The sequence below is a fragment of the Spea bombifrons genome, chromosome 5 (genome assembly GCF_027358695.1).
Source record: "Spea bombifrons isolate aSpeBom1 chromosome 5, aSpeBom1.2.pri, whole genome shotgun sequence".
Classification (NCBI taxonomy): domain Eukaryota; kingdom Metazoa; phylum Chordata; class Amphibia; order Anura; family Pelobatidae; genus Spea; species Spea bombifrons.
Window position 1 is genome coordinate 74,788,603 of NC_071091.1, and position 71,485 is coordinate 74,860,087.

At 41.2% G+C, this 71,485-nt stretch overlaps 4 protein-coding genes across 6 annotated transcripts; 1 reads left to right on the plus strand and 3 right to left on the minus strand.

Annotated features, from left to right (window-relative positions):
* Positions 1 to 543: 543 nt before the first annotated feature.
* On the minus strand, positions 544 to 10,668 carry PRELID3A (PRELI domain containing 3A). 2 transcript variants are annotated; one of them, XM_053466204.1, is made up of 7 exons: positions 10,360 to 10,668; positions 6,759 to 6,927; positions 5,796 to 5,885; positions 5,632 to 5,702; positions 4,667 to 4,769; positions 1,724 to 1,816; positions 544 to 1,005 (listed from the first exon to the last, which is right to left on the minus strand). In XM_053466204.1, the coding sequence occupies exons 1-6, from the start codon at positions 10,389 to 10,391 to the stop codon at positions 1,763 to 1,765; spliced, it is 519 nt and encodes a 172-aa protein (XP_053322179.1). In that variant the 5' UTR covers positions 10,392 to 10,668; the 3' UTR covers positions 544 to 1,005; positions 1,724 to 1,762. The 2 variants fall into 2 exon arrangements, with proteins under 2 accessions (XP_053322179.1, XP_053322180.1); XM_053466205.1 differs by lacking the exon at positions 1,724 to 1,816.
* Positions 10,669 to 16,280: 5,612 nt separating this feature from the next.
* AFG3L2 (AFG3 like matrix AAA peptidase subunit 2) lies at positions 16,281 to 29,143 on the plus strand. Of its 2 annotated transcripts, none has more exons than XM_053466184.1 (17): positions 16,281 to 16,518; positions 17,866 to 17,959; positions 20,549 to 20,626; positions 20,851 to 20,996; positions 21,447 to 21,599; positions 22,535 to 22,609; positions 23,111 to 23,235; positions 23,372 to 23,642; positions 24,051 to 24,188; positions 24,485 to 24,638; positions 25,441 to 25,548; positions 25,634 to 25,759; positions 25,888 to 25,998; positions 26,384 to 26,499; positions 27,268 to 27,468; positions 27,682 to 27,876; positions 28,070 to 29,143. In XM_053466184.1, the coding sequence occupies exons 1-17, from the start codon at positions 16,417 to 16,419 to the stop codon at positions 28,310 to 28,312; spliced, it is 2,436 nt and encodes an 811-aa protein (XP_053322159.1). In that variant the 5' UTR covers positions 16,281 to 16,416; the 3' UTR covers positions 28,313 to 29,143. The 2 variants fall into 2 exon arrangements, with proteins under 2 accessions (XP_053322159.1, XP_053322160.1); XM_053466185.1 differs by having other exon boundaries at positions 23,114 to 23,235.
* A 1,019-nt stretch (positions 29,144 to 30,162) lies between these two features.
* On the minus strand, positions 30,163 to 40,550 carry TUBB6 (tubulin beta 6 class V). The gene is made up of 4 exons (XM_053466196.1): positions 40,417 to 40,550; positions 37,802 to 37,910; positions 31,728 to 31,838; positions 30,163 to 31,525 (listed from the first exon to the last, which is right to left on the minus strand). The coding sequence occupies exons 1-4, from the start codon at positions 40,471 to 40,473 to the stop codon at positions 30,462 to 30,464; spliced, it is 1,341 nt and encodes a 446-aa protein (XP_053322171.1). The 5' UTR covers positions 40,474 to 40,550; the 3' UTR covers positions 30,163 to 30,461.
* A 13,149-nt stretch (positions 40,551 to 53,699) lies between these two features.
* CIDEA (cell death inducing DFFA like effector a) lies at positions 53,700 to 63,172 on the minus strand. Its single transcript, XM_053466203.1, has 5 exons — positions 62,976 to 63,172; positions 58,958 to 59,093; positions 58,197 to 58,343; positions 56,243 to 56,424; positions 53,700 to 53,885 (listed from the first exon to the last, which is right to left on the minus strand). Exons 1-5 carry the CDS (start codon positions 63,026 to 63,028, stop codon positions 53,783 to 53,785), a joined length of 621 nt encoding a protein of 206 aa, XP_053322178.1. The 5' UTR covers positions 63,029 to 63,172; the 3' UTR covers positions 53,700 to 53,782.
* Between the last annotated feature and the right edge of the window lie 8,313 nt (positions 63,173 to 71,485).

A 71,485-nucleotide genomic window follows, 5' to 3' on the forward strand; every position in this document is an offset into this window, starting at 1 on the left:
TTTCACAGCACTGTAAGTATGGCTACCTTCAACCTTCATTATCTCCATCCTATATGGTTGCTTGAACATTTATCATCTCCTACCCATAAGCCATGGCTGCCCCAATTGCCTAAAGTTATAGTGCAATGTATTATGGAACAAGCTAAGCCATCTAGAAGCACCTTGGTTAAAAAAAAAAAAAGTTACATTATAAATTGTCATCTCACGAAAGCATTAGTGAGATTTAAATACAAGGTCAGTACCGGAAAGCCAACAAATTGGCACATTTCTCTATGCAAATAAATAACTAAACACTTTTTTTCTGGTATACCAAAGCAACTGAAACTGATACTCCTGCCACCATAGCTAAACAGACATAAAATATAATAATATAATAAAATATAGGGCTCCCTAAATTAAATTGTAAAGTTAATAGAAAAAACGATATAATGGATTTAGAGACCAGTCCTCCACCAGGGACACAGTTTAGTAACCTTCCAATAGTACTGTATTAAAATAGCCAAAACCTCATGAACTGGGGGTATTCATCAGATGGAAGGTATCTCATTGTATTCAGACTCTGAACTAATTTCACACAAATATTTGTAAAATCATATGTGTAAAACTAAACAAAACCCTTCCTGTGCTAACATGAATCTGTTGTACGTATATATTAGAATGATGGAAGAAAATTTCAGCAATCTGAGTATTAACCCATTACTTATACAGTCAATATAGGTCCCACTAATAGCGTTAAAGATTCCCAGTAAGCATTGCTGTATATTTATTGCAAAATATTGTTTTTGAGGTTGACCATTAAAAAATGTACAAATGCATAAAAAATAGAGGCTTGCCATTGAGTGCTTGTAGAGCCAAAAATAAAACCAAAACAGGAGAGTCTATGTGGCCGAACAGTATCTTCATAGCTGTTTTGGAAGATGTAGCTGCCATTGCTGAAATCTTGCCGTCTGGTCTCGAAATATCCCATCATCGTCGTTAAGTGACTCACTAAAGGGCCTCATGTCTCTAAGACAGAAAGAGTAATTATTAGCTGTTTTTCAACCACCTTACATCAGTAACAAGGCAGCACACTCCTTAATTACGGTCTTCTGTGAGACTCCACAGCACCCTCAGAACTCGATGGATACTTCTTTAAAAGATTTTCTTTTAAGAGCCAAATTCCTTAGCCGTTCTTGCCCAAATTCCATCAATGCCATGCTGGCCGGGGGCAAATGTAAAGCCATTTTACTGCTGTGCAAACTGGTACATGCATCCTAAAGCTATAGTAGTTAGAAGACTTCTGTCTCAGTGTTCTCCTTTCCTCTGTACTTAAGTATGCTTCCTGCGTATGCACTGATGGGGGTAGCTGCAGCCAATCACATGAATGATAGCTAAACACTGTCACTACCTCCGCCAACCATCACTGATTTCAATAAGTGCAAATTTTCCTAATGAAGCAGTTTAAACCACATTTGCTATACTTATTTTCAGTATGTGATATTTTGAACCTGTTTACACATATTCTGTTTGCAAACACATTTAGCAGATAAACACATCAACACACAAATATGTCATTATATAACATGCATACAGGTCTACAACAACCTAGCAATGTTAGATGCAGCAAGAAGAATTAATTAGTAAAGAGGGCAGGTATTGATTGTGCTCGAAATGTAACACGCTACTGACATGCCGACATCAGCAAGACAAGCAGATACAGCAGAGATAAGACGTTTATAGTTACCAGCAGTTAGAAAAAGCAGCACGGCAAAGCCAGGCACTGTTAGCTTACAGAGCTTGCAGAGTTTTGTATGATCCATTCAATTGCATCCCATCCCTGGAGCAACAAAGAAGAGGTTTAAATGTTTAATGATGCTGATACAAAGTGAGACAGCTTTTCGTAGTTCCATAGAAACAGATTTTGATAGCAGACAACCACCAACTGCTCTATAATAATAGATAATTAGACTTTTTTTCCATCTATTGTACTGTCCCGATTATGGGTTGCACTTTTTTTTGCTAATTTGAATCTTTAGATATTTAGGATGGCGAGCAATGTTTGCTCTCTGACAATGTCTCCCTACCTTCTCCGCTGACCACTTCCATGTCCCTGTCTCTTTTTCAGCAGCTTAGCTTCTTATCTTGCCTCTTCTTTCTTCATCCGCTTCTCCTCGGTATCAGCAACCTTGACCAAGCCTTTGGGAGAGCTTCCTCAAAAGGGTGGAGCCTCCACACACACACCCCTCTCTCCCATTGAAGGAACAGCTTTTCTACACCTTAATTTATCAGCAAATCGTTCTGCATTATTCTGGCTTCTTGGAATACTTCCACAAAAGGGCGGAGCCACAGCACACACCACGAGGACAGCCTCTCCCCTGTTCCTCCAATTGGGAGAGAAGGTGTGTGCACGTAGCCTCTGCCCTTTTGTGGAAGTGCTCCGGTCTGGTCAAAGCAGACGAAGAACAAGAAGAGGCAAGAGAAGAAGCAGAGCTGTGGAAAAGGAGACAGAGACACAGAAGCGTACGGCGGAGAACATAGGGAGACATTGAGAGAGAGTGTGAGAGAGCGTGAGTAAGAGTAAATGAGAGTGTGAGAGACCATGTGTAAAAGTGAGTGAGAAAATACTGTTTTTTTTCTGTAAACATGACATTTTCTTTAAAATGGCACCAAAATGGCACCAAATAGAGTGCGTCCTATAATCGGGACAATACAGTAAAATGCATCTTACTTTCTTAGTTTAATGTCCTACTCAATGATGTCATATGTCTTTCCCGGAAATACTTGAGTTCATACAGTGTAATAGCCCGCCATGCTGAAGGATTATTCCATGTATCCCCAGACTATCCCGGAAAGCTAGAAGAAAGCATTGCTCCCTACTTTCAACGTATTAATGATAGTTCCTCTTGACAGTCCAATTCTGAGTTATCTGTTTCATGTGAAATAAGTTAATTTAGAATAGCCTTCATGCAGTGAATATCCTACTAACTTGGTTGGTCTTTGTCCCAGTTTATTAATATGATTAATATGAAAAAGTGGCTTCTCTTTCTCGCCAGTCCTATCTGTCTAAAGGATAAAATGTAAGATGATGGAAGAGAAGGGCAGCTGCTGCAGCATATTGAAGTGCTCATATTGAAGTACTCACACAGTACTTCTTTACAGGGGGGTCAGGGGCATTAACTGCATTGAAACTGTAATTTCCTAAAACAGAATGTATCATGGGAGGGATTGACCAGCAGCCAATAGCCAACTTTTATCCCAGTTTCTAGATATAGTTAGATTCTAAAACTTTATAAATTTAAGATTATATGGCAGTGATCAAGGTTTTAACCACACAACGCTCAACTCTGGTGGAGAAAAGTCCAGTTTATTTACGAGACGAAAAAGACACATAGTCCGTCAAGTTTCCAATAAACATATCTGGTGATCCATATTGACGAACTAGCTTTCAGTGCCCTGTTCCAGATCATTAATTAATGCATTAAATAGAAAGTGACCAGTGAGGTCAGAACCTTTTCCATTTCAATTAACTAAAGAACTACTACAAGTCAGTTTGAGGAAGCCCACGGGCAAAAAGCGTATCGGAGGATTCACAGAGACACTTAAATAGAGTATATTTTATGATAGTTTTGTAATTTATGTAATAAAGTATTTATTCTACATTTTACATCACCTTTTATATTATATTTATATACATATACTCCATAAACTCTGCTGGATCCACTCTGCTGTTCATCACCTTAAAGGGGTAGTACTGCCCTAAGTCAGTACCGTGCTCTTTATCCCTGGAGCCAGGTTACAGGCTCTAGGCAAGGTGAGAGGCTAACTGTAGCCATCTGTTTCTGGTCCATTTTGGATGTGTTGCAATACTGCTCTATGTGATTTTATCCATTTGTAGATATCGCCATTCAAATACAGTTGGGGGTGTGATCCCTAATCATACCAGGCGTTGATGATTTGAGTCAGTCTTTGTCTGACTCATCAGAATGTGAGTTTTTTATACATTTTTTTTTTAAAATTGCTATATTTTAACATACAGAGTGCACTATTATTATTTTTTTCCTTGTCATTTTTTATGTCATTTATTCTACATAACCCATTGGGGTGAGTTACGTTTATATTTACTTCTGTCGCTCTGCTCACTGTTGGTGGGTTGCACCACCAATACCTGTCTTTTATCTTGTTGAAGTGTGGGAGAGTGGGATTCCCACAGAGTGTTGTAGCGCATGTACACTTTTACCTATTGTTTTTTTTTCAATTTTGGGTGGCATATATGCCTAATATTATTCTCTATATAGTGGGAGCTTGCTTATAGATATGTATATGTCCAATTTATTTTCTATATAGTAGGAGCATACATGCATATGCTTATCAGTTGTGTATTCCCATTAATTTATCTTTATTTTGAGGGGTTTTTTTATCATGTAATGGTTTACTTATTTAATAAGTATTTATTTTATATACTATTCCGTGTTGTTGCAAATTTTTTAAACACAATTTTTCTTTATATAATAATTTTATAGGTGTTTCTTGTGAAATCATTGGAAAATGTATTTAGACGTTACAGTACATAGTTATTATTCCAATGAATCCTAAAATTACCTTTCTCCGTACAAAACGCCAAAACACCCCATTTCCGTCCTCTTTAATGAATGCAAAGGATCACCAAAGGATGCCATTCACAACATACCTTTCTAGCATTGGAAGAAATTGTGTTAGCCATCAATCCTTCCAGATAACTGCTTAGACTCACTCCCTTTACAGTAATTATGGCTTCTTGAGTTAGAACAGTCCTGTAGTTAAACAAAAGAAATAAATAAAATAATGATTTTGCAGATTCCACCCTATGATTAATTATCTGCAATATGATTTCCATTCATTAAGGAGCACCCAAGCCCCATTTTCATGTTAAATGCATAATGGAGTTCATTGATTTTTGTTGATTGTTTTTCATATTTAGCTCCTCCCCAGCTGCCTCTATTGAAACCAGAGAGCATACCTCAATATGCTTCTCACACATGCTCAGTAGAGCTCCCACTGAAATCAATTGGAGTAACAACAGCCAATTACATGCATGCTATTTGAACACATGTTTTAGCAGCATATATATGATTGGCTTCCTTTTTGGTGACTTCAATGGGAGTTCTAGTGAGAATGTGCAATAAGTGTACATACTAATGTGTAATCATACTAATTACGAAGGAATTACATTTCATAATTCCAATAACTAAAATCCATAAACATTGTGAGGCAAAGGCCAGTGTGCCCTGGAAATCTGAAGCCAACAACAAAAATGGATGAAGAAGGATAAGGAAGCTAAATAGCTCTTTCCATGCTCATGTGTCTCTGAGTATTTATTTTTAACGATGGAAGGCAAACTATCCGTCACCTCTTCCTTTATTGAATAGACCCAATATGGAGCCAATAGGCCCAATATGGAGCCATCTCTTACCAATTTACACTCACATCTCTATATATATGCTGCAATTCCCCTCCACCATTCCCCAACCTCTCTCTCTTCCTCTTTTCTCTCCTCCCTTTGCAGTCCGGTATGCCAATAAATGAAAGCATTAATCACTGGTATAGGAGAAGACAATGTGGGGCAAGAGACGAGGTTACACAGAATACGGTTACACAGAAGACGAGGGAACTTACTCTTCTGGATTTTCTGGATGTGGAGTGTAAACCAACCGTTCATCAACAGACACCAAATTTGTAAGTGTGATCTGAAACCGAAGCAGAGTGAATAAATGTGCATGTTTCTTTACACCAGCTGCACACGCCATTCCGCAGCACCGAATCCGTAACAATTTACTCACATTTGTTGAGCACAGAACCATTTTCTTTTCTACCGGATCAACTACGGAATGTTCATTGATATATGTTAACGTCCGACTGGTCCCAAGAATCTAAAATCAATGAAAAATCTTTTTTACGATTTAAATGTTCATGTATATTTTTAATTACATAATAACAAAAGAAGTAATTTGCATTCCTTATATATTATATATTATATATTACATTATATCACATTTCATCTCTTTAGCTAAACATATTAAGACTCCTTTCCTGATAATTTTTATCCTACAAACCATTTGTCATTTTTGTTCCCCTCCTCTGAATTCTCTCCAAAAATTTAAATATATTTAAAAATTAAATTTCTGATTCAAATAAAATCTGGGTTAAAAAAAAAGAATTTATATACTTTCACTTACATACATTACCTCCTTTAATTTCCTCTCCATTCCCACCTAGCACGATATGGAATATTAAACTTATTTTGTTAATAGCCCCTAAACATTTATTTTAATTACTGCTACCAAAATATCGTACACTGCCGGGCTCCAGACATTTGGCAGCAAGGTTCTGGAAGCGTTCTGAACTGCCTGCTAGCCATGATCGGCTCGGTTTCATTATGAAGCTCTGAAAAGGCTTTAGTCTCTGCTGCAATCTGCTCCGCTAGTCAGCAGAATACGGGCTCTACCGGCTAATTCCTCGTCTGCAGCTAAACGTATTTTACTTTTTCCAACGCTCAGCTGATATAACTTGGTAACTTTGCTGTCTTCCAAACCTTCTGATCAGCTAAACCGAGTTGTCATTTCTCTGGAGAGGGCTCTGTAGCTGCAAATCCTGAATGAATATCAGAATACCTTGAAGGTTAGCAACTAGACCCCGAAAAATGACATAATTATTTAGGTCTTCGTTACCTTTTCAGAATTTGGATACTAAATAAGCAATGCAGCAACTTGACATAACCTAAAATATGGTCATTGCATACATACCGCCCTCACAAGGCCCGGGAGCCCCCATTCTGTGCTGAGGAGCCGATGACTGTGGAGTCTGCCCTGGGTATCAAGACTACGGTCCACCACGTCTACTCCTACCACGCAAGGATTCATGGGATTGGGGTATTTCCTCATAGCTGCCTTTATTACCGTATCCCACGGGTGACTGAAAGGGAAAAAAGTAAGGGTTAAGCCATTTCATTTCAACCTTTGAAGTTACAGCACAACCACCAAGCTTTCCTCCAAGCTGTACATACACTATAAGGACAAAAGTATTGGGACGCTTGACCATTACACCAACATGTACTTTGATGACATTGCATTCTAATATGTAGTTTGTCCCCCCTTTGCAGCTATAGCAGCCTCCACTATTCTGGGAAGGATTTTCACAAGATTTTGGAGGGTTTCTGTGCTAATTTTTGCCCATTTAGCCAGTAGAGCATTTGTGAGGTCAGGCACTGATGCTGGACAAAAGGCCTGGCTCACAATCTCCGTTCCAGTTCATCCCAGAGTTTGATGAGGTTGAGGTCAGGGCTCTATGCAGCCGGTGAAGTTCCTCCACACCAAACTCATCCAACCATGTCTTTATTGACCTTGCTTTGTGTACTGGGGCTCAATCATGCTGGGATAGAAGAGGGCCTTCCTTAAACTGTTCCCACAAGCTTGGAAGCATAGCATTGTCTAAAATGTCTTGGTATGTCCCCTTCAGCACATTCTGGACAATGCTTTGCTTCCAAAATAGCCAGTATGCAGCCGCCCCCAAAACCATGCAAAAGAAATGATGATGACCTACCATAGTCTGCTATCATATAAAAAGTAAGCATTCCCAGAAAAAAATATTACTGAGGCAAATCTTTAATTGATGAAAGAATTATATTGCTTAAGGGTTTATCATTCAGCAGTAAATCATATTTCTGGTGCTGTGTTTGGTCAGCAGACTACAAGGGACAGCACCGTTGTATAACGCATTGTACAGCACTATGGAATCTGTCGACGCTATATAAATAAAAGGTAATAATAAGCAATTATACCAGTATAGTCCCCCAATATACATACAGGATATATATATATATATTAACATATATGTCACGGTATTTCCCCAGTACTGTTTACAGGGGACCCAGTGTGTTTGTTTGTTTGATCATGTACCCTTCATCCGCTTCCATCTTCCCCGAGGAAAATGACAAAAAATAGCATTTTCAGACACACGGCATTGTGCGTTAGCGTGACAGAATGTCATACCCACCATCTATTTCAAAAGGATAATAAACCATGACATTACTTCAGCTTCCCCTGATATGTATGGAGTCGGAATTATTTATGTGTAAACACAGCGCTACACAGGCTGCATCCTTTTTAAAACAATATAGTATTCTTTTTGCTGTAATCTATTGGGTACTGCACCTATAATAAATGATTATAATGTATTTATATAACTTGGCTCTGATTAGTTACTGTGAAAAGGCCACTTATTGCTACAGGCCAACAACAGAATACGTGGCTCTTGTCACTTTAACATATATTAGCTGTATGGTCCCTTTATATTTTCATGGCGTCTCCCAAGCAAATGCATGGGGGGGTTCTGTAGACTCTCCATATTCATTTGTCTTTCCCCCAGCTATTTTCCGTACAGGAGATGAGTTCTGCCATCTCCATGGACGTTATACTTACCACCACTCAGCTCCGGCGCAAACACTGCTGGTAGGGGGTCTGAAAAGCTCTCCCATTCAATGGAAGTCCTTTCCTGCCACGACCGGCTGCTTACATGCCAACTCCCATGACCTAACACTAGCAAAGGGATTAAGGTTTCTACTCTTTTAGGGGCTTCGGCAAAGTCCTGGCTCTTACGCATCAAAGCAAAGGCAAAGAGAGTAAAGGAGACCACACATCCTAACGCTGTGACGTATTCTGGCCAAGGCCGGCAGGTCCAAGGGGCCGGCAGATAGGGAACCTCAGGCTATGCCACAACTCATAGTACCAGCAAAAAGGGAGATCACTGGAAATAACACCATGGAGGGCCGAGCCCAGTCGACACAGTCCTCCATACTCCTTTATTAGTGGGACGCCAGGACATGACATCATATCCCGTTGCCAGAAGTAAGCAGGCGGCACTGCCCTGGGCCCAAAGGTCCCAGACATCACTGCCCCTTCGTCTTTTAACAAGCAGTCTGGATCGACACAACAGGCATAAAAATTGTCCTGTATAATCCGCTGCCTCTACAATGTAGCAATTTGCTCCTGTTTGGCTCCATCTACTTCTTTCCCGCTGGATAAAAGCACAAGAGGCCAGATGACGACTACAGTGACTTCTACTAGACACCGGACGCCAAGCGTCAGCTCCCACCGTCCTGCGGCGACATTAACAATTTAGAGTTCAACGGAACAAGTAGCTGCCACGGAAAAGCAGAATCCCATCCGTTAGCAATGTAGGGATAGGATTCCAGGAGGAAAGAACGCTGCATAAATAATGCATTAAAGAAGACAGATGATGGACGCCAAACCGTTATTATAAACCTGTGCCGGAGACACCTCCTCTAATAAAGACATCTTCCATATCCGTTGGTGGTATCTGAGGTCCCGTCTGGAAACCACCTTCAATCTAATCCATCTCACCGATAGTAACGTAGTCACTTAGGATGAAATAAAACACAAGGAATTGACTTCATCCGTGCTGTTGATCTAGAAGACGGCAATTTCCTGACTCTATAATGGATTTCTCCTCAACAAACTATAAGTAATCCCGTCCTCGTAACCAGTTATTAACTCTACATAAATAAATAAATAATAATCACCTCTTATTAATGCTGTATAACCCAAACCATGTATTTCACGGCGCAGCACGTGCGGTGAGTGAATTCCTCCTCTGTATTGTTCTTACTGTAAGGAAGCCTTAGCGCTGCTTTGCGTGACAATCTCTTGGACGTCATTAACCGGGGAAAGGCACGTTTCTTTAAGGCTCTCGCTTGAGCTCCCTGACCCGGCCGCTAATGGTTCTGGCTGCTGCCCTCATCAATGCACAGAACAGGCAATCTGCGGGCTGCCACCGGCCCATCACTGCGGGCTGCCACCATCCCATCACTGCGGTCTGCCGCCATCCCATCACTGCAAGCTGTCACCGGCCCATCACTGCGGGCGGCCCCGGCCCATCACTGCGGGCTGCCACCATCCCATCACTGCGGTCTGCCACCATCCCATCACTGCAAGCTGTCACCGGCCCATCACTGCGGGCTGCCACCATCCCATCACTGCAGGCTGCCACCGGCCCATCACTACAAGCTGTCACCGGCCCATCACTGCGGGCTGCCACCATCCCATCACTGCAGGCTGCCACCGGCCCATCACTACAAGCTGCCACCGGCCCATCACTGCGGGCTAACACTGGCCCATCAATGCGGGCTAACACTGGCCCATCACTGCAGGCTGCCACCATCCCATCACTGCTGGCTGCCACCATCCCATCACTGCGGGCTAACACTGGCCCATCAATGCGAGGTCCATGTTCCCCAGTGGGAGATCCGGTAACGCTCCATGCATCCAGCTGCTGAGCCGATACTATTCCCAACACACAGGCAGGGGCAGTACCCGGTGACCCCCTCACCTGAACACATGCTCCGAGCTCCAGATCTTCATGTCTCCCTCGGTATCAGGGCTCTGTGGCGTTTGGATTCGGGGCTGTCACTGCTAGGACTGCATGGACACGGAGATCGGGGCTCAAAGAACAAGGCACGGCTCCGCCAGGCCCCGCAGATCGGGTGTCTCGGTCCGGTGCATGTATGCGATCACGGGTACATATCAGGGCCGCTTCAGCGGGCTAACCGTGCATGGAGCGCCGGGCATTGTGTGTGAGGAGGACGCCCTGCTGCCCGCATGCAGATGCTCTCTCCCCGGCTGGGTACCGCTTGTGATACTCGATACATGGCTCCCTCCCATCCTCCCGCCTGCGTCACGGGTCATAGCGGTGCCGGGGATGCCCGTCACTGAGTGCGGGGCTTGCTGGAGAGCTGCCGGGGGGGCATCTCCGCTGTGTGACACGGCAGAGACAGCCCAGTCAGCTGCAACACCCATCACACTCAGCCATAATGTTACGGGTCCTACATGTTAAGGGCAAATCCATGATGTGAGAACAGCCTACTAGTGCTTATATAATGCAAGCAACAGAACTCCTCCAGCCACCCTAACCCAAGGCGGTGTAACCAGGGAAGTGCTGCAGCCTACTGACCCAGGGGCAAGTGAGGCCTCATTGTCCCTTTGCCCCCCCAAGCATATGCACTGACACACATATGTAACATGTACATATGCACATACACACATACACTTACACACTTACATCTCGCCCGCTCACTCCCTCACCCATTGCCTCACTGGTGGGTGCAGCATTGATTTAGTATAGGGTCACCACGCATTATTTAACCCTCTGTGTGCTGCTCCTAAATTGTTTACAGAGGGCCAGTCCGACCTTAATGCAAGTTGACACATTGTTCCAAAATCTCAAGAGACATGGCATTAAGTTTGCTTTAATGTACGTTGCTGAGAGTTTTACATATGGCATTGGTATGAGTATGTGCAGTCACTGTATGACACAACAGCTCTTGAAAAGAAAAAAATGAATTGGGGCAGTTAAAATAATTCTTTGACAGAGCAGAACACCATAATCATTAGCCACATCATATCTCATTGCGCATGGGATACATTTAAATTCCAAACAGGATACATACAGGGTAAGGGAGTATGTATGTATGTATGTTAGAATGAGAATGTATATATAAGTGTGTGTTAACATGAATGCGTATGTGTAAATGTTTGTGTGTGTGACCAAAGGTTTAAACAGTGCTGTATAGATCTTCAGCGCTGTCCTAGGCCTAATCCATGGCAGCCCCACCAGCTGCTCCCTCCATGCCGTCATCTCTCATATCCCGCTGCTCTGCCTTTTTAAGGAACCAAATGGAAGTAACCAACTCAGCACTGTCCTCCATACTGTTAATGGACCAGTTGGGAATCTGTGATGTTACTTTTAACTGGTCCATTGAGCAGTGGTCCTACAGGAAGCCTGATCGGCCAAAATGTTGAAGAAGGGCTGCCAGCGCTTGGACCTGCCACCCTAGGCCTAGTCAGCTCAAGCCAGAATACCTCACTGGGCTTATACCCTGTCCTCCAGCTAGTAAATGTCTGTGCATTCTGAAAAGGGGATGAGATGGAGCATTCTACGGGCACGATGCCTTGTGACACAACGCCATATGCATACCTGGGAACTTGTGGAGCCCAGGGCCTACCCTTGCTGGAAGATCCCGGTGACAACAGTGGGCAGTCCCGCTGACATTGCAGGAAACACCCCCATTTAAAGATTAAATGGGCGAGGAGTGGGGCGTCTAAAGACCCCACTCCTATGACCCAGAGGATTCTGCTGTTGACCCTGAGAAGCGTCGCTTCTCCTGGGGGTTCTCCAGGTCAAACCCAGAGAGTTCCCAGGCATGGCCATATGTGATGTCACACTTTACCCACATAACATCATATGGGGTCAAGTGTCACAGTATGAGATTCTTTAAAGCTGGCATGTCTACTGTCAGAGGGCATTGCTTAGGGCAGGCATGTCCTTCGGCCCGCGTTCCGGACTGATAAGGCCCCACAGAAAAGTTGCCCAAATATAGATCTGTTTTTTTGATATTAAAGGCAGAGTGATTTAACACCTGTTTAGATTTGTCATCCAAGTCACAAAATGAAAAGTATGCCGTTTTCAATAAACTTTGCATAAAATAGTTAATTTGCATTTAATTTTAATGGTTCAAAGAATGTCAGGCAAAATGGTCGGCCCTCGCACATGTTCACTTCATCAAATCACACACGATATCCTTGTCAGGTTACCCCAAATGAGACAGAATCAGAATTGAGGTGGCATACCATAGAACGAGTAATCTGAATTTCCGGTCAGAGTACGGTGACCCGTAGCAGGCTTCACATACAAATACTAGCAGCGTGCGCATGCACTAGATGTTTCTCCTGACTGATTGGGTTCACTTAGTGATCCTACAACAACAGGATAGTCCCATGAGGTCACTGTTCTTACATTGCTTCTCATGAGAATTCTATTTAAAACTTGAAAAAACTTACACTGGAAATGTTTACAGCTGCCAGCAAACCAAACGAGTATTCATGTACAGGGCCAGACCGGCAATGACGGAGAGGTCCTGGCACTTCGAGGCCACCAGCCAGCTATGGACATAACTGTGGCCGACGACCGGATATGTACATTTTTCTGCTCACCTAGCATGTGTCAGACACATGCATTTTTGTGTTAACGGACGCTGCAAAGTCTGGATATGGGTATTGCAATAATGACCTGGCATATATATTAATAAAAGATTGTATTTCTATTACATTTTATTTCAATTCAGAGATATCCATGTATAAAGAGCCTCAGATGTGGTTGCCAACTAGGCTGTATGCATATCGGCACCAAACCACAACCCTGTCTGCACTGTCACCTGATTGCACACTGCATCTGTGATGTCAGAGAGCAGCATTAGTGCTCACAGTCTCCATGGCAACCCAGATCTGTGTTGGAGCTAACATTTTCACTAGCACTATATATTTATAGCGCAATATATACATAGATGCCAACATTCACAAAAAATTATTCCAGGGCCACTTTGCAGTACAACTAATTTCTCACTTAAAAAATGACCACACCCACTGCTACAAAGCTCCACCCACTCTACCCAATCCATATAATTAGCATAATCTAACCCAGCCTAGTTATTATGGCTCAGATTATATCACCAACACTATCATACATCCTTGGTATGTGGTAGATACATTAGCAGCACAGCATCTATATCAAGCCTGTGTGTTGGATATCGGTGGTGACACTCAGTACAAATAAATTAAGACCTTGTGCAGTCATAGTCTACACCATAGAACAGACATTACTTCACAAAAATAATTATATTGGGGGGTGAATATTGCAAAAAAACTGAAAATATGAAATGAAGGGTATAGAAGGAGAATTTACAGAATGGAATTAATGAGAGAAATGGGAGTGTACACATATGCAATTAGCCTCTTTTCACACCACCATTTCAACACACCTGACAGTGGTACAGCATAACTCCCATCATTATGTACTGAACCTGACAGTGGTGCACCACACATGTGTATAGTGAGCCGCACACAGATGGGGTACAGCATAACTCCTATGATTATATAGTAATCCAGACACAGACGGTAGTGCAGTATGACTCCTATCATTATTTAGTGATCCATGTCACTAAGCTCATACCAGGGGGAAACGGAGGAAGAATGGCGACAGAAGAACAAGAAGAGGCAAGTGAAAAATCAGAGCTGCAGGAAAAAAGAAGGGGATGCAGAAATGGTTGGTGGAGATGGTAGGGAGACTCAGCTGGCACAGTCTCCATCACTCGCTCTGCATTCCCGGTCTGATGTGCCCCTGCTGTTCCGAACGCCCTGTCTAGGCTTGGCTCTAATCACAGGTGCAGTATTTTCTTTCACCCAACAGCCGCAACTGCTGGTTTCTTGGGACATGTCCAGGGACACTTAAAGTACAGAAACAAGCTCAACCATCCCGGGACTGTCCCATGAAAAATGGGAGAGTTGTCAACTACATATATTTAGATCAATACTTTTGACACTTTAGCTGCTGCTGGATGTTAGTCCCAACTTTGTGGCTGACACCACCACATTAGAAACAGATTAGAGGTTTTAAATTCACTGAAATGATTTGTTATTCCCTGCACATCTTTCATCCACCATCCATGGAGACCAAACGGATCTCTGTTCCAAATCAGCCTGCCCTTGGTGAGCTCTTTCTGACTTATTGCATCATCTCTTTCAGGTTAGATTATTCATTCCACTCTGACTCACGTGGCACTGCTGACTACCCAATAGGGCAGTATATATATGCAGTATATATATATATATATATATATATATATATACCGTATTGGCTCGAATATAGGCCGCACTTTTTTCCCCCACTTTAAGTTTTTAAAGTGGGGGTGCGGCCTATATTCGGGGTCTAGCGCCCGACGCCCGGGACATGCAGTCCCGGGCGCTGGGCAGGCAGCGGGGTTAAGATACAGATCCCCCGCAGCGGTGCAGGGGACCTGCATCCTTCTCCCCGATACGCTCAGACAGCCTCCCCTGCCAGCACTTCCCACGGGGGGGGCCGGCACGGGAGGTTGTCTAAGCGTTTTACCTCTGCCCACCCCCGACTTACCGGAGCAGACTCCCGGGTGTCTTGCGGGGCCGGCGGGAGACATTTACGCAATACGCAAATGCAACTTCCGGTAACGGTACCGGAAGTTGCATACGCGTATTGCGTAGATGTCCCTCGCCGGCCCTGAAGACACCCGGGAGTCTGCTCCGGTAAGTCGAGGAGGGGGGCAGAGGAGGACAGCGGCAGCGTATCGCGGGGAGGGAGGACAGCGGCAGCGTATCGCGGGGAGGGAGGACAGCGGCAGCGTATCGCGGGGAGGGAGGGCAGCGTATCGCGGGGAGGGAGGGCAGCGGATCTCGGGGAGGGAGGGCAGCGGATCTCGGGGAGGGAGGGCAGCGGCAGCGTATCGCGGGGAGGGAGGACAGCGGCAGCGTATCTCGGGGGGGAGGACAGTGGTAGCGTATCGCGGGGAGGGAGGACAGTGGTAGCATATCTCGGGGAGGGAGGACAGTGGCAGCATATCTCGGGGGGGAGGACAGTGGCAGCATGTTTTTTTTTGGTGCTTTTTTAAAGAAAAAAAACTTTTTCTTTAAAAAAGCACCAAACTTTTAGGGTGCGGCCTATATACGGGGGCGGCCTATATCCGAGCCAATACGGTATATATATATATATATCCATCCGTTTCATACGGAGCCTGTCAATTCAGCAGCAGTCACTCTGACAGAGCATCTTGTGGAGCCGCCCCATGTTCTTGCTTTGAAAAAGGAAACTATGAAGAGGAAGAACAGATGCGTAAACTGCTGGCGCTATATAAATAAAAGATAATAATAAATATTATTAATAATATACACCCTTGGAACGCATGTATTGTAAGAAGCGCCGTGTAAACCGCAGGCGCTATATAAATAAAACATAATAATAATTATTATTATTTTCAGTGCAATTTTATTCTGGAATTGTCTCATTGTGTCAGACCAGAGTTGGGTTGATTTTTTTTAAGCTGTAGATACAAATATGCATTTTTATTATTATTATTATTAGGTAATGTAGCGCCATCATATGCTGCAGCGCTGTACATTGAACAAACATGACTTAATGAGTACTACTTCACATGATTTGTATTTACAAAGATAAAAGGTATGCGAGACCTGCTCACACGAGTTTACAGCGAGGGGTTAAATGTCAGTACAGGGGTCGAGTAGGTGTAATGGAGCTGAAACCAAAAACATGGCAACTATATTACAGCCAAAACGGTTTTGTCTCTAATGCTTAGAATGCAGAGTGACCGTCCCACGAGTGAGTTACATCTAGACTCTTATTGGTTGTGCGTTATGACGTTACAGCTAGGGGCGTGTAATGGGATGTTTGCACTCCGTGGAGGTCGCATTGGATGTTATAGTTTTTTGTGTGATGTCATAGGGGGGACGTCACAGTGGGACTCCTGGGACTGTCAGATTCTCATCGTTGGGCTGTAATTGCCCCAGGATGGCTCATCGTTGCCTTCTGCTCTCTGCGGCTGGGAGAGGCCTCGTACCGTTACTGCCCCGTAACGCAGCCCGACGGTTAGAGGCCTGCTGTCATAGGAGGGTAAGTCACCTTCTGTGGGGAGGTGTCTGCATGGATCCGGCGCACAGGAGCATTGCCAACTGGAATAGACACTTTGGCGTGATCTCTGTGTGATATATCCCGATATATCGCGATAGTGGTTGGTGGCACATGCGAGCCACCTGCCTCCTTTATAGGAGATGCCAATAACATAAAGGTTTGTCTGTCTGTCTGTCTGTCTGTCTAAGGTGCCAATAAACATACAGCCATATACAGTGGGTCATGTGATATGTATTTGTGTGTGTGTGTGTGTGTGTATGTATGTATGTGACTACGTGTGTGTGTGTGTGTGTGTGTATGTGTATGTATGTGTATAATCACTATTGCAATGTATTACGCCCAGCTCTTAAACAGGTGACCGCCGTGTCCTCGAGGAACACACATTTTACTCATCAATTCCTTTACATCTTGAAAGTTTCTCTGTTATGAAAGTCATCTTCCCTGCTTATGTCATAGGCTTGGGTTACACAAGAGACGGCCTGCAGTTCATCGTCTCTCCTCTCGCTCTCTCCTCTCTCGTGTGTCTGTCTGAGGACACGCAGGGAATATCGATTACTTTGTGTAATAACACAAACAGAAACATAGAATTTGCCGTTAGATAAGAAGCATTTGGTCCGTCTGGTCTGCCCGTTTTTCCCGATGTAAAGACTCCAGCATTTCGGTCTCGTCTTAGATTCAGGATAGCTTTATACCCGTCCCTCACTCTGTTAGCCTTTACCATCTCTGCCGGGTGTCTGTCCCATTTATCTACCACCCTTTAAGTAAAATTAGACGAACTTTACAATATGTAGTAAACAGGCTCTAAGTCTAGCACGGCGCAGAGATACCAAAGTACTCGGGTATCTGTTAGATATTATCATTATTATTATTATTTATTGTTTTATATATCACAGAAGGGCCGTGGCGGCACATACATATTCCATGGAGCTTCACATAGCAATTTCCTTATGAATTCCTCTTCCTTCCCGTCTGTAGTACCAGATCACTACAGACGTGTTCTCCTGAGCACTTTCTGTCTAAATGGAGTGAGTTAAAGCCCGATCAGTGACGGTTGTTATGGCAACAGCACTTTCGCAGCTTTGCATTAGAGTCATTTTTATTATCCATAAATCTCGATGCTTCCTGAAACAGACTTTTTCTGGATAAGTGTAGCTGGTCGATAAAACATCTCCCGATTTTATACATCGCTTCACGGGTATAATTAACAGAACTCTATATCCGACGTGAAGGTATTCTAGCCACAGATAGTAGAAGTAATGCTTGTAATTGTTTTTTAAGGGTTAAGGTGTTTCGGAATCGTGCTTTCAATGAAGTTCTTTAATGTTCTAGATCCACACCCCAGGAACCGCTGCAGACAAGAGTGTGCTGCTGGCCGACGTTCTTGCTTCTTATAGACGGCTCCTGTGTTCCCAGCCTCCCAAAGGTACGGTCGGGAAAGACAGAATCGCGTCCATGTTATATACATATCTGTATCAAAATGTAATTTACATACCTGCCAAATGTCCCTGATTGCTAGGGACAGTCCCTCTTTTGTGCCTGCATCCTTCTTTCCTCCCGATTGTCACTCTTTTCCTGGAGAGCAAAATGTTCACTGAGTGTGAGTGTATCACAAAGTACCACAGCCCTAAAAGTTACATTAACCGGCGGTGGGCTTATAAACGGATTTGGGTAAATAAAATGCCTAAATTCCTTACTCTGTTACATAACTAACTACGTAGAAGACTCTGATTGGCCAGCTCTGAATTTATGACATACAAAATGATTGCAACCCAAGTTAAAATGAAGTCATACTTTGAGCAAGCGATCAGAAAGCAAGTAGATGTTTATCTCCCTGCTTGGCATTTTTCCTCCTTTGTTGCGTTAGAACCTGAAATTAAAATGGATTTATTGGGAGTTTGTATCATTTGATTTACACGACATGCCGATCGTTGATGTAAAATATTTTTATTGTGAAACAAACAAGAAATAAGACAGAAAACCTGAGCGTCCGTAACTATTCAGCCCCCCAGAGTCAAAACTAACTACAGCTGCAAGTCTCTTGAGGTATGTCCATGGGCGTAGGAACCCCTAAAAATTGGGGGGGGATAGCATTTTTCCCCATCAGATGCCCCCTTTTTTCTCCCCATCAGATACCTCTTTCCTCACCATCCCCTACCCCACTTTCTCAATAAAAAGTACAATAATATGTAACTTGAAACACTGGTGAAAATGATGTACGTTTAATACATTAAATATATTTTAAATATTGAAAAATTGAACAATAGACAAGCATTTCCTTGGGCCCTGCTCCACTCTCCCTAGCGTGCAATCACTCCCTCCGCTACCACACCAAAAAATATTTCCCACACTGACTGCAGATCAGGGGAAGACTGTGAGAGTCAGTGCAGCCTTTCCTCCCTCTGACCCTACCGTGACTTTGAGTGGTCCCCCCCTGTAATCATCCCCAGAGTCCCTTTGTCCCCTCATTCACTAAGCCATACCTCTCTTTTACTTACTCCCTGTAGTTCAGGTATAGATCAAATAAACAACACATATAAACAGCACTTTCATGTATAGATCAACTGAATAAGACGTTACAGATCAACAGAATAACACACAAACCCAGCTTTGCAGGTATAAATAAACTGGAAATCACATGTAAACTCGTATAAATAAACCCCCCTAAATTACAGGCATAGATCACAGGTTGCACCCCCAAAGGCAGGTCATTATCCTGCTGGAAGGTGAACCTCCGTCCCAGTCTCCAAAAATGGAAGAGGTTTCCCTCAAGAATTTCCCTGTATTTAGCGCCGTCATTCCTTCAATCCTGACCAGTTTCCCAGTGCCTGCCGATGGGTTTCTGCCAAAACCCCAACTTTAGTCTCATCTGAGTAACTTCTTCCATACATTTGGGGAGTCTCCCACATGCCTTTTGGTGAACAGCAAATGTGTTTCCTTATTATTGTTTTATTTAAGCAATGCCTTTTTTTCTGGCCGCACTTCTGTAAAGCCCAGCTCTGTGTACGGCTTAAAGTGGTCCTATGGACAGAGACTCCAATCTCCGCTGCGGAGCTTTGCAGCTCCTTCAGAGTTATCTTTGGTCTCTTTGTTGTCTCTCTGATTAATGCCCTCCTTGCCTGCTCCATAAGTTTTGGTGGTCGACCCTCTCTTGGCAGATATGGTGTGTTGCCATATTCGGATATAATGGTGCTCCGTTGGAAGCTTCTGATTTTTTTATTTTTATATATATATATATATATATATATATATATATATATATATATATATATATATATATCCCAACCCGGATCTGTACTTCTCCACAATTTTGTCCCTGGCCTGTTTGGAGAGCTTCTTGGTCTTCATGGTGCCCCTTGCTCAGTGGTGTTGCAGACTCAGGGGCCTTTCAGAACAGGTGTGTGTGTATATTATATGTAGATACACTGACATCATTTGACACTTAAAGTCCACCTGTGTACAGTCTAACTAATGTGACTCCTGTAGGTAGTCCTAATATTTTGTAGAATTATTTTATTTATTTTTTTCTTCATATTACTACACTAATTTTAGTACACTATTTCGTGTATGTCCATTACATGAAATCCAAATAAAAATCCATTTTAATTTCAGGTTGTAATGCAACAAGATGGGAAAAATGCCCAGGGGGGGTAAATACTTTCACAAGACACTGTATAATTAATGACCGCCTTGTCCTAAGCCCACCGGCCTTGTCCTAATGCTGCCCGATCCAGTGAGATTCAGTAAAAGTGGAGAAATGTTCATATTTATCGAGCGCTTTGGATTCAATGCGTTGAAATGGATGCTTTTAATAGGTGCGGTAAGTTACTACACATGAACGCCATATTGCTGTATTTTTATTATTGATTATTTGGATCTGTAAAGCACACGTGCATAGTGCTGTACTATAGCATATATAGGAAATACCTTTGTTGCTGAACATTATGTGAGTTTTCACCAGCAATATTATGTTTATCATCATCACCATTAACAGTTTAAATGCTTACTGTTTCAGGTTTTGAGAAATATTTCCCCAATGGGAAGAATGGCAAGATAGGAAATGAAGACAAAGGAGCTTCCAGTGAAATGAAAGGTACTCCTTTATATGTAAATGTGCTTTTACTTTGAAAGCTTAGCATTGTGCTGGTCTTCAAATGGTTAAGAGAATCATCAATCTTTGAACAGAATCACACAATAATAAGGTTTTGTATTTGTTTTGTCTTTATGCATATATTCTGTTTAAATGTTGTTATGATGCTGATGTAATCTACACACTATGACTTCATAGAACTCTAAACTTCAATTTTCCCCATATAGATGCAAAAAGTAATGAAAACAATACAAAACTCAATGGGAATCAGCAATCCTCTGGTGGAGGAAGTGATTCAGGTGGAGGTGGCAAGAAAGGTGGGAAGGGGGGTGGAAAAAAAGAAGACTCCACTTGGTGGTCAAGACTGCAGAAGGTCTGCGTTTTTTTATTTTTTTTATTTTTTTTAAAATACTTGTAGAGCAGAAACCTGCTGAGATGAAAATCATGAAACCTTAGTTCCTGCTTACTGTTGTGCTAGCTAATAATTAAAGATGCTGTTCCACCTACCCTGCAGAAATGAACACTTTAAAACTAAATGCAGAATTAGAAACCTTGTTCCTACAATTTACTATTCAGATGAAAGCATAAGATAACAGATCTGCTAAGGGTTGGTTGCTTAGCATGCGGGGTTCATATAAATGTTTTGGAAAAGCGGAATAGCAGGTGAGAGACCATGCAACGCAACCACCTCCTAAATGTCTAACGTTCCATACATTTATGTCTAGGCTATGGCTCTTGTATTATCCAAGTAACGTTACTCCAGTAAGTTGTGTTTTTGTTTGTTTGTTTGTTTTAAATGTTTTCTTCTCTGTTTGATTGACAGGGGGAAATCCCTTGGGATGACAAAGAGTTCCGATTCTACTTCATGGCAAGCGCTGGTTTTTGGGCTGTCGTTACCTATTACATTTTCTTCCGGAACTCTGGAAGGGAAATCACGTGGAAGGATTTCGTAAATAATTACTTATCCAAAGATGTGGTGAGCGAATAATGCTAGTGTTGTGAAACACATGGATGTGTATAACCCTACGTGTGAAGCACTTCTTTTTAAGATGCACTGATTCGCAAGCGGTGAAATACATTGGAGTCCGCGCATTAAAAAAATCCAAATACTATTTTGGTGGCTAAACTGAAATGTGTTGATTTGTAATGCATTCCTTTAACCCCCTGCAACAGAAGGATTAACTCATCCTAGGGCAGTATAATTGAACATCGGTTCTTTCTTTAGCGAGGATGTTAATTGGGTGAATTCACTAAGGGTACATGGTATTTAAGTTCTTTTTTTAAGCAAGTCTTGTTCCAGCTGAGTGATGATGTCATTGAACCTGGCAGCTTAGGTTGAGTTTAGTGAACAGCTTCTTTTTTTGCATATGCTCAGTAGTATTATTCTGCGACAGATAGGGTAATGCTAGCTGAACACCGGTTTTCAGGGGAAGCCCAGCTCCCGTTGACTTCACCAAGAGTGCTGCGGTGTACGAGCCGGAAGAATGCTTACAGAGTGCTTACAGAAATGTTCTCAAAATAAAATGTATGGAAATGCCCTCCAATACGCATTAAACATTGGGACTATGTTTCCTTAACATCACTGTTTTTTGCTCGATTATAAGAAGACCCCCAACATTTGAATATTAATTTAGGAAAAAAGAGAAAAAGCCTGAATATAAGACTACCCTATAGGAAAAATGTTTTATTAGTAAATATTAATTCACATATAAACTATTTTTATATTTTACATATTTCATGCTAGGAAATAAGTGGAGGGGGGAAACACAACGAAGACTATCCATTCATATACGTTATTCAATGTCATTTAGAGGTTACACTTTTCTGCCCACCATCGTTCGCTTTGACTTCCGGTTGTAGTGTGAGAAGTGTGCTTAGAAATCTCTACATTTTTTGTTGTTGTTGAAACAGGTGGATCGCCTGGAGGTGGTCAATAAACGTTACGTGAGAGTCATCTTTACACCAGGAAAGACGCCTGTTGATGGGGTAAAGCTATATTTTTGTAAACATTTCAATGTATATCATTTTTGTTCACAACTTGATTTACTTTTGATATGATCAAGGAAGCAACACAATGGAAAGAGGGCACATGGGTGGGCATTGTAACAAGCCCGGGGAGTGCGCGGCGGTAGCAACACAATAGAAAGAGGGCACATGGGTGGGCATTGGAGCATGCCTAGGAGCACATGGCAGTAGCCTGGGGAGTGCATAGATGGTTGATTTTAATCATTAGGGAGAATAACTTAAGTTCCAGAAACCATGGCTATTTTGTTGTCATTGTCGACCAAATATTATTTATATTACAGGATATTTATTTTTTTTACTAATTTAACACCAAAATATCTTGTGAGCCACAGTGCTGTGAGGGGTATCTCTTGAAAGTGTAATTTGGCGATAGTATGTCACAGTTTTGCTGCCGTTGACATGAACTGTTCAGTTTGTGATATTTTCTACTTTTGTGTTTTTGTCTTTTTTTTTGTTCTATAGCAGTATGTCTGGTTTAATATTGGCAGTGTGGATACTTTTGAGAGGAATTTGGAAACTTTGCAACAAGAGCTTGGTATTGAAGGAGAGAACAGATTACCTGTGGTGTATGCAGCCGAAAGTGATGGGTAAGATTAGACACTACGAGCCGCCCTTAATGCGTAGTAGGGGTAATAAGCAGTAGTGAGGGGTAACAGGGGTAATAAGCAGTCTCTTATGCATTTACTGTTATTGTGTACTTTAATCGGCACATCTTGTTTTCAGCTCCTTCCTTCTAAGCATGTTGCCTACAGTCCTTATCATTGGGTTTCTCCTGTACACCCTAAGACGGGGCCCGGCCGGTGGAAGGCCCGGAAGGGGAATGGGGGGACTTTTCAGTGTTGGGGAGACAACTGCCAAAGTGCTCAAGGATGAAATTGATGTGAAGTTCAAGGACGTGGCTGGATGTGAAGAGGCAAAAATGGAAATTATGGAGTTTGTCAATTTCCTGAAAAATCCAAAGCAGTATCAAGATTTGGGTGCCAAAATTCCAAAGGTATACAAAGTGATTGAACTGTTTGAGCAAGTTTAACATTATATATATATATGCCAAGACCAAAGGCTGGTTAATGGGCCAGATGTTATCTGCCATCAAATTTTATAAATTGTTCTAATATATATACAGAAGTCTTTAACAAATGTAGAAGCCATCTTGCCAAAATGCCTTTTTACTTGCACTGAGATCATGATTTCTGTATGTGTAGTACCATTTGTTTTTAACTGTCTCTTCAATGGGCACAAGAGACTTAAAGGAATATCAATTATTTTATTTCTTTATATTGTGTTTACAAGAAATACTCAGTAGTTATTAGCCGCTTAACAGATACATACGTTACTTTTTTGTGTATGGGAATACTTTATCTTTTTATACTTTTTATTGTTCCTTTTTTTCTTTGTTTCTCAGGGTGCGATTCTTACCGGTCCTCCCGGAACTGGGAAGACACTCCTGGCAAAAGCCACAGCAGGAGAAGCTAATGTACCTTTCATCACGGTAAACGGCTCTGAGTTTTTGGAGATGTTTGTCGGTGTTGGCCCTGCCAGGGTAAGTCCTAAGGTCTACATGTGGCTGTTCGCTCATGTCATGCTAGTAGAGTAATTTTATCTCCAAGCCTCATAAAGCAAGGGGAACTGACAAATCGGAATCCCCTTTAGAAAGAAAAAGAAGGTTGTTTGTCACTGTATAGGGTTTTTTTTTTGGGGGGGGGGGTTTAGGTATGGTTGATACTTTCCTATAAAGTAAATTGAGGCACCATATTTTTGGGGAACTGTTCTTTGAAAAACTCTAAAACCTTAAACCATGTAAGCAGTCTGTATTCTTTTATAACCTTCTGCTTGTAGGTCCGTGACTTATTTGTTTTGGCCAGGAAAAACGCTCCTTGCATTCTTTTCATTGATGAGATTGATGCTGTTGGCAGGAAGAGAGGACGTGGAAATTTTGGAGGACAAAGCGAACAAGAAAACACACTCAACCAGCTTCTGGTGGAGATGGATGGTAATTCTTCAATTAATAGATTCTCTTTAGTGTTTGTATTTTTTAAGTGGCTTAGCAATTCCTGAGAGCCAATGGCACCATCCCCTGATATAACTTATGAAGTCCATAGAATGACCACATCTAACTTTTTATTGGGAATGGGTATGTAATTTGTATGCTGCATGGAAATATCATCCTTCCTGTATGTTGCATCTGATATAAGTCACTGTAGCAAGAAGAGGTGCCCTCCACCTCCTTCCACCGTCTGTAACATGCAGCATGACGGACATACATGCCAATTTCCTTCCCAGCCCTTATTTTTCTCCAGCAGACAATTTGTATTTAAGTACAGCTAAACATCTCGTTAATTTGTTCACCATTACTCAGTGATGAGTAGCCTGCGGTACAGTATGCTGAATACTGTATCCCAAATAATTGCAATGAAGGATGGTGGAGAGCATGGGAGGGCTGTCAGACTTCAACCTGAGGATATGGCCAGCCAAATGGTCCATTAATACAGAGATCCAAAGATTTCAGTAACCTCATTGTACTCCGTACACCTTCATCCTGTCCAACACATATACCTGTGTAAAACGGTATTCCTAGTAGGACGCTCATGGTTCATGTGCTCCCCTATGTTCCTCGTTCTATGTTGGGCACATGGCTATATGTGTGAAGCTGCAGCTAAGACACAGTGATGGTAAGTATAATATAAAAGGTTATACATCTATGATGACCCCTCGGAACATCTCCACTATCCAGGCATCTAAGTGTTTGCCGATATTTAATCTCCTTTCCATTTATTTGTATTACTCCTGCCTAGGGTTTAATACCGCAACTAATGTGGTTGTATTAGCCGGGACGAACAGGCCGGATATCCTGGATCCTGCTCTCATGCGTCCGGGCCGTTTTGACAGGCAGATTTATATAGGTAAGCGATGTACCCTGGAACGCTGGTCGGGAAATGTGTGCCGTAAGAAAGTAATGACAATGGTCTGGTTTGTTTCCTATTCAAGGTCCTCCCGACATAAAAGGTAGAGCATCTATATTTAAAGTTCACCTCAGGCCTTTGAGGTTAGATGCATCCATAGACAAGGAAGGTCTAGCTAGAAAGATGGCAGCATTAACCCCTGGCTTCTCAGGTATGATTTTTTTGTTATTATATATATATATATATATAATATGTGTGTGTGTGTATGTATATATATATGTGTGTGTTTAATTTGCAATTTATATATATATATAATTTTATTTTTTTCTGTCTACTTAGGTGCAGATATTGCAAATGTGTGTAATGAAGCTGCACTGATTGCTGCCAGACACCTATGTGACGCAATAAACCAAAAGCACTTTGAACAAGCCATTGAGAGGGTTATTGGAGGTAAGAAGAACATGAACCTGTCTGCAGGTGCTGGGTTTCATACAGGGTAAGGGAGCAATGAGGTGGGGTAGGTCTGGATAAAGGGCAGCCCACCCTTCATCAGTCTCCCGATTAGCCCGTGATATCTTTGTTATTGGTAGAAGCATAGAATTTAATGGCAGATCAGAAACATTTGGTCATCTAGTCTGCCCGGTTTTCCTGATGTAAAGACTTGGACATTAATCAGTCCCTGGTCTTGTTCTAGAATCAGGAGAGTCATGCATGTTTAACTCCCCTCACTGTTTTGCACTCAACCACTTCTGCTGGGCAGCCATTCCCTTTATGTTCTCAGAGATTATTGAGTTGGTCTAAAATATTAATTTAGGTGATACGTGCATTCTTGTAGGTCTGGAAAAGAAAACGCAGGTCCTCCAACCGCAAGAAAAGAAGACAGTGGCTTATCATGAAGCCGGCCACGCGGTGGCAGGGTGGTTCTTGGAACACGCAGACCCCCTTCTGAAGGTAAACATTTAGCGCTTATAGTACATAACAATAAAATAAGTATTAGAACTGGCTGCTCTGCTGGTTGAGGACGTCCATTTTTATTTATCTTTTAAACGTATTATACCTTGGTATATACATACCTGAAGAGAGTCTGGGGATATAGGGCTTACTTCTAATGCAAACCGGGATAAGTGGTGCACTCGTCACAGCAACATATTTATAATCTCCTGCAGCTAACCATTGATGTTTTTGGTCATTTTTTTTTTAAATTAAAAAATTAAATACATTTAAATTATTATTATTATAAACTTTGATTTTTATTTTCTTTTTCAGCTTATCAGTTAGTAGAAGAATAAATGTATTTTAAACTTTAGTTCTTTAGTCACTTTCCCTATTGTAATATAGATTATATGGTGGAATAAATGAATGTCTTCCTTGCCCCTGAAACTCCATAAGTTTGAGGAGAGCTTGGAAATGGGGTTTCACGTCCACATTCTAGATCAGCCCGGATTCATGCTGTAAAACCATTTCACTATGCTGCTGTTTACGTCACTGCTGGATTTGGGTCTTAAGTCATATACTTACACACCCCACCGTAATGATAACATGTAGAAGCCATACTTTATTACAAGCAGCAATTTAACCTATTACGTTGCCTTTAAATGGAGTGCTTTATTACAGATTTATGTTTGCAGCTATCCTGTTACCTACACAATTCATTTATCAATCTAGTTAATTTACCTGAAAATGTAGGCTTTTTTTCCATTTTAAAGTGTTTTCTTCTAGATTTCTATCATCCCAAGAGGAAAGGGATTAGGTTATGCTCAATACCTGCCTAGAGAGCAATACCTATATACTAAGGAGCAGCTCCTGGATCGCATGTGCATGACTCTGGGCGGACGTGTTTCAGAGCAAATATTCTTTGGAAAAATTACAACTGGCGCTCAGGATGATTTGAAGAAAGTAACCCAAAGTGCATACTCACAGGTGTGTCTTTGTACTTTATTTCTTGTTCATCACTTTCTTCAAGGTCATTACGTGTCCTATGGAAAGTCCTTTCGTCATTGTCAGGTTTTACTCCTGGAATTGGGGAGGGAGGACCAAAAACTAGTGTTGTTCTTGTTAGATGAAGTTAAATGTTTAAAGTCGGATTTGTAAGATGGACAATTCAATTATACAAACCATGTGCTGTGTTTTTAGATTGTCCAGTTTGGAATGAATGATAAAGTTGGACAAGTGTCTTTTGACCTACCTCGCCAAGGAGACATGGTGCTGGAGAAACCTTACAGTGAAGCAACGGCAAGACTAATTGATGATGAAGTTAGAATACTTATTAGTTCTGCTTACGAGAGAACACTCCAGCTTCTTAAAGAAAAGAAGGCTGAAGTTGAAAAGGTGACTGAGAAATTGTAGCTATCGTCTATGTTGTGACATGTTTTTCAGGGATGGGCTTGCCCGGGCGCAGGGGAACAATGTAGGTGGTGAATTTATGTTCAATTGTGGTCTCTGCAGATATTTTGATCGCTATATACCTCTTATTTTCGCATATCTGGACAGCGTCATTCAGTAACCAGTCTCTATCTTCTAGGTTGCCCTTCGTCTTTTAGACAAGGAAGTGCTTGATAAGAGTGACATGGTGGAGCTATTGGGTTCCAGACCCTTTGCAGAGAAGTCTACCTATGAAGAGTTTGTTGAAGGCACTGGTAGCTTAGATGAGGATACTTCGCTTCCTGAAGGTCTGAAAGACTGGAACCGAGACCGTGAAAAAGAGAAAGAGGAATCCACTGATGAACAGATTGCACGGCACATCAGTGGAGGACTGCCGTTCTAATTGCTTGGGTAGCATAGTGAACAAATGGCACCGGATTTTCGCGGGAGTCTAGAAACCTCGTAAAATAAAAGAACTCTCATTGAATCTGGAATGTAAATGATTATAAGGGTATGATGGAATAAGGTATGGTTTGTTTTTTTTACAACCCCAAGTAAACCAAAATGCAATAGCTTTTCCAACGCAAAAAAAAAGATAAAAGGTATTTCATTTATGATCTCCAAAAAAATATTTTTCACTGTGTGACATGTTAACTAAAGTTGCATTTTTTTTTTATGGAGTTTGGAACTTTTATGTAGGAATGGCCCCAAAACTGAGGTGCTTTTTGCATATATCCAAATCCACATGAACAGTTTTTTTCAAAAGAATATTTCCTAATTTGAGGACTGCTCCGTTTTAACTGCTCTCCAGGGGAGTTAAGTTTTTTTTTTTCTTTTTCCACCTTCATTTTAAGTCTCTTTCAATCCTTGTAACCCTAAAGATGCAAATAATATTGCACCGGGTTGATATTTGGCATATGTTTAATAATAATAATAATAAAAAAAAAAGTATTTCCAGGTTAGCACAGGTAAATGCAAAAGTCCAAATGATCTGCTCATCCGTGCCGGATTCCACTAAATGCGAAAGTATCTGATGAATTACTTTCCTCCAAGAGGGACTTGCCAATCGATATTGTCCTGAAATGAAAACTAGAAACAAGGACAGCTGTAGTAGTCATTTAGAAAATTCAATACTGGTCAACAAAAGACACATGAAATCAGAATATATTGTCTAAAAAGGGTTTGTGTATGAATTATTTCTATAGAATTCTCACAGCCTGAATGTATTTTTTTTTTAATAAATATTTCAAAACAAATTAAAAAAAAAACAAAAAACTTTTATTTTGTTGTGATTATCATCCTTGCAATGCTGCTGTTAATTTCCTTTACCAAATTACATCTCATGACATCTACAGTGGTGGAATATGTCAAAGAATTAGGTTTTGGGAATAAGAACATTTGCTGTGAACAAAACAATTCACAGCTTTTTACTTAAAATGTCCTAATTCTTCCCATTCAAGAAAGATTAAGAGGGATTTAATTTCAGTCTTCAATCCAAAAGACATTTCAAGGGTACAGTTATTTTCTTCCTCTTCTCTTACCAATACCTTGGCACGTGTCTGAACAGACATAAATGGATCTGGGCGGCTGCTGGTCGAGTCAAGAACTTTTAGGTAGGTTTTTTTGAATGATGGACTTCCTACAGCTGTTAGGTTTAATTGCAAACCTAGAAAAGGCTTAGATTTATTTCGGAGTATCATTTTAGCACAATTTTGATAGAAACACAAGTAGTTGTCTTGCTTTGTTAAGCTGTTTCCATCATGAAGAATTCCAGAAGCATTCAGGCTCTGTTAGGTCTAGGTGCTTATTACAAGCCAGGGGGGATTGTCTGTCCTCCAGCTGACCTTAGACATTTGTAAGCTACCCCTACCTTAAACATCATCATCATCATCGCTGTGTTTTCCTTCTGTCTCAACTCTTACTTCCCCAATTGTTCCTCATTCCATGCATGGGACATTTTCCATCCCTAATTTGGATCATTCTTCCAAGAATCCTCCGTCAATTAATTCACTCCCTACTTCCCCCTTATATCTGTAGCAGTATCAATTTCATCGTCTAATTTCCCAATCCTGCTCAGATGAGAAACCTTTTGGTAAGACTGTTAATGATTCACTTATTTCAAAAATTAGCAAATTAAGCTGTTTTGAAAACCGCATTGCTGGTTTATACATCGAACCCAGTAAGGAGTACCTGCAATCTGTGTATCTTAAACCAGCGCTGGGAAACCTATAATTCTACAGTAATGCAAACCAATAACAAGGGATATGTATTTATTAAAACTTTCAAATTTTCATCATACGTTTGGCAAAATGTAAAATACCAGGCACTAATACATTTGTCATAAGAGTAGCTACAAAACAATTCCAAATCTGTGCTGTGTTACAAAATCTGTCCTAGAAGTGCAAATTTTCTCACACATCTAGTGCTACAAAAATGTAAGTTCGTTTGCCGAAATGGCCTTCAAATTGTATAATTTAACAATATGGCTCTCAGATTTAAAACTTGTGTTTAGCACGATGTACTGTGTTGTTTTAAATCATATATTCATTGTCTTATTCATTAATTTCTTCTTCATCCTCTTCGAATGCTTCCTCCTCGTCATTTGCTGTTGCTTCTTGATATTGCTGGTATTCCGAGACTAGGTCATTCATATTGCTTTCTGCCTCTGTGAATTCCATCTCATCCATCCCTTCTCCAGTGAACCAATGCAGGAAAGCCTTTCTCCGGAACATGGCCGAGAACTGCTCTGAGATTCTCTTGAATAACTCTTGGATTGCGGTGCTGTTGCCAATGAATGTGGAGGACATTTTCAAGCCACGCGGTGGTATGTCACAAACGGCCACTTTGACATTGTTGGGAATCCATTCTACAAAGTAACTACTGTTTTTGTTCTGGACAGCCAGCATCTGTTCATCTACTTCCTTCATTGACATTGGTCCTCTGAAGACCGTTGCTACTGTAAGATATCGTCCGTGACGTGGGTCACAAGCTGCCATCATGTTCTTGGCATCAAACATCTGCTGTGTAAGTTCAGGTACAGTGAGGGCTCGATACTGCTGACTTCCACGAGCTGTCAGTGGGGCGAAGCCGGGCATGAAGAAGTGAAGGCGTGGGAACGGGACCATATTTACAGCTAACTTTCGAAGATCTGCATTAAGCTGGCCAGGAAAGCGTAGAGATGTAGTAACCCCGCTCATTGTGGCAGAAACAAGGTGGTTCAAATCTCCATAGGTGGGCGTAGTGAGCTTCAAGGTACGGAAGCAAATGTCATAGAGTGCTTCGTTATCAATGCAGTAAGTTTCATCTGTGTTTTCAACCAGCTGATGCACTGACAAGGTGGCATTGTATGGCTCAACAACTGTGTCGGAAACTTTAGGTGAAGGCATAACACTGAACGTGTTCATTATTCTGTCTGGATATTCTTCTCTTATCTTGCTTATGAGCAGTGTCCCCATTCCAGATCCTGTTCCTCCTCCAAGGGAATGGGTAAGCTGGAATCCTTGCAAACAGTCACAGTGTTCACACTCCTTCCTGACGACATCCAAAACGGAATCTACCAACTCTGCTCCTTCCGTGTAATGTCCTTTTGCCCAGTTGTTACCTGCACCAGTTTGCCCTATTTATAGAAAATAAAAAAAAATCTTTTAGGTTATGTACATTTTTAGTAAGGGCTGAACTTGATCGCTAAACAATTCTGGTGCGAGGAGACATTAAGTTCAGGTGTATGTGTCTATGCTCACACTAATAAGTTCTACATCACATCACCAACATTTTCCATCTTCTACATCAAAGCAAATCATTATTATTTTAATACATACCAAAAATGAAATTGTCTGGTCTAAAGAGCTGTCCGAATGGGCCAGACCGCACACTGTCCATGGTTCCTGGTTCCAGGTCCACAAGGACGGCCCTTGGCACATACTTCTGAGCTGTAGAAACAATAAATGTGTTTATAAAGTATAATATTATTATGTATATTATACATAATAATTATAATAGACTTTACAATAATACCATGCGCTCATATAATTAAAGTATTTGGGGCCAGTCTCTGATGACCACCAGTGATTCTAAATGGAATACTAAATAATCACAACAATACTAACAATAATCAGAATATATTTCCAAATGAAGAGATCCTGCTATAACCCCTTAATGACAATTGCCGGTCCTGGCACGGCACGGAAAAGCATGTGCTTTACGACAATTGACGTGCCAGGACCGGCACGTCTTTAAACGGGTGCAGAAAGCGATCTACTATCGCTTTCTGCACCCAAAAAGCGTTGCTGAATGCCTCGACCTCGAGGCATTAAGCAACGCCGCGATCGGCACGAAGGGGCCATCTCTGGCCCCTCCACGGGGCGTCAACATCCGCCATACTTTGTATGGCGGCGGACGCCCGTTTTAAAAGCGTTTAGGAGGCGATCGACGATCGCCTCCTAAACTTAAATGGTGTCGCTAGAATGCCTCGATCAGGAGGCATCCAGCGACACCAAACACTAACCTTTTGATGGGCTGTGACCGCTCCGGAGAGCGGTCACAGCCGCAGCTGCCGGCAATCTTCGCCATCAAGGAAGATGGCCGCCGTCCTGTAACAGGAACCACAAAGTTTAAAAGTTCGCTAGATGGTCCAGACCATCTAGAGAACTTTGGCTCCACTTGCAGGTTGAATACAGGTACTGCATTCACCATGCAAGTCAATGGAGCCCAGCTTTCTAATCACAGTGTGATTAGTAAAAATAAATTAAAAAATAAAATAAAATTAATAATAATTAGAAAAAAATAGTAAAAAAACAGTAAAATGTAAAAATCATTTCCCACTGATGTCACTATCAGGGGAACCTCCAAGTTGAAAAAAAATGTTAAAATTTTTTAAAAAAAAAATAATAATAAAAAAAATATATATATAAAAAATATATTTTTGTGAGCAAGTCCTAAAATTAGCATATTAGCTTAAAACAATTCTCGCATGGAAAGAGTTAAAATACTGGCATATTAAATGCCTGTGGGGTGTCTACTTTTAAAAAATGTATGATTTGATGGGGTAAATTGAATGGGCCAGGTTCAACAACGTCCCAATTAACACGGGGGGGAAGGATGGCCACACATCTAATTTCCAATTTAAAAAAATGCACACGTACCAAATGTGGCCTTTTAGTTCCCCCCAAAAATGACACACCCATGCATGTGGGGTATCACTGCACTCAGGAGATGTTGCTGAACACATATTGGGGTATCGTGTGACAGCGGCATATACCAGGAGCTGTAAATTCATACATAAAGTAGGTGTGTGTGGGAAAAATACACACACAAAAATATTACTGCAAACTTTGAAAAAATGCTGGTGGTAAAATGTGTGCATGCAAAGAGTTAAAATACCAGCATTTAAAATACCCTGTGGTGTCTAGTTTTGAAAAATATATGGTTTTGTTGGGCACACTGAAATGGCCTGGCTCAAAGATGTACCAAATAGGGCATGGGCAGTGGATCCCAAATGCCAAAGTTCAACATTGAAAAAAGCGCATGCCCCAAATGTGGCCCTTTTGCCCCAAAACAGCCAGGCAAAATCATTCATGTGAGGTATCGCTGTACTCAGGAGATGTTGCTGAACACATATTGGGGTGTTTTGTGATAGTGACATATACGAGAACATTTTAATTCATACCTGAATTAAAATGTGTGTGGAAAACCAAATGCAAAAAAATGACTACCACAAAGTTTGACAAAGACTGGTGGTAGATATGGTGCATGGAAAGAGTTAAAATACTAGCATTTGAAATACCCTGGGGTGTCTAGTTTTCAAAAATATATGGGTTTATTGGGCATACTGAAATGGCCCGGCTCAAAGATGTACCAAATAGGGCATGGGCAGTGGATCCCCAAATGCAAAAGTTCAACATTGAAAAATGCGCATGCCCCAAATGTGGCCCTTTTGCCCCCAAACAGCCAGGCAAAATCATTCATGTGGGGTATCGCTGCGCTCAGGAGATGTTGCTGAACACATATTGGGGTGTTTTGTGATAGTGACATAAACGAGAACATTTTAATTCATACCTGAAGTAAAATGTGTATGACAAAACAAATGCAAAAAAATGACTACCATAAAGTTTGACAAAGACTGGTGGTAGATATGGTGCATGGAAAGAGTTAAAATACTAGCATTTGGAATACCCTGGGCTGTCTAGTTTTCAAAAATATATGACTTGATGGGGTAAATTGCATTGGCCGGGTTCAAAGATACCCGAAATGGCACAAGGGGGGAAGAATTACCAGATTTGGAAAAAATGGCTTTGAAATAGCAAAACGCTACCTGTACTTATTGCCCCATAATGGGTAGAAAAAAGCAAAAAAACATAAAAACATTGGGTATTTCTAAACTCAGGACAAATAGTAGAATCTATTTAGCAGGTTTTTTCATTACCTTTTATAGATGAGTAAAAGATTTTTCAACTAAAAGTTAGAAACAGTCATTTTTTTCTAAATTTTTCACCATATTTTATAATTTTTTTAATAGTAAATAATATGATACAATCAAAACAATGTCATCTAAAGAAAGCCCTTCTTGTCCTGAAAAAAACAATATCTAATGTGTGTGGGTTCAGTAAACGGGAAAGAAGAAAATTACAGCTAAACACAAGCAGCGCAGAAATGTTAAAAAGGCCATTGTCACAAAGGGTACAAAAAGTAAAATCAGCCTTTGTCTCGAAGGGGTTAAAAAGAAACACACAGAACCCCAATAACGTTACCCAAGTATAGCGATAAGGAAGGAGAACATCTTAAATAAGGTTACTTCAAAATAATTTAAGGCTACTGAAGATAAACCTTACAGGCAATTTTTTATTTTTTTTTTATTTTTATTTTTTTTATGTATTTGTGAATTGTGATGCCCTATGTTATGTTAGTGTATGCACACATGAAAGGGTTAATCAGCATTAGCAAAGTCAGTCGAGCTATCGGTCATAAACAGACAGGTGTTTCCTGGAATCACAGATGGAAGCAACCGTGATGATCACGCTGTGTGGGTCGTCTTTGAACTGTGTTTACAGAAATTCCACGACCCACTTTTATCCCAGCCTGGAAATCCTGAAGCGCGACTATCGGCTTTTGTCCTGATTTCTTCTACCCAGGCGGAGGTAGGACACGGATGGAGAATGCATCATCACTTATTTGGGGGTAGCTACAGTTCTCTGTTCTGTCATTGGGCAGCGATTCCTAATCGCATACTCAACACATGAAGTGGATCCCTTCTGATCAAGGGCTTGACTTTGTATCTCTTTATATACCCACCCCCCAAGTTATTTCTTTAGAATAAAACAAATGATACGTTTCATATTTTCAGTAGCCTATAGAATCCTTTGGACTTGCATTCTGATTTTATCTACAATGCAAACTTCAGAATATATATGCCTCGGCTGACCTATCTAGGTCTCTGGCATGGAACCAAAGGTGGTTGCTTGCTGCTTTTTTGTATTTGAAAAACACAATTATGAATCTGTTCTATTTCACGGCTTGTTTGAAAAGGCTCTCCGCTGGACAGCAATGTGTTCCAGAATATAATTACTTTCCAGAACACAGCCGAGTCTCTTGGCAATCTATACGTAAATAACACAACAAGCAAAAACAGATTTAACACTGCCATAACTCAGCAGATCAGTCACCATCCAAGACGACCATTTTTTGTGCCCTTGTTATAATATGATATTTGACATCACTTCCTGCATAAAGCATCTTTTGTCTCTTTTATATTGTGACTTATTAGCTGTAGAGCTGGCGTGAGCCGAGCCTTGCGCAGAAACCATAACAGTTCCATTTTTAGATGTGAAAACCTACATTTCAGACATACCAGCAGCCCTGCCTTTCCATGTAAACAGCAGCGTTTTACTAGCAGAATGTTAACGTATACAAAACACACACATCATTTACCATTAAAGCTCCTAATGGAATATTGTAAAAACTTTGCCGTCTTCTTGGACAACTTGCCACATTCAACCTACAACTGATCCGAATTTATATACATAATTGTATTTCTAGAAGAGTAGGGGGACTAGTCTCGTTAATTGATGACGTTAATAGATACCTAGTGTGCTTGGGACGCTCCACCCATCACATGTACTTTAATGCATAAGAATGTCTCCTTTGCGGAGGAATTCAGCAGAATCCCCACTGTCCATTTCTCTTTTTCTCCGTCCCCCAGTTACTTGGGTTGCAGGAGATGCGCTTGTTTAGACACATTTTGTGCCGCTTGCACATGCAGTATACTCAGGGCCGCCAGCTGCGGACCCTCCTCGCACGCGTGCACCAAGTGTTCCCCTTGATTTCCATGAGAGTGCATTCCTGCCACTTTAGAGCTCTATAATTCTCCTTCCTGAGCTTTATAGAAGTCGGCGAGTCAGAGGTTGTGTGAGTTGTTGGCCGCTGTATTATTAATGATTGTATAATCCGAGTCTGGCTGAACTGTAAACGACTCGGTGTAACTTCTAACATTCCACTGGAAGCAGTTAGTGTTCACGATGAGAAATGCTGTGCAGTGTCAAAGCCCCCATGGTGCCAGCGCCTACCACTCATCAATGCGATGGAACGCACTGGTGGGAGTATAGCACGGTCCCTGGAGTACAGGCCTCCAGCCATTTTGTAGACCCCTTGAAGCTAGCACTACTGACATCTGATGTCCGTGACTATCATTATCTTTACTACCACACATGTGCAAGGCGCTTTTGTTACCGCATCTCTTGCCGAGTTCTGTGGAAAACCATAATATAACCACACATGAGAACTAATTTCATATCTGCACAGTCGCATGGGGAGCGTACATGCAAAGGGGTCCTTCAGCACAGCCTACTGCTTCTCGATAGGACCCTCATTTTAAAGGTGCTGTTCCACCTACTATGCTGAATATATCACTTTTGCACCTAAGTTCAGGCTTAGAAACAAGTCCTGCTGCATGGCCAAAACATGCCCAGAAAAAAATATTTAATCATGCAATTCTTTTGTTGCAAGGAGAACGTAATTGTCATGTGACATGAAAACAGGCACTGACAAGATGTTGCCATGGAAACTGAAACACTCATGTATTGTATGTGATTAAGGTTTATTTGCGTAACATGCTTGAGTGGAATTAAAGTTTGGTCTAAGTGGAACAGCATGCTTAAATTTCACAATTTCTATCGACTTGCTGCAGGGGCTTTGCTTTATGGGGCAAATTTCCATGGGATTGGCTATACTAGGGCCTACAAAGCACCGTATACCAGCTTTACCTCCAGAGATCCGTCAATGAAATGAATGGCTGTCAGCTGTGTGTGGGCATAAGGCGGCAGAGAAGGGCAACTGACTCAAGACTGTTCTGTTTTAAAGAATATGGGCCACTGCGAGAAGCCTTGTGGTCTGTTGTATTTCACAAATATTAGGATTCCTACAAAAATTACGACTTTTAGAAATAAGAAAATAAAGAAGAACGGGGTGAAGGGGCTGCACCAATGTAGAAAAACTAAAAATGTGTGCAAATGTTTTGATCGTTTTGCCTCATGCAATCTATAAAGGAGCCACTGACAGGAAGTGTTCTGGGATTCACAGATGGTGAGCAGTCTAGAACAGTGGATGTCATAGGGTTTTGACAACGATCATTGCCTTTATAGACCTGTTAGCCTCACATGCATACATGCATACACACGCTTACCCCAACACCTAAATACATGAACACATAAATACAATTTATTTGGCTACATTGGCAGCTAGTGACCAGTGAGATGTCTCTAACAATACATGGTAACAGTATGCTCTAATTTGTTTAGGTCTTGTCATTTTGTTCTCCAAAAAAAAAAATCCCTACAATGCACCCCATCCCCAACTTGCCCAGCCCCTATCATGACTTGTCCTCATCTGCGGCTGTACTCACAGGATGATTCATTGTAGTACACGTTAATCCTCTCAAGCTGTAGGGCTGAATCACCCACGTAGCTTCCTGCTGGATCTATGCCATGCTCATCACTGATCACTTCCCAAAACTTGGAAGAGACAACAATAAAAAAGAGAAACAGAGAGAGAGAGGAAATGTATTTAGTACACAATTTGAGGAAGCAACTTGCTAAGCACAGTGTAACATGGCCTGTCACAGTGATATATTGGGTTATGGTTTGAAAGGCACACGTTTGGACCAACGGGAAGAACATTCCATTGAATTTTATGGGAATTTTGAAATTTCACAATATGCCCTAAGATTACCTGGGGAATTGAGATATAAAAAACTCTAAGATGTGGAGCTAGCATCTAGCTAAAACCATGTAAACAGTATGTAAAGGATATTGCTATTGACCTATAACATTCAGTACCGCTGAGTCTCTTATAGGCCTAATCAGAGTTAATCACGTCTTTTAGCAATCTACTTGTTTTTATGTATGAAAAACAAAAAAATACAGCAATCTTCATCCTACCAACATAATCAGATAAAATGCAGATTTGGGCTTTTTAAATCAAATTTTGACATCCGCCATTACAGTACATATAACGGCAGAAAACATGTTGGTGCAAGAGACACAATACAATAAAATGGGCTTCATCAAGTGAAACAGTGGGATATTTCCATGGCATCCCTGCAGGCAGCCACCCAAGTGGTCCCATGCGCATGAACTTGTGAATATACCATCATTTATGCAGTTTCTCAATTATCAGCCTGGCCCTTTTAGGGTCAGGTGCAAAAACTGAGGGCTGTCTGCAGAATTGGCACATTGGGCAAATATTGACCCAAATAATATTGGTTTATTGGCATTATTTGATGTAATTTTATTACGTGGTCATATTGCAAAAATGAAAAATACCATTGCTAGGCACTTTGCTTCCTTCACCATACAGGAAGATCTGAACAGCCATGGTCCACCAGGGCAAGAACGAATGTCCTTTTGGACATTGGAATTTACTGACGGTTGGAAGGTCCCTCAGTCATCCTACTTCTCGTTATTATTTATGCTAAGAAGAAACAAGAGTTCTGTTTCAGCTCAGAAATATTCCAAACTGTTATTACTGTAAACACATTCCTAGCCAGCAGGACTAAGGCGGTCTTCTTGAATTGTATCCATTGATTCCAACATCGAGTATGTTCTCCAGGTAATATTACCATCAATGTCCCACAAGGGGTTTTACAAAAAAAATGTTAGGAATTTTGAAAACGTATTGCATCGTAATAAAATGTGCCCTTTATTTTTAGCAATTAACCCTGATGGGTCATTCATTAGGAGAACATGATATTTTGATCTTAACAAATGTTGTGGCTGTCCCATGCCAGTCAGTAGGAGGTGGGCGAAGAGCAGCTGGTAGCGTTCCTAGCATAGCAGAGCTAACCTAGGGCACTCCCTGCTCCACATGCTTCTGGACAAGGGCATATATTGGGAAGGGGGTCAGGATTCCTAAAGGATGAGAGGCATTCATCTGCTAATGCTCACTGCCCACACGCTTCCTAGAATTTGAAGAATGATGTGAATAAAGTCCTTGGTGAAATAACTTTAACCAGAAACATAAAGCTTTAAAGTTTCATATGAATAGAGGCTGGGGAGTCACATACAGTAACTATTTAAATATGATGTACTAGGGACAATTATTTTACATAAAATGTCATATATATATATATATACGGTATATATATATATATATATATATATATATATATATATATGTGTGTGTGTATAATGTCATATATATATATATATATATATATATATATTAATAGAGCATACATGGCCTTAAAATAACACATTACATCTGTCTTTTGATAATTTGGTTGAACAAATTATTTGATTTTCTACTTGAGAATGATGTGGACCTTAAAAATGTAGCGGATAATGTTCCTCTTTTGTTTTTGGTTTTTGTCTGTTAATCTTTTGTTATTTTAATGGATGACCTATATGCTACAAAAAAAAAATGATGTGCATGGTTTTGATGTGAAGGGGTTAACTTGGGCCAGTCAGTGACAAATGGTCAGTCCTCCGCAGGCAGAAGCCAGTGCTAGAACTGAGCTGCAAGGAGGGGTCTTCAAGGCTACTCCTCAGCCCTTCCTTGTAAGGACACAGCTCACAGCCCCACATCACTATCACCCTCTATCACCAGGAAGAGGAAACACGCTTTTCCCCTTTTTTGAAGAAAAAAAATATTTAATGAAACAATAAACTTGTGAACACACCCAACCATGAAGCTCTGGGGAGAAGTTCTAGAGGTTCTGAGTCTTTTTGGGACCTGTTGCTCAGCCAGAGCATATTTTCAGTTTTTATCATTTGCTCCTATCATTAAAAACGAATGTAGCAGCTGACATTAACCCTTTTAGTACTCGTCACTTCAAGTATTAAGTGCTCCTTGGAAGTTAAGAAGTTTAGTAACAGTGAAAAGGAATCATACAGTTTGTAGAGATCACATACTGTGGACTAGGAGCTCTTCTCGCCTTCCCCTGTGTTCTAGATTGCACAAGGCAATGTAACAAAGCGCAAGATATTTAATGGAAACGCTATTAATAGGCATAGTGCTTACCTTGGTCCCGATCTGGTTGCCACACTGGCCAGCTTGGATATGGACAATCTCCCTCATGATATCTGTGAGCCCTTACTGATGTGGAGGAGAAGACAGAGAGAGAAGCTTTTGGTGAGTGAAGATCCTCCCTGCTGATGAATAACTCCAGGACTTCAACATCCACCCAGCACCCAGCCTGTGGACTGCCTCCACTGGGCTGGATCTCACAGTCAGTGGGACATGACACGAGTGGGTGGAGATACCAAACCTAAAAAAGATGATCATTACAGAAAATATTAGCATGTGCATGAAGATATGGAAGAACATGTGTGCTGGAACCAGCCTGATTTGCAAGCAATTGATATAAACAATGATCAGAGTAGGAGATTTAAAGATACTTTTTCCAATCTCTGAAGATTTCAGTAACTATGAGATAGGTGACCGGGGTCAGCACCTTAAAAAAGAGTTAAAACCTAACTCAGATCATATTTCTAAGATTAAAATCTCCTTGCATATATTGGAATAGGCATTCGGCTATCCATCTATATCTCATATAACTTCTGATGTTATGTTTCCATTAATTGTAGAAAACTAATACCCTGTATTTTGACTTTACTGAATTTTCCTTATTATTATAAATGTGTAAATATATGAAGAACAGAGAAATACCCGGCCATCTTTAACACAGGGAAAGGGGGCAGCTGCCCCGGCCCCGGCTTACCTTAGGGGTCCATAGCAGCTGTCCCCTGGGCATCCTCTACAGCTGCCAGGGATATGCTTAGTCTCCAATGGAGGTGCAGGTCTGTGGGCAACATGTCATTATATCCCCATGCTCAGCACCAGCTGGTGCACAGAACACAAAGAGGTTACTTGTGGAAAGGTTTGTTTTTGTGGTTCCAGGTACACCTGGGCTGAGGGGTTCCCTCTAGAGGACTGTTGCCAATGGCCCCATTATGGTTAAAGACAATCCTGACCGGCATTCTCAAGAAATGTTAAATAGTGAGGGTCTCATTTCATTTTCTGGTGTTTCCTCCTTTCATTTGAACAACGATATTGTTTATAGGGATACTCCAGTGCCCCAGAAAGTATATGAAAATACTCTGTTACTGTCACATACTGAAGCAGGGTACCCTGGAGAGCTTCCATGATGCGCAACTCATAGCAGGAGGCTGAGCTGACTTGGAGCCAGGATTCAAAAGTCCTAAACTGTTGGATTATGGTTCCCTAGTGTGGTCTTCGTTTGACACTCAGCTTTTTAGCGTTTTTGTTCCCGTCGGCTTGCTCAGTTTGATTGCTATACTGGTGTTTGACTCCTGGCCTGTCTGTCTACCTGCTCTGTGTACCAACCTTGGCTGTGTCTGTCTACCTGCTCTGTGTACCAACCTTGGCTGTGTCTGTCTACCTGCTCTGTGTACCAACCTTGGCTGTGTCTGTCTACCTGCTCGTGTACCAACCTTGAGTTTGTCTGACTACGCTTTTGGTGTACTAAACCTGGCTTTGGTTGACTACCTATCCTGGCATTTTCCTCCAGCATTATCTATGCAGGTATCTAACTACTTGTGCTGTGCTTTGCTACCGATATCTTGGGACTCAACCCCATTGGTAAGTGTATCAGGGCTGAAGAACTCCTGTGATGTGAGCTCCGCAATCTCATTAGAGTTCCACCCCACAACCACCATAACAGAGGGCTAAAAGTACAACTCAACACTTGTCAGGTCAAATGCATTTCTTGCATGGGGTGGAAAAAGTGACAAATGCCTCCATGCATTGGCAAGGAGCACACGATGAAAACTTAAAGGGACCACTCTGTATTAAAGTTCATATGATCGCTGAAGTGTCCCTCTAAGAATCTTTTTTTTTTTTTTATAACCGCATTGTGATAAACCATACTGAATTGCAACAAACCCGTCAACTGTAACATTTTGTATTTTGTTTAGTGTTCTTTTAATGGGACAATACCAACCATGTCTTTATGGACCTTGCTTTGTGCATCACCATGGACAAAATGTATTGGGACATACATTTTAAATATTTAAATCAGGGGTTGGGCTAGGCCCAGGGAAGGAAAATATTAATGCTTCAGGATAGCAAGACATTTTGGATAATGCTATGCTTCCAACTTTGTGGGAACAGTTTGGGGAAGACCATTTTCTACTCCAGCAGGACTGCTCCCCAGTGCACAAAGCACAACGTTTGGTGTGGAAGAGCTTGACCGGCCGCACAAAGCCCTGACCTCAACCCCATCGAACACCTTTGGGATGAACTGGAACGGAGATTGCAAGCCAGGCCTTCTCATCCAACATCAGTGCCTGATCTCACAAATGATCTACTGGATGAATGGGCAAAATTCCCACAGAAACACTCCAAAATCTTGTGGAACTCCTTCCCAGAAGAGTGGAAGCTGTTATAGCTGTAAAGGGGTGACCAACTACATATTAATGTCTATGTATAGAATGTGATGTCATAAAAGTCCCTGTTGGTGTAATGGTCAGGTGTCCCAATACTTTTGTACATATAGTGTAGCTGACAAGGTTCTCTTAAAGGTTCCATTCCTTCTTCCCCTCATGTCAACCAGTAAAGGTATCTCTGTGCTCATATGATGGATAGCTGGAGTTCCTTTTGGGGAAAATGGTCCAGCATAGAATATAGTTTTATTATTTCAAATAAATTATCTCAACTTTGAAGCCTATAATTATGTATCACTTTAATAATACAAACCTCTTTTAATAACCCAGTGATTCAATCATAGTGTGGGCACCATTCACAATACACCGCACAATAGTTCCTGTATTCACAAACTGGGTGTTCCTCCATGCTGGAGTATCTTGATGGGTGTATACATCTCATTACAATGCCTAATGGAACAGATGCATGAATGGGGCAATTAATAACGAGGCCCCACTCCTTTTTCAGAATTGTTTACATTGAAATGTAAGCATTGTAATTCCACAACGCTACTTTGCTTGGCTTCTGATTTTGGGAAACTCAATGACTCATTAAGTGGGAATTGTACCAAAAAAATACATCTATTTCAAAAATTAAACAATTAAGATAAATGTGCTTGTTCAACAATCCAAATCTAAAACAATGGAATTCATCTGCTAAGTTTCTCCAGTTCTTTTTAATAAATATGAATTGTACATTACATTAACCCTGAGACTGAGGGACTACATAGGTAAGATAATTTGATTGCAGTGAGGGTCATGTGGAGTCAGTCAGTGGCGTGGAGACAGCGATGTATCTACCTTTGGGGCTGCCCTAGGTCAGAGTTCCAAATACAATATCCCATCATATCCTGGTTTGACGTGTCTTAAAAGTGCACAGCACCTTTTAATGAAGTCTACGGAGGCTGTGCTGATGGGTAAATTGGCCGGTAAGGGAGATCACTTTTGTAACCGGCCCATTGTTCAGTGTGACATCGGGGGGCTTTATCCACCAAGAGCTTTTGTTCAAGGGTGACTACCGTGTCGCTGGCCCAGCTGCCCTAGACCTATTCAGCCAGGATACGTCACTGCGTGGAGATCTCAAAGGTAGAGATACCAAAGGATTTCTTACAGAAAGAGATAATAAGGTTAATGTATGCTCAACACACAGCCTTGTTGTACATGAGGATAACAGTGATTATGCATGAAACCTTATATACAGGAGAAAAAATAAGGATATGAATAGCAACCTGTCTCTGCCATGAATGTAGGACGCCATTCATATCTATGTCATGCCAGTTACATTATTAAAGCTTATAATGAGTAAATGAGTGAAATGTTAAAGCTGCGCTAAAGTAACAAATCTTAAATTGCCATGAGAGCGCTTTAATGAGATATATGTATATATATATATATATATATATATATATATATATATATATGTATATATACATATATTCTGAGATACTCAGTATATATCTCAGTTTTAAAGTGTATATTGAAGTTCTGTAAACTCAGATCATAAGCATGTGCCCTCACGCCTTGCACCATCATGGCAACTGGCCCTCTCCGATTACCCCCTGGAAGAAGTATCATTCCCCGCAGCTCCATCTGGGCTTAGTACAAACATTGCAATGCAGATCCAGAGAAGTGACAGTTCCTACAGGCTATTTTTACACACGGACTCTAAATGCAACAAAAGGGCCGGGTGATTTAAAGCCCCGTCTCGGAATACTCTCCTGATCCCATACTAACAGCTGAGCTGACTGTTCGACGTGACAGCCCCTGCCAAGCATTTGCACATCACATATACACACAAAGCAAAGTTCAAACGCTACAAATGCGTCGGATTCAAAGCACTTAAACAATGAGTTAAAAACAAACACTTTCACCCTTTTAATGTTATACCAGGTGCAGTCACCATCCTGTTGATGGGAATACAGTTGTAAAAAAAAAAGTTTATCCAATACTCAGAAAGTTACTCAAAAAGGTCTGTAGCTTTTTTTTTTTTTTTGCTGACAGTGAGCACACTGTAGATCGGCCGTCCATTGTTGTTTATTCATCTTTTGGGGAGTTTTGTCATTAATAACAGCTACTAAAATAATAATATGTGTAAAGTATTAATTTAGTGAGGCACAGTGGTTATGATGTGTTCATTTTCCTGTGTTTGAAGAAAAACAAAAAAGAATTTGATAATTTTTAGGGGGAAGTCACATATGCCTCATTTAAAGGGACACTCCAAGCAAACAGTGCATGTGAAAATTTGATAATTTTTAGGGGGAAGTCACATATGCCTCATTTAAAGGGACACTCCAAGCAAACAGTGCATGTGAAAAAATGTAAGTACAAATATGTACTTACCTTTGGGATAAGCTGCAGCTACCGAGCTGCAGTGTCCTACTCCTTCCATTGGCAGGAAAGTGCTCCTTTTATAATCAATAGGAGTACATTATACCCATGCACATATGTTCAGCCAAACATATCGAAACAGCTGGGGTGTGGGTGAAGGGGCTAATGCACATCGGGGCATTCTGCGGAATCTCCCTATGCATTTGCAAGGGGACACCACATAAATTAAACGGTGCTTCTCAGCTATCATATTCATTAAAAAGGTTTAAGGTTTACCCCAAAAATCAAATACACTTGTTCAATACTAATAACATCTGCAGTCCCTGTAACTAAAAAACTCCAATGTGGATAATCTTTATGTTTGATGTCCAGACACATGTCTTCGTTTGTCTATGAATAATCATTTTTTATAGTTCAGTTGACAAACTGTGTAGCTGTCACGTACGGATGAGCATCACACCGCGCGCTCCCTACACAATGAAAGTCATTGCCTTGTAAAACCCATTGAAACATTTGCGTAAGGTTTAGAGGCCAGACATTCTTTTATTCGGCGCCATTCCAAACGATTTCCGCATTTTTTATTTTTTGGGATTTAAAAATTATTGTGAGATTTAACGCTAACACAAATATGGGTTAAATATACTTTGTGTGTTTTTTTTTACCAGAAATACTTGGTAAATATTTTTGGGGGCTAAGTTGAATCTGAAAATGACATTTTATTTTTATTTGTTTTGTTTGCTTCATTTTGTTTATGTTGTTTCCCTTATGTAACAGGATATTTAGTTAATTTGACACAATGTGAAGACATGCTACATGTTTAATTACATATGAATAAAGACAGGATTGGAATTACACTGGCGCTGCTCTCCTAAAATTACCTTGAGTTTTTCCAGATTTTTAACCTTTTCCAAGCTAATATAGTAAAAAAAAACCATATAAAATAGAAAATATAATAGCAGAATGCATTGGTGAGCAATGGCACAGTCGATGGTCTACCTACTGAGGAGTCTTACCACCTGAAGGAATTAAAGGGACTGTCCCGCTATTACATGCTCTTTAATACTTAAAGTACCTCTAAGATGCCATGAACCCCCATATTAATGTGCCCTTTTCTATGACCCCCGTGTCCTAGGCTTGCAGCTGAACACGTCTGCTGCATGTGCCCACAGTATACAGTCACAACAAATCAGTTTTATAACTGGCTCAGCAATGGTTTCCGACGGAGTGGCTGTGTCTAACAAGAAGCCCTGTGTGCATGCGCAGAAAGCACCAACATGACTAGATTTTCATATTATTATGTACTATGTATTTTCCTGTTAAAAACATTCCAGCAGGGCCTCAGAATCCTGTCTGTCTCCTTTTTTCTAAGACTGCCAATCTCTGACATCCCAGGTATTACCTTTAAGCTCTTCTAATGACTCTCATCACACCTATCCCACAAAACACTCACTCAGTCACTGTCACTGGCAGTCACCGTGTAATTGTGAATCTGTAAAGCTCTGCTATTTCACACGCATAAGCATTTACATAAAACACTATTTCTTAGTTTTTTTCTTCTTTCTAAATGATACAGAGCTTATCTAGGGATATTTTATTATTATTATTATTATTATCTTTTATTTATATAGCCCGGCAATTTACTCAGCACTTAATACAATACTTCTTTGTGGAACAGCTCTTTTATTTGAAAGCTTCCTCGCTATCTGATGCCTCCTATAACTGGATATAAATATTAACTCAATCTACAGGTTAACTATCGAAGTGCCTCACTCTGCAGATAATAGTGTACTAGTCCTGGCTATAGCAATGGGGTGGAAATCATTTCCAGGAGATGTTTTATTTAGAATGTTTTATTCTGTGGAAGGTAGAACCAGATTCCAGGCATCGTGTCGGCACAAGCACTCACAATATTTATGCAGAGACAAGTCTGGCCTGACAGAATGGCATAGTTTATGCATTAGTTGTAACTGACTTGTAGGCAGTAGGCAGCTCATGGATGATGCCAATATAACCCTAGAACTCATTTCAACCAAACTGTGATCTGTGAACACGTCTGTTTCTAAGAATACAGACAGCTATGTCAAGGCCCAAATATACACACCATCTGAAAGCTTCGTATTTTATGTGGGGATGTGTCGACCCACTGGAGCCTGTAATGGCGCAAATTTGGAAGAAAAAAATATGATTCTGTGAACTTTTTATAGACCCCCTAAACTTCAGGAGCCATGCATTGGAAATTGTTAATGCTCAATATGATACGGTAGGCATGCCTAGGACCTTCACTGCAATTTTAATGTTGCTAACCCCTTAAGGACAATGGGCGGTCCCTAAACCCATTGAAAACAATGCATTTTGAGCGCTTTGTCATTAAGTGGTTAATTTTCACTCCCTTTTGTATCAGCGCTCCAGAATGTGCTCTATTAAGGTAACAAGAGGATAATGAGAATGTTAGGCCTCTGTGCTCTCTGAGGCTGGAGAAACAAAACTGGAAAAAGGGGCAGACTACTTGGGCCGAATGGTTCTTATCTAACATCAAATTCGAAGTTTATATCTGTTTGTAATGTTTACAGAAGAACATCTTTTTTTCTATAAGCATTTTGTTTTACCAATTTCACTGTTTTGGGGGGTACTTTCTTTAAAGGCCAACACAGTTTTTTAGTGTATCAGCTTGTCCAGCGGAGTCAGTTCTGTTTGGGCATTCACCATTGATTTCATTGGCATAACGTTTGTAAAATATCTCCTGAATTCCTGTTGACTTCAAGAATTTGGGAAAGTTTCTGAAAAAGCAATGCATTTTGATTTGTTTTTTTTACTCAACAAATGCAACTATGCAAAAGAATTATGTGAAAGCATATAATCTTGGAACTTGAAAGAGTAGGCTTCAAAATACCCATGAAGTTAGATGGTAACCTATAATCTACATTTAATAATACTTCTGATGAGTTAATTTGATACAAATTGGTAACAGTTTGTTATCCCTTTAAATGGTTGTTGTAGAATACAAAGCCTCATCACATGACAAATATATATCCTCATCACATGACTGAAAGTGGATGGAAAATAAGCCATTTTTGAGAACTACAAAACTGAGAATGCTGTGTGGGATCAGGCCCACACCTGTCTTATAGGTTACCACCGACATATAGAATGTGCTGGCTGGGGAGCGGCAAGTGTTGTTCCTGTAGGAACCTGCGCAATAAAGTATCAACCAAACCTGAGTGGAGAATGGAGTGAATTGTGTATTCTGCACATTTCACATATAAGATCTACTAACAGCATGATCAAAATGCTTGTTTTATTCTGATTTATCAATTAGAATTAAGTTATGTATTGACTGCTCACAAAGTAGCTTCACAGGCTTTCACATGCTGAAAGAACCTTGCTGGATTGTAAGGGGTATCAAGCTGTACAAGTTGAAATTGGCAAATACCCAATCTTTAGTTTTTACCAAATAAATTAGTTCGGGATGCCATTGTGTCATAATCTGATAGACTTTAGTGTATTCTCAATTATCGGGTAAAATATTGGTGCACTTCAGAAAAGGGTAGTATAGTAGCTGGTTATTAAAAACAGAGAAGCATTTAACTGGACCCTAAGAGATCAGTTTCAGATGGTGATCCCTATACGCTTTCAATAGATTTCCTAAAACAATGTAACGTCTTCTTCTGCATACCAGAAACACTTGCACCGTAGTACATCCACCCATGACAAGATGTCCATACATATTATTTAGGTAAGTAATTTGCCCACTACTAGCAGGCAACTGAAACGATGCCAAGAGTGTTATACCCTAATTGCCTGCGGTGGAAAATAAACACTTAAAATAGGTATTAAAAAAAATACCATATTTGCTCGAATTTAAGATGAGGTTACCCCTCGTCTTATATTAGACATCGTCTTACAATCAGATCTCAAAAAGAGGTCCGACAGTGCTGCAGGGGACCTGGATCCTTCTCTCTGGCAGCCGGTGTTCTATTCCATCGGGATATATAAAAGGAATATATTATTTAAAATCGCGAACACGCCTGGATTTTGTAGAGACGATCATGCATGTGTGACAACAGAGATTCTGGGAAACAGGTGCTACGTGTGACTATCCAGGAATTGCCTATGGCTGCATCTGGGTAAGTGGGAACAGCTGAGAGAGCGCTGCAGTTGGTAAGAGCAGAGGTCAGTTTACAATACAACAAGCCTCATGCTAAACTCAGAACCCACCAACCTTTAAAGCTGCTGTACCAATTTGTGTCACATGCCAGTTAGGTATTCCTGATTATACATTATCAAGTAGGTACATTTTTAATTTTAAAAGTTATAATAACCATTTCTGTGAAGTCGATTCTGCGCATTGGAGGGTCTTATGAGAGCTCTGTGAAACTTTCCCGAGCCACCATTGAAGCTCACAGGCAGTGAGTATATCTCTTTTTAAAAGAGACCACTCAGCGGTCTTATGCATTAAAGTGCATATGATAGCTGGAGCATCCCTTTCAAATTGGGTAGGAGAGTTTTAAGAAATCCTCAACAATTATAATAATGTATAATGAAGACTGTCTTGTAGCGGACACTGAGGTTCACCCTTGATAATGCATGGTGATATTAAGAGTTGAAATGGAACCACCCTAGTTAGTGAATAGACACCTTTTTTTCTGTAGTTCTAATTTCCATGATCCACTACTTGCCCTGGTTACTCATTGTGCAGCTCTGCAAAATACACTACTCAAAATAATAAAGGGAACACTTAAACAACACAATGTAACTCAAAGTCAATCACACATCTGTGAAATCACACTGTCCACTCAGGAAGCAACACTGATGGACAATCAATTTCACATGCTGTTGTGCAAATGGAACAGACAACAGGTGGAAATTATAGGCAATTAGCAAGACACCCCCAATAAAGGAGCGGTTCTGCAGGTGGTGACCACAGACCACTTCTCAGTTCCTATGCTTCCTGGCTGATGTTTTGGTCACTTTTGAATGCTGGCGGTGCTTTCACTCTAGTGGTAGCATGAGACGGAGTCTACAACCCACACAAGTGGCTCAGGTAGTGCAGCTCATCCAGGATGGCACATCAATGCGAGCTGTGGTAAGAAGGTTTGTTGTGTCTGTCAGTGTAGTGTCCAGAGCATGGAGGCTCTACCAGGAGACAGGCCAGTACATCAGGAGACGTGGAGGAGGCCGTAGGAGGGCAACAACCCAGCAGCAGGACCGCTACCTCCGCCTTTGTGCAAGGAGGAGCAGGAGGGGCAGTGCCAGAGCCCTGCAAAATGACCTTCAGCAGGCCACAAATGTGCATGTGTCCACTCAAACGGTCAGAAACAGACTCCATGAGGGCGGTATGAGGGCCCGACGTCCACAGGTGGGGGTTGTGCTTACAGCCCAACACCATGCAGGACGTTTACCATTTGCCAGAGAACACCAGGATTGGCATATTCGCCACTGGCGCCTTGTGCTCTTCACAGATGAAAGCAGGTTCACACGGAGCACATGTGACAGACGTGACAGAGTCTGGAGACGCCGTGGAGAATGTTCTGCTCCCTGCAACATCCTCCAGCATTACCGGTTTGGCGGTGGGTCAGTAATGGTGTGGGGTGGCATTTCTTTGGGGGTCCGCACAGCCCTCCATGTGCTTGCCAGAGGTAGCCTGACTGCCATTAGGTACCGAGATGAGATCCTCAGACCCCTTGTGAGACCATATGCTGGTGCGGTTGGCCCTGGGTTCCTCCTAATGCAAGACAATGCTAGACCTCATGTGGCTGGAGTGTGTCAGCAGTTCCTGCAAGAGGAAGGCATTGATGCTATGGACTGGCCCGCCAGTTCCTCAGACCTGAATCCGATTGAGCACATCTGGGACATCATGTTTCGCTCCATCCACCAATGCCACGTTGCACCACAGACTGTCCAGGAGTTGCCGGATGCTTTAGTCCAGGTCTGGGAGGACATCCCTCAGGAGACCATCCGCAACCTCATCAGGAGCATGCCCAGGCGTTGTAGGGAGGTCATACGGGAACGTGGAGGCCACACACACTACTGAGCCTCATTGTGACTTGTTTTAAGGACATTACATCAACGTTGGATCAGCCCGTAGTGTGGTTTTCCATTTTGAGTGTGACTCCATATCCAGACCTCCATGGGTTGATAAATTCGATTTCCATTGAGAAATTTTGTGTGATTTTGTTGTCAGCACATTCAACTATGTAAAGACGGAAGTATGTCATACGAATAGTTCATTCATTCAGATCTAGGATGTGTAATCTTAGTGTTCCCTTAATTATTTTGAGCAGTGTATAATGTTCTATATGACATAGTTGCCAGTCATGGGATTTAGGAGCTTGTCACTCTACCCAGGCCAAAATTAAGGGAGCACATAGCCTGTTCCATCACACCTCTGCTTCAGTGCTCCCCGACACTGGTGGAGTGGGAGGACTGAAGAAGAGGTCTAAAGAAACAGACCTTGTGCTCCCACTACAGGACTTAAGGAGAAGAAGAGACAAGGAGAGGGAGAAAGGCAAGAGATGGGAAGAACAGGAGTAGATGATAAGTAGGTGAGAGACAAAGAAATGAGAAAATGAAGATAGGTAATAAAGGAATAGCAAGACTGGGGAGAGAAAAAAGTGATAAAGAATAGGAGAGATAAAGAAAAGGGGGGAGGGTAATGAAAAAGGGGAGAGATGGTGTGTTTGGAAGAGTGTGGCTGCAAGGGCAAGTCTGAGCCGGTATGTTTGTGTAAGGGCACGCGTGAATGTGCTGCAAGAGTCCTTAGAATTTTTTTCCTTCAAATGTTGGCAACTATGATATACATCAATAAATAAAACATTTCCCTGAAGCGCTGCACAAGTTGAGCAACTTCCCTAAATCTTGACATGCAGCCTGCTCCATAACATCACCACAAAGTTAGTTAATCTTCTTATTAAATATAAAAGGGCAACAAAAAAAACTACAAGAACGGGCAGACAGGATAAAATAAAGTTCCCCTGGTCATTTTATTAGAGAACTCTGCAGATTGGTTCCAACATTACAGATTTTACAATATGCGAAGATTCTGTTAAAAGCAAATTGAAAACCACAGAATGTAAGGAGTTAGATAAATGTAAACAATGCCCCGTTAAAATCTACATTAAAAGAATATGTATGGGTTAAAGAACCGTTTTTCAACATGCAGCATGAGGTTTAGCTTATTAATCATACTCAGGATTTAGTGCCATTTCCCTTGAAGGAAAAGGCTGGTTTACAAAATGATGAACAAAAAACCCCATAGGTGATTCACTAATAAGAAACAGCCACAAAAGCTACTTTTCCTCTCCAGAAGAACTGATCTCCAAAACACTCTCACAAGACTATATTAAAAGATTACTTTAAAATATTATTTCAACCATTCACTACAATATTATTTGTACAACTAGGTCACTATTGCAGTTTACCCTAAAATAAATACAATTGTCTATGAGAAAAACAATGTAAAAAATATCTACTAAATAAATAGTTAGAATAAGTTAGAATATGAAAACAGAAAGACATCTTCATGGCATTATTTGATTTTTGTTTTATAAACACTACGGACCCAAAAGGAATTGGAATGAGGGTCATGGTAACTTTGCTATGCATTATTTCTCTACAAGAAGGTCTAAGCTGGCCCTGCATAAAGCGTTGTTCAATCATTTCAAATATGCTTTATACTGGGCCATCCACGCTATTCTTGGAGCAGAAAGCTCACTGGGTTTGCATCATAATGTAAAGTGAAGTCAGTGAGATAAAAGGTCAGCTCTTTTGCCGACTCCCCAAAACACTACATGCATAGCTGGTAAAAACATATGATTTTTTTTCTCTTTCGGGGGGAAAAAAATAATATTCCTGCATCTGTTCCCACCGACCACTTGTATATGCTTTTTAATAGACTGAGCATGTAGCGTGATGCCAGTGACTGGCAACTGGCTGTTCCTGCCATCGTCGCAAACGTCATGGCTTTTGCGGGCGTTCCAGCGGAAGCGAGGGGAAATGCCCGATATTTGCCTTAGCTCATGAGGATGTAGTTTTAAATTCCAGCCAGCTCTAACTACAACCCATACACTAATAATAATAGCTAGTAATAAGTTACCACAAAGATGAGGTATTTTGATATCATTCGAACAGGGATTCAAAGTAAAAAAATAAATAAAATTGAAACACCAATTGAGCAGATTACATGGGACTGAAGTCTGAATTAATAGCTGATTCCCACAAGCGCTATCCCTGCATTGGTCAGGCCAATGGACTAATAGCCACCCAAAAGTTAAAGTGCTGGGAATTTTTAATTATGGGACTAAATAGCAAATCAACAGAAAGGATTCTTAATTGAAACATCAGGAATTGGTTACCCCATCCTACGTATGTAGCACTAGAAATAAAACAGCTAAGAAGCACAGAATATACCTTTGAATAGAGTTGCTTCGTGGTCACGGGAAAGAGGAAGTTTATACAGACAAAAAAAAGGATATGGGAAGACATTGTAGGACGGCTCTTCGGAGGTCAGTGAACATGAATGAAATATACAACTACTATTTGATACATAAAAAGATTTGTTAAAGAAGCAAGGACGGTTGTGTTCTTGTGTTATGTTAAAGTGAACGCTGAAACACAGTCTATTCCTCAGAACCGTCGGTCCACTGCATCATAAAGGAGCCACTGTACAGAAGGACATGGCCAGCCAACTGTGCGAGGTAGGACATAACCCGTACAAACGTCCTACAAGACAAGAGTCAAAATATCATTATATATATATAAAAAAAAAAATAATAACACACACACCATATTTATATATATACTAGATAGACTTATAAGATTTATACTAGATAGATAGAATTATAATTTGTATGAAATACATGTTGGTAAAAAGTATTTGCTTAATCCTGTAATGTAAAATGATTTAAATAATATATCTCGCAGCCATGCTTAGCTCGGTAACGGGGCTGAAATCATGATATGGTGGCAGGTGTGACCAGGCTTTACCACGACACAACTGGACACACAACAGCTGCACCTTAAAGAACAGCTGTTTCATGCTATAAATCAAGGTCTCAGATTGTAACTTAAAAACAGACAATATTTGTTCTCAGCAAGTAAGATCATTTGTGACATGGCGTTAGAATATCATTTTTTATGAAGATACAGTGGGGCAAAAAAGTATTTAGTCAGCCACCAATTATGCAAGTTCTCCCACTTACAAAGATGAGAGAGGTACACTTCAACTATGAGAGACAGAATGAGACAACAAAGTCCATAAATCACACTGTCTGATTTCTAAAGAATTTATTTGCAAATTATGGTGGAAAATAAGTATTTAGTCAATAACAAAAGTTCCTATCAATACTTTGTTATATACCCTTTGTTGGCAATGACAGAGGTCAAACGTTTTCTGTAAGTCTTCACAAGGTTTTCAGACACTGTTGCTGGTATTTTGGACCATTCCTCCATGCAGATCTTCTCTAGAGCAGTGATGTTTTGGGGCTGTCGCTGGGCAACACAGACTTTCAACTCCATCCAAAGGTTTTCTATGGGGTTGAGATCTGGAGACTGGCTAGGCCACTCCAGGACCTTGAAATGATTCTTACGAAGCAATCCTTCGTTGCCCGGGCGGTGTGTTTGGGATCATTGTCATGCTGAGACACCCAGCCACGTTTCATCTTCAATGCCCTTGCTGATGGAAGGAGGTTTTCACTCAAAATCTCACGATACATGGCCCCATTCATTCTTTTCTTTACACGGATCAGTCGTCCTGGTCCCTTTGCAGAAAAACAGCCCCAAAGCATGATGTTTCCACCCCCATGCTTCGCCGTAGGTATGGTGTTCCTTGGATGAAACTCAGCATTCTTTCTCCTCCGAGTTTAGTTTCTACCAAAAAGTTCTACCTTGGTTTCATCTGACCATATGAGATTCGCCCTATCCTCTTCTGTATCATCCAAATGCTCTCTAGCAAACTTCAGACGGGCCCGGACATGTACTGGCTTATGCAGGGGGACACGTCTGGCACTGCATGATTTGAGTCCCTGGCAGCGTAGTGTGTTACTGATGGTAGCCTTTGTTACTTTGGTCCCAGCTCTCTGCAGGTCATTCACTAGGTCCCCCCGTGTGGTTCTGGGATTTTTGCTCACCGTTCTTGTGATCATTTTGACACCACGGGGTAAGATCTTGCGTGGAGCCCTAGATCGAGGGAGATTATCAGTGGTCCTGTATGTCTTCCATTTTCGAATAATTGCTCCCACGGTTGATTTCTTCACACCAAGCTGCTTGCCTATTGCAGATTCAGTCTTCCCAGCCTGGTGCAGGTCTACAATTTTGTTTCTGGTGTCCTTCGACAGCTCTTTGGTCTTGGCCATAGTGGGGTTTGGAGTGTGACTGTTTGAGGTTGTGGACAGGTGTCTTCTATACTGATAACAAGTTCAAACAGGTGCCATTAATACAGGTAACAAGTGGAGGACAGAGGAGACTCTTAAAGAAGATCTTACAGGTCTGTGAGAGCCAGATATCTTGCTTGTTTGTAGGTGACCAAATACTTATTTTGCCGAGGTATTTACCAATGAATTCATTAGAAATCCTACAATGTGATTTCCTGTATTCTTTCCCCCCATTCTGTCTCTCATAGTTGAAGTGTACCTATGGTGAAAATTGCAGCCCTCTCTCATCTTTTTAAGTGGGAGAACTTGAACAATTGGTGGCTGACGAAATACTTTTTTGCCCCACTGTAGATGATAGATGTAACTATGCAAGTTTATAGGTAGCTTCAATCTGTCACCGCATTTTAACCGGCTCAGAACATTGAACATTGTTTGAAACCTTCAAATGCTTCTATCTTTTGAGCCAAGTCTAAAATGTGGAATGCTTTAAAACTATAAATGCAATCCTGCACCTTGGAAGAGTTCCTTTAGCCACTTGGACAACACGCAGACACCCCTGGCAGTAGCTCTGTAGAGTTTAATGCCCTCCTGGATAGACTGATCTACCATATGGTAAACCAGCACAGACACTGTGGCTTGAAGACCTCGGAAGTTCGCTATTTTGGTGTAATAGGAAAGTATGGACCATTTCAGTTTTTTGCTACTTACCTGAGGACCTTCTTTGCCCCCAAGCACTGGATGTCACAGGATACAGAGTACATCTCATAAAAAGTTGCCTTAACGTTTAAGCATCCAATGAAATCCTTCGGGCTTAATTTGTACAGGTCCAGTGTTATATTCGCTATACCCTTCTTTGTCGCCTGTTGCACTGAATGCGTGTTGAGTTTTTGCTGAATGGGAAAAAAATGATCAGATATTCACTATTTAGAACTGTTCTTAAGGTTTACATCATTTAATACAGAGTTGTAACAGAGTCTTCAACGTGCCGGTGCATCTTCTGACATTTAAAAAGGATATCAAGGAAATTAAAGGCACTTTAGTGTAGAGTCTTTACCCATTTTGTAGCCACTTCCTATTCAAGTGAATTTGAAGAGCCAACGTAACTATCCCAATAGGCAGGTGTCTTAACACAAAGCATGGATGTGATCTCCAGTAAAGTCACCATGCTTGGCCATGGATGGTCGTAGACTGTAGTTGCAGACTATGCATTGGGTGCGCTGGAAAAGTGGGTAGGGGTCTCCAAGCTCTGGAGGCCCCAGTGCACTAATAAAAAAATCTGCCGGTGCGCTAACACGTTGTATCTACACTCCGCAGAAGTGGTGCCATGAGGAAGATATTTTTGTGTAAGCGTGTGTGTATGTGTGCAGGCGAGCCTAGAGGCAGCAGAAAATCTTAATCCAGTGCTGGTAGTGTATATCCGAAGAGACCCTCATTCTCAATGACAGCTTTATCTATGACACCGATCGATTCGCCTACCACTATATGCAGAGACAATGTCCCTTGTGTACAAAGCGTCACAGGACAATTGGCCAAGCATGACTGAGTCTAACACAAATGAAATTCACCCTCTTTTCCTAAAAAAAAAAAAAAAAATATTTCTAAACATTACATAAAATCCCAGAACCAGACAAACCTAAAACCAAGAGATTAGGATTAGTATTTACAAAATCTTTGGCTTCTTTTGAATGGCAGCGACTAACTCGCCTGCTAACGGCTGCCAAAAATGACCTTCTGGCAAAATATTTCGCAACTCAGGACCACCGACACAGAAATCACAAACATTACGTTATATCATCATTGCTGTAACCTCTAACTGTGCAACAGAAACAATTATGTTGCATATTTTAGGGATTGCTCTGAAGACAGCTAAACGGTTGAACATGCAAAACAAGAATGGGTATGCATAAAGATAAATGCTAAAAATAATTCTGCATGGTGCGTACGTCACAACAGCTCACTCACTAACATTAAAAGGTATTGCTTAGAATGACAGGGAATAAGCGAATGACAGGGAATAAGCGAAGAACCTTTGCATTATATATATATATATATATATATATATATATATATATATATATATACGCATACATATAGTGCGTGGAGAGGTCTACTCTAAAATGTACCTTTTCATTTTAATGTTTTAAACGTTTGAAAAGCTCGTCTGCCACCTTGTGGTGATATATAACTTCCCTGAAAAGATGATCACCGTCATATTTTCCTTCTTGGAAGCAGACATCTACATAGCGTTACTTTTATAAATGAGTGATCTCTGCTGTGTATTTATGCATATTTTATGTACACAATACAATTAGAAACTCATTTACGCAGCCTACACACTGCAGTGACATTTAGGGCATAGAACACCGAGTACATTCATCCCATCAAACTTAAGACCTCCTGTTAAAGAAGGGCAATGGGATTTGGGTCAAAAGAGGTACTATCCATCCTAAAGAGGGACACCTGGGAGGTGCCTGTGCTACCCGCACAAACAAACAAAGGGTTAAAGCAAGTCTAATAATAGAGCATGCGTTGCTGAGGGGTCTACTGAGCCCCCCGTTTTCTAAAACTCCATCACAAAAAAGTTCACAAGGGCAACTTGGCATATTCCGTATACGACATGTAATATTCAACACACTAATCACCACCGATTATCAATGCTTACTTGTGTCCATCGCTGTCTTCCTTCCAGAAGAACAAAATGTGTGTTTTCCTCTAGAGACTGAAAGAATTCTTCGGTGTCCACTACCGTGCCATCTTCCTCCAGGACCAGGGCGACAAGGCTGACCGTTATATAAAAGGCATCGACGGACTGCGGCACAGGAAAGGCTGTTATAGAAAGATTCAAATACTAGTCCCTGTAAAGAGCTCGGAAAAACGAGACAGACGTTTGCACCGCTCAAAATGTCTTGCTTGACTGTGACTTTTGTAGCAGCTTAAAAGCAATATTTACCACGTCAGCAAAAGCTTTTCATATTCTATAATGACTGGCAGGGCTTTCCCAGCGCAATAACCTGATTGCTAAATATTGAGTATTTTTGATTTTCAGTATATACTAACTTTTTTCTTTTGAAAATTTTATGTTTTTAAAATAAATATATATTATATATATATATATAAATACTGTAAATTTTGTCAAATAAGAGTTTTTGAAAGACTTTTGGACCCTACTGTTTATTTTCAAGATTCATCATCATCAACCTACCCTAAAGAAAATAAGCTCATCGTGCTGCCTATGTTCTAAAATATATATATTTCCCACAATCTTAATGTGGCCCTAAAATCTGACTGCATGCTTAACCCAAAAAGGGTTTGTATTGAATTAAAAAAATTGGTCCATAGAACCGTGCCTTTAAATGAGAACTCTTAAAAACACAATACTAATGTCAGTTTTAGAGATATCTCTAATAGCAGATCACAATATACCTTTTCAATGAGCTCCTTTAAAGTGCTGGCAACAATCCCCTTTCTCTGGCTCCCATCATGGTTAGAAACTCTAAACGGCCTTTGTGGGGGAGGCAGAGCAGGAAACAGGACTTTTCGTGTCACATTAGTAGCAGATCTTTAAAGTAAAAATAAATAAAAATAATAATAACAACAACAACAAAACAATTGTACATTTCTAAACCATAAAACATTATCCATAGTACGGTCCAGTAACTGATTCACTTAGCTGTGTGGTTAAATTCCAGATAGATAATAAAGGCTCAGGGGCATACCTAGAGTATTTGGCACCTGGGGCGGCTGCTGTATATGGCACCCACACACAAAATGATGTTGGCAAGAATATTTATCAACTGTCAACTGGAAAAAAACTAATTATTAACTTATAAATAAATTAAGTACATTTAAATAAATAAAATTTACTGAACAGATATGGTACAACATAACTCCCATTACTATATATTGAGCCAGACATTGACGGTAGTACAGTATAACCCCTATCACTATACGGCAAGCCAGACTTTGACGAGGTAGGCCTCTACCCCTCAAACAGCCAGCCTGTGCCGCTGCTGCCCCTCAAACATACAGCCCGTGCCACAGCTGCCCTTCAAACAGCCAGACACTTCCACCCCTGCCCCTGAAGCAACCTGCCTGTCCCATTTCAGCCCCCCCTAAATAGCCTGCCTGTCCCATTTCTGCCCACTAAACACTTATTCACTTCATTCATTCATTCATTCGTTCACTCTCCTACACCCCCTTACCTCTCTTGCAGATTTCACTGGTCCGGGGGGCGGCTGATCATCACTGGGGCCCGATGGCCATCTTATTCAGGCCTGGAGCTCACCGCTGTGGCGCCTGCGCACCATGTGAAGAAAACCATTTCCCTGCCCAGGTTCCTGCTCCCCCTGTGCAGGGAAAGAGTTTCCTCACACAGTGCGCAGGCACCACAGCAGCAAGCTGTAGGCCCGCGTTAGGCGTCGCGGCACCCCCCTGATGAGTGGCACCCGGGGCAGACCCCCCCTCCCCTCTAGGTACACTAAGGGATCTATTCACTAGAGGGAGAATCTGCAGGTGCTTTGTAGTTTTAGCTCACTATGCACTACAATGGACTGGGGTGGCCCTGTATAATGCATTGGTATATCAACAAGATTTCTCCAAAATCCACCCACATACTGAATGATGCATTATACAGGGCCAGCCCTTCTTGCAAGTGAAATATAGTAGCGTCGTAAATAATGAAGTGAGGGAATTGAAATGGCAACTCTCCTGCTTACTTCCCTGCAAATTCTCCCTATAGCAGGGGAAGGCCGCCATCATCTGGCAATCCAAACAGGTGGCCCATTAACTAATCACAATGTAAAGCTATGACAAGGGGCTACGTAGAATAAAGAACGCATTGACCCCACAGCGCTATAGTACACACTGGCTTATCATTACTAGGAACCCTTACATGACCTCTTGACACCTTGGGTGGATTCATTTAATACCAGCTTTCACAGAGTTAAATACAGTTTATGCAGGGAGATTTCTTAAAGCTTTTTATCAATTAAACCATAGCCATCAATGGTCTTCTTACCAAAGAGGATCAGGGAGGGTGGACCATCATGCTCCATATTAATCTTTGTAAATGTACGGGTTGAGGCTCACCCGCAAACGCCCAGATTAACAAAACACACACCCTTTGCTTTCCGGGTAATTTTAAATCAATGTGTTAATCCATTACTAACGAGAAAACGGACAACGCACCTATTATAGTCCAGGAGTCCAAATTTAAAGAAAAATCTGATTAAATATTGAAAGTACCATATAATCTAATTTGACACGCAAACAGTCGTTATTGTGCGGAAAACAGCAGGTTCTAATCCTAACGCACAATCAGAGGACTACAAAGGACAGTATTTTCTGTGCCACGCTAGACAGCCAAATCTGGGCTTTAACGGCAGCACCTTGGGGCAAATATTCTTAATCTGATTAAATTGAGTCTAGTCGCAATTTAAATCTTTTAAGATCCTTAAAACATACATTAATTATGTTTACATACTCAGAATATTTTAATCCTAAATGAGTCTGTAAACAACCCTTCAATACCGTAACTAAAATCCGCTGTGATGCACAGAATAAAACAACAATACATTTGCTTAACAGAAACGACGTGACTTAAAACAGTCCCAAGTAAGCAATAATAAAATTATTGTTATTTATTGGTTACTAAACATCAAGATGCATTGTTCGGGGGCAGCGCTGCCTTTCTTGCAACGTCACCCAGCACTCTGGCATATAGTTATTGTGGTGATATATATATATATATATATATATATATATATATATATATATATATATATATATAATTATCTTTACAGAGGACCGGAACTTTGATGGGTCAGTGAATAAACTATTTGAAAAATCCTGGGAGTGCGTGACTATTTTGGACATATATATAGGGATCTAAAAATATAAAACTGTAAGAGACAGTGTTGGGGTCTTTTTTAATGAGCGGTCTCCAAATTGTCAGAGCAGAATAAAGTGGATTAAGTGATTAAAATTAGAAGGGGATCGGATTAGCCGCAGTGCGACGTACAATACGTAGAAACAATAGTATTTATCAGTAGTATACGTTTTGCCATTAGTACGTTTGCTTCATAGCGTTTCGACCATCCCAACCAGAATCTAATCTGTTTATTGCCAGACACAGTGACATCCTCTGTGTCTCTGCTTTTCAGCCATATACAGCACTCTTATCACAATATCAGGATAAGAAGAGTGTTCCTCGGGTCTATTCACTAAAGAGGGAGTTTGCAGAAGAGTTGTGAGTGTATACTCCCTGTTATCACTATGGATGTTCAGCATTATATAGATTCTGCGTACGGTCGCTATAGGTCTCAGCATATACTAGCAGGTGATGGCAGAGGTAGAAAGCTCCTAGGTGTGCATAATGTCAGAGTGCTTGCCTGCACACCTGGGATTAGACCGCTTGTTTGCTTGCGTACATGTAAATTAGAGCTATTCTTAAACTCTGACAATAGAACAGACCTTCAAGAGCAGATACAAACTGAGGCATCCCCAGCAATACCCCACACGCAGATCAGGGTATCCGATCAACTGTGGGCACTAAAAGGTTAAACGTATTACCCTTAATTAACAGGAATCTCCTTCAACCTTTTTTTTTTTTTTTTTAAATATATATATATTTGGCCCAGGCAAAAATTCTTTTGCCGTATTTTTTTTTTTTTTTTTTTAAACAATTCCAGTTTTTGAATAATGGTTTCCGGCATTCTAACTACCTGTATGCGTTCTAGCTTTATCTTAGCTCATGGTCCATCATACCACCTGCGGCAAACAACAGAATGCCTTGGTCCCGATTACCCCGTCCGACACCGGCTAATGAAAGTCTATGGAGGAATGGACTTCATTAGCATCGCCGTAAAGAATCAGCTCAGTGTGGTGAATGTGCAGGGAAAGTCATCCAAAATATCACATGACAAAAATGGCAGAATCTACACTGGCGGTCTCGCCGATATATACGCTATTTTTAATGGGGAAGTGGGCAGGGGAAGTGGCAACACCTCTCCAGGGACCCGGAGTTTCCCGGTAGTGACCCGGAGTCTCCGGGTGAAACCCAGAGAGAGTTAACTGGTATATCCGTTACCCCTTTGAGTCTAGTAACATAATGATAACAGCATCACATGGCAAAGAAAACACAATGGCTGGGGTGGGGTAACTCATCATAGCTCTCCGGTAACCCGGGTGATCGGAGAGCAGATGTTCCAGCTGATCTTTAGAAATTACCCCGGGGGCAACTCCCCCCAGCCTTATAAACCCATAACTACCCCGAACCCTGTGAGCGTCAATGCGGCTCTCCGAAATCACGTTCCAAACACCCCCTCCTCTGGCCGCGCGATAACACGTAACGGTATATTATAACCCACATCATTAACCGCCTGGCAATTAACCGGTTAATGCCATCGGGTCTAACGCATACATGCCGTTTGATTAAACGCACCTTATGAGAGCCGTGGGTGACAGGGCGCTCGCGTATCCCCACGCACTCCGCATCCTCTCCGGTAACGCGAGTCTCTTCCACGGGCTCGGACGAGGCAGCGGGAGCAGGGAGGGGGGCTTCACCTTTACCCCACTTCCAAGGATGGAGACGCCGGCCCTCCCGCTATAGTCTTACATACACTGCGGCTCCTCCTTAGCGCCCGCCCGCCGCCGCTGCCCTCCCACTCCCTGCCTGCCTGCCTGCCTGCCTGCCTGCAGCTGCCCTCCCACCCCCTGCCCGCAGCCTAATTACCCCTTCACACGGGGTATTTGCCATTCACTGCGAAGGGCTCTGCACATAGCCGCGTATTGGGTCATAGAGTAATACGATGCTGGCACCGCTAACTCTGCGTCATCCTTACGTCATCCTGTGTGGGGACTGAATTGCCTGCATTGCAGGGTTACAGTAACTAACGGGGGTAATGTATACATATGAGTCATAGACTGTCAGTTCTAGTGCTAAAAATGATTCATAATAGACCCTTCAAATGTATGGATTGTAAGAAGCGCTGCGGGGCTAAATCAATAAAAGATAACAAATAATATAGAAGCGCTGTGTAAACTGTTGGCGCTATATGAATAAAAAATAATAATAAATGATAGACCCTTTGATTTTATGTTCTGGAAGAAGCGCTGTGTAAACTGTTGGCTCTGTATAAATAAGAGATAATAATAATAATAATAAGTATAATATAGACCTTCTAAATAAAGGTATTGTAAGAAGCATCGTGTAAACTGTTGGCACTATATAAATAAAAGATAATAATGATAATATACACCCTTGTAATGTATGTACTGTAAGAAGAGCTGTGCAAACTGTTGGCGCTGTATAAATAAAAGATAATAATAATGAGACTCCTTATTGGTCTGTTAGCAACAAATTCTGTTGATTGGATCTTTGCATTGGCTGTCATGGCAATAAAAATACTATCTTGCGCATCAGAGTCCCATATATATATATATAAATAGTTGTTTCCTTGTTTAAAGGCACACTGCGGCCATTATATGTACTTTAATTCTCTGGGCCTTAGGTTTGTCACCCCATTCCCTCAGGATTGTAAGCTTGCGAGCAGGGCTCACTTCACCTAAAGCATAGGTTTGTCTTCGTCAATTCTCGTCTTGTCATATCCATATATGTATTGTATTAAGCGCTGTGGAAATTGTTGGCGCTATATAAATAAAAGATAATAATAATGCATGTTATAGCAGCACAATCACTTTACATTTTGTGTTCACCCCTCCCCCAACCCTTGCAAATGTATGGGATTCTACGGAATGGCCCATATACATTTGCCCCTTCCCTGTCCCGGTCTTCTCGGATGAGCACAGCTTCTGACACGTGGTATGCTTACTATCAGTCAGCTTTATTGTTGGCTTGGCAAGCATTCTGGCCGGGCTCCGCCAAGACCCCTGTGCATGTTCAGAAAGCACTCTGATTTCCATCGAAGCACTTTCTTGACGCAGATAGGCTGCTTCAAGCAAAAGGGTACGCGATTGTTCGCAGGTTTAAAAAACATCTTAAAATAGTCACACATGAATTAGAATATGCATTCTTTGTTTGAGTGGCTGTCTGGAACACTGTTGAGTCCATTTAAAATACACAAAGTAATTCTATCTAAATCAAATGTGGATTTGGCTAATAACTTTCCTTTTCTTAAGTAACGTAGATCATTTCAACATCACTTAGTATCGCGCTGATGCCTGTAAGGCAAGTATTTGCCCATTTGTTCCTTTTTTTCCCTTTGTTCAACCTTTAGCACCCCACCCCCCAAACAGGTGCTTCATTAAAGGGTCACTAAACTTTAAATAGCTGACTTTTTACAAGGAAGCCTTGAATGGGTGGGTGAGTGAATGAATGTATAAATGTTTAGGGGCATAGGTGGCACAGGCAGGCTGTTCAGTGGGCATAGGTGGCACAGGCAGGCTGTTCAGGGGCAGAGGTGACACAGATATGCTGTTTGGGGACAAAAATAGCACAGACAAGCTGCTTGGGGGCACTGACAATCTGGGGCAAATATGACACAGACATGTTTGGGTGAACATATGGCACAGACAATCTGTTTGGGGGCAAAGGTGGGACATGTTGCTTGTGAAGTTGGGGTGCCCCGGGGAAATTTTGCCACCTGAGCTTTGTGGTTTCTAGTTATTCCCTGGTGTGATATGTGGTCAAATTCTATATATTATATATGAGTCTATAAAAAATAAGATTTTTTTAAAGTAATTTTTTTATTGAAGTAGTGTTATTTTTTAATACAACAGAAGATTGAAAGGTTAACTGAACCAGACCAAGACAATACCAAGGAACAAACAATCCTTGACTTTTTGACAGCAGGAATAAATGGGTGGACTAGATGTATTTTTCAGTTACTGTTGAAAACTATGACAACAGTACTGCCATCTAGTGAAAATTAATGAGAACTACCACTTCAGCTTCACAAGACTACATAACGAAACTATTTACATGTGCCTTACAGCAACCAACTGGAACTATGTTGGGCCATTTCATCAGTTTCTCTTTGAAAATATTACTTATGCTACCAAATTTTGAATTTGTATATTTCATTGTTGCTTACCATAAACTGTTTCAGTCATTTAAAGCTGCTTCTGAGAATTAAGTCATAGACGTTACCCTTCCCTGGATGCTTGTTGGTAGCTGACCCACCATGTGTAACGAAGTCTACTAGTACTACTCTCAAAACTAACATCAATTTCCCAGCTTGTCTCTTGAAATGCCAATTTGCAACATCTGCAAGCAGGGGCGTAACTAGAAACCTCAGGGCCCTGTGCGAGAATCTGTTAAGGGACCCCCCACCCCAACCCATCTACCCCTTCTCACTATCTACCCTCTCCCTCCCTACCCCCCTTCTCACTATCTACCCTCTCCCTCCCTACCTACCTCTCTTCTCACTATCTACTCTCTCCCTCCCTACCCCCCGTTCTCACTATCTACCCTCTCCCTCCCTAAGCCCCCTTCTCATGATCTACCCTCTCCCTCCCTACCCCCTTCTCACGATCTACCCTCTCCCTCCCTACCCCCCCTCTCACGATCTACCTGCTCCCCCCCTTCTCACGATCTACCCACTCCCTCCCTTCTCACGATCTACCCACTCCCTCCCTACCCCCCTTTGTAGGTCACTTACCGTCCACTCCTGTGGTGGGGGCGCGAGGCCTCTGTCTCGGTGCGCACGGCTTCTCTGCTGAGCGCCGGCATATGACGTCATATGCCGGCGCTCAGCGTGAAACGCCGGCCCCCGAGACAGACGCCTCACGCTCCCAACACTGCAGTCTGGGCAGTGCTGAGGCGGGTGGCAGCGGTAGCAGCGGGGAGCAAAGGAGTCCTGGAGTTCTGTCAGTCAGGGGGGCCCAAGAGGTGCCGAGCGGTCATTTTCAGCAACCCCTCGGCACCCCTTGGGCCCCCCTGACTGGCAGAACTCCAGGGCCCGGTCGCAGTCGCGGTCTGCAAGTTTCCTGTATGACTAGTCCAACGTTCAGTATGGCAGCAATGTTGCACAACTTGGAGCTGTCAAAGTGTAGACATTGTGCTACAGCTTGTGTTTATTATTTAAATAAATATTTGTAAGATAAAGAATAGGTGAATATAAAAAAATTGTATTGCCTACTAAGGCAATAAGAGGTTGTCAATAGGACCTTGGCTTCAACCCCATGTTTTATAAAAAGGTCTGGCTGACTAATGACATTCTAATACATCCCAAAAGTGTCAGGGCTCTGTGTGGGACAGACCAAACTGGCCAAACCATGTCTTTATGGACCTTTAGAAAAAGAATAAGAGTAGGTGAGCTCTGTATAATAAAAAATTAGTGATATCAATAAACACCACCATGAAAAAAATATATATATATACTCATGTATACTCATCTGTTTGTGTATCTTTATGGACCTTGCTTTGTGCACTGGGGCGCAGTCATGCCGGAATACAAGGACCTTCCTCAAACAGTTCCCACAATGTTGGAAGCATTCAATTATCTAAAATGCCTTTGTATGATGTAGCAGTGACATTACCCTTCAGTGGAACTAAGGGGCCTAGCATGGCTAAGGGAAACTGCCCTGGGCCCAGACATTCCGCAACAACCACGGTTGCACTCTTGGAGCCCAAGCCCTGCAACCACTTCCGCACTGGCCCACACTTTACCTTTGTGTTACTCACGCACTGTGCTTCTTTTAAACGATCATTTAGTTTTTTAGGTAAAGAGTTCATCAAAACCTATATCACCCGTGTGAAAAAGTATTAGCCCCCTAAACCTAATAACGGATTGTGCAACCTTTGGCGGCAACAACTGCAATCAAATGTTGAAGCCAACTGACAATGAGTATCTTACATTACTGTGGAGGAAGTTTGGCGCTCTCTTCTTGGCAGAATTGTTTTTGTTCAGCCACATTGGAGGGTTTTCAAGCATGAACTGCCTTTTTCAGGTCATGCTACAGCATCTCAATCAGATTTAAGTCAGGACTTTCACTAGGCCACCCCAAAACCTTAATTTTATTTATTTTAAGCCATTTGGAGGTAGACTTGCTTGTGTGCTTGTTCTGGTTCGGAACCCAACTGCGCTTTAGGTCATGAACTGATGGCCGGACCTTCTCCTTTGTGATTTTCTGGTAGAGAGCAGAATTTATGGTTCCATCAACTATAGCAAATCACCCAGGTCCAAAGCAGCCCCAGACCATCACACTACCGCCACCATGTTTGATTGCTGGCATGATGTTCTTGTTGTGGAAGCTTTACGTAAGATGTAACAGACCCATGTCTGACCCATGTCATTTTGACTCACCAGTCCACATAATATTATCCCAAAAGTTTTGGGGGTCATCAAGAAGCCTTTGTGTTTTTTTTGGTCAGCAGTGGTTTTTGCCTTGTAACTCTCCCTTGGTTGCCATTTTGTGCGGCCTCTTTCTTATTGTGGAATTGTGAGCACTGAAGCAACTAAGACCTGCAGTTCTTTACATGCTGAGTTTGTGATCTCCTGTATGAGTTGTCAATGTGCTCTTGAAGGAATTTTGGTAGGCTGTCACTCCTGGGAAGGTTCACTACTGTTTCAAGTTTTCTCTATTTCTAGGTAAAGTCTCTCTCTCAAAAATTTTTCGTCTGCTAACCTACATTACTGTGTATACAGACCTGTATCTTATGGTAAGAAAGAACAATATTTCTTCCATGGGCCTTCCATTTTAAGAATATGGTGAAAGTCTTATTAGAAGTTCTTAAACATGGCTTGTAAAACTATGGAATTTATTGTTCTAAAAATGATATATGGGAACAGTTTGTAGATGGATGTAGTTCTTTGATTTCAGTGTAAAAACAAAGATGAAAGCAGATGTCTCAGGCTCTTGTCTGGTGTGCAGGTCAATTCTATTCTCGGATTTTATGGAATTAAAACACAAGTCAGAGGAATTTTTGTTCCCACAATATAAAATAAACAATTTTATATTTAGTAAACCCGACATTTTCATGACACTTAACCTAAAACTAGAGGAATAGCTTTCAAGTCAGTATGTGTGCTGGGTTTAAAAGTCTTTGGGGTTTATGAAATAACATTAACCTAGTTTTCAACAAATATTCATCTCAATATATTGTTGCTAGAATATTAATAGAAAAAATTAAAGTTTGTAATATTAAATTAATGCTTGAAAATGCACACGTTAAAGCAGTCCTGGATGCAGTGTGTTAGCTGGCTGCCAGAGACTGACTAGAAGAAACATTTGACAGTAATTATTGCTGCTAAAGTAGGCATAACCCCGTTCTGTGTCATACCTTGTCATATAAGGGCATTAGATGCACAAAGTTCTTTTAATAAATGACATAAGTATCAAAATTACTCGTTCTTTCGTCACTACCTTCCAGTCTTATCTAGTATAGTGTTTTGGTTGAGGATCTCTGTTCTTATCTTATCTGAAGCCAATTTAGACAGATGTATATAAGCAAAGGCAAATACCCCCCAAAACGTCCTTCTCATAGTTATTAGTTTAGATAGTGGGTTAATACATTGCCTGTCTTTGACAGACAGTGACGCTCTATCCACAAGAGAAGTGACCTTTTTGACACGGTTTCATTCATTCATTGAAACGCGCATGGCCTTTTGCCAGGTGATGCTAAACCACGCACGTCCCGTACAAGCCCAGCTGAGAGTTACTATTCCATGTCTGTGCCAGAATCCAGGCTTGTTAGAATTTTCTTTAAAGTATTTATCTGTGGAAACTCACATGACTCAATACAGTGCAGCTTGCACATGGTTCTATTTCAGCGACCGATCAATTCTATCAACCTTATATTTCATTTTTTTAACCAGTTTTGCAATTTTAATCCTTAAATTAATTCAGTTGGATAGGATGTAGTTTTATTTTTTCCCTTAAATATTCTACACAGCTATAATGCTTTATTAATGTATTTAAAAAGGAAAGAATCGAAACGTTTGTTTTGAGGGATCGGCAATACATTGTTGCACAAGAATGAAAAATGGCAGACAAATTTTCTGATGAAGCAGCTCCCCCCCCATCACATGTGAATGAGGACTGGCACAGAGCTTTTTGTTCTAGAACACTTTTGCTGCTCTATAGAATGATCAAAAAGGCCATAGGCTTCCAGCAAACTTGATGCGCCGCTATAAGCAAAGCACTTGAATGAGAAAGCCTAGTTGTCTGATAGTGTCTGCTGACGGTTTCGTTTCATTTGGTCGAAAATACTAATCATCAAATTACTTGGTGTCTGGGGCATGAAATAACACGCTGAACTAAAGAGGTAGTTGCAGGTGAATTGCAGTTTCATCTCCCTGACTTCACATTATGAAGGGCCAACCCCTGTGAGCTTCGACAACAACAATAGCCTGGATGGCCCTGTACAAAGCATATTTAAATTAGTGACCTAGTGAACTATGCATTATACAGGGTCAGTTTAACCCTTCTTGCAGAACAGAAATGCCAGTGATGGAACTTAATAATGCCTAGTGAATTCAGGGAGTTGAAAAGACAACTTATAACAGTGTACTTATTAACACAAGGATGTCTATAAATATTTTCTGTAACTTTAGTCCTACACTTATTGTGCGTTTTATACTTTATCTTTTAGTCTTAAGGGAATAACACTATCCAGCGTACTAGTATAAGCTGTAGCTGGGACATATGCAAAAGGTCACCCTGCTTATTTATTTAATTTTTAATTCTGAAAGTGTTTTGTTGTAATAATAAAAGAATTAGAAATCACCAGATCATACCAGTATATACCAACCAGAAATCTGTGAAGGTTCCATTTATTAGGTAAAACATAATATCAAAGTATTTACTTTGTGCCGTCATCTTTATTTACAAGGAAATGTCAACAGTCGAAAAAACATGGCTTGCCCCCCCATTTTTGATACAATAATATTTATTATCCATATAATCATGCTATTTCTCTTGCATATCTAGCGTGGACAGCTCTCAAAAAAATAAAATTAAAAAAAAAAAAGCAGAAAAGGGAAAACTATTTGTATGAGGAAACACCAAGGTAGGACTTTGTCATTTGTGGTCTATGCTTCTTCCAGATAAGAGTTTATTTACTAAATGGAGAGGTGGCAGAAGAGTTGTGGTTTCAACTTCCTCAGTTTGCTATACATTATGAAAGACCAAAGCCGGCAGGTTCCCCCAGCTGGAGGGGTCGAGCTAGACCTGCATAATTCCAAAGGAGACTTTGGAAGAAATAAAAATCATACTGATTTAACTCTACATTATACAGGACAGAAGCAGAAGCTTATTGGAGGATGGATCTTCATAACGTACAGTGAAGTCAAGAAAGTCTCCTCAAACTGTCCCTTTAGTGAATAGACCAAAACCATACACAACACTGGTTTATCTTTATAACATATCACTGTGAGGAAGTCATTTTTAATGTAGGTTACACCACTTCCTCATTCACCACCAGTTTGGACATATATTACGTTTCAGGAGCACAGCCTGTAGAACAAACCTGAACATCTAATAACTATTGTTATTAGACCTTTCAGACATCTAAACAAGCACTTAGCACATCTGTGCATAAAGCAGTGTAGACTTCACACATCAAACATGTGGATATTTCTGTTGATTTACCAAGAAAACTCTTAGTTTCTTATTTGGTTGTATTAACACTGGCGACGGATTGTCTTCTTTAGGTGATGAGACCACAAGCTATTCCACGTCCCAACGAAAATGTCATTAAACACATTTGGAAAGTTAAAAGATTGCTCGTAGTTTAGCCGCTATCACATTTGACGATAATTATGCTACAGATGCTGCTTTTCTGCTATAGTTGAAGAAGGCCAGACCACGTGATATGACCAATAGCTCTCTCGGTAAAAGTTAAAACGTTCTGGAAATTCTTTAGTAACATAATACCGTGCTTTTAAAAATGGTAACATATTAACTTGAAGTATATCCAAAAAATAAGATTGTCATTATCAAGCGTGGATTATATTTCAAGGACTGCGTCATTACAACTTCTAAACATAT

Excerpts from the sequence above, each read along its gene's own strand:
- PRELID3A (XM_053466204.1), bottom strand. The coding sequence starts at position 10,391 with ATGAAGATCTGGAGCTCGGAGCATGTGTTCAG. Across the intron at positions 5,886-6,758 it reads TCCCGGGCCTTGTGAGGGCG|ATTCTTGGGACCAGTCGGAC; the intron begins GTATGTATGCAA and ends CATTGATTTTAG. Across the intron at positions 4,770-5,631 it reads CATCCAGAAAATCCAGAAGA|GACTGTTCTAACTCAAGAAG; the intron begins GTAAGTTCCCTC and ends GTTTAACTACAG.
- AFG3L2 (XM_053466184.1), top strand. The coding sequence starts at position 16,417 with ATGGCTCATCGTTGCCTTCTGCTCTCTGCGGCTGGGAGAGGCCTCGTA. Across the intron at positions 23,643-24,050 it reads TGGGTGCCAAAATTCCAAAG|GGTGCGATTCTTACCGGTCC; the intron begins GTATACAAAGTG and ends TTTGTTTCTCAG. Across the intron at positions 26,500-27,267 it reads ACGCAGACCCCCTTCTGAAG|ATTTCTATCATCCCAAGAGG; the intron begins GTAAACATTTAG and ends GTTTTCTTCTAG.
- TUBB6 (XM_053466196.1), bottom strand. The coding sequence starts at position 40,473 with ATGAGGGAGATTGTCCATATCCAAGCTGGCCAGTGTGGCAACCAGATC. Across the intron at positions 37,911-40,416 it reads GCAACCAGATCGGGACCAAG|TTTTGGGAAGTGATCAGTGA; the intron begins GTAAGCACTATG and ends GTCTCTTCCAAG. Across the intron at positions 31,839-37,801 it reads GTACTACAATGAATCATCCT|CTCAGAAGTATGTGCCAAGG; the intron begins GTGAGTACAGCC and ends TTGTTTCTACAG.
- CIDEA (XM_053466203.1), bottom strand. The coding sequence starts at position 63,028 with ATGCGGAGTGCGTGGGGATACGCGAGCGCCCTGTCACCCACGGCTCTC. Across the intron at positions 58,344-58,957 it reads TAAAGGAGCTCATTGAAAAG|TCCGTCGATGCCTTTTATAT; the intron begins GTATATTGTGAT and ends CCTGTGCCGCAG. Across the intron at positions 53,886-56,242 it reads GGGGCAAAGAAGGTCCTCAG|GACGTTTGTACGGGTTATGT; the intron begins GTAAGTAGCAAA and ends CTTGTCTTGTAG.